At 38.1% G+C, this 71,251-nt stretch overlaps 4 protein-coding genes, 6 long non-coding RNA genes and 1 pseudogene across 10 annotated transcripts; 7 read left to right on the top strand and 4 right to left on the bottom strand.

Annotated features, from left to right (window-relative positions):
- The first annotated feature begins 2,603 nt into the window (after window positions 1-2,603).
- LOC131007197 (uncharacterized) lies at window positions 2,604-3,723 on the top strand. Its single transcript, XR_009095957.1, has 2 exons — window positions 2,604-2,661; window positions 2,743-3,723. It is a non-coding gene; the product is annotated as an uncharacterized LOC131007197 (long non-coding RNA).
- Window positions 3,724-13,531: 9,808 nt separating this feature from the next.
- Window positions 13,532-14,389, bottom strand: LOC131007194 (uncharacterized). Its single transcript, XR_009095954.1, has 2 exons — window positions 14,307-14,389; window positions 13,532-13,682 (listed from the first exon to the last, which is right to left on the bottom strand). It is a non-coding gene; the product is annotated as an uncharacterized LOC131007194 (long non-coding RNA).
- Window positions 14,390-21,129: 6,740 nt separating this feature from the next.
- Window positions 21,130-22,117, bottom strand: LOC131007193 (uncharacterized). Its single transcript, XR_009095953.1, has 2 exons — window positions 22,035-22,117; window positions 21,130-21,410 (listed from the first exon to the last, which is right to left on the bottom strand). It is a non-coding gene; the product is annotated as an uncharacterized LOC131007193 (long non-coding RNA).
- Window positions 22,118-29,409: 7,292 nt separating this feature from the next.
- Window positions 29,410-34,288, bottom strand: LOC131007191 (uncharacterized). The gene is made up of 2 exons (XR_009095951.1): window positions 33,830-34,288; window positions 29,410-29,743 (listed from the first exon to the last, which is right to left on the bottom strand). It is a non-coding gene; the product is annotated as an uncharacterized LOC131007191 (long non-coding RNA).
- A 1,118-nt stretch (window positions 34,289-35,406) lies between these two features.
- On the top strand, window positions 35,407-36,843 carry LOC131007175 (uncharacterized). Its single transcript, XM_057934347.1, has 4 exons — window positions 35,407-35,421; window positions 36,139-36,299; window positions 36,371-36,635; window positions 36,734-36,843. The coding sequence occupies exons 2-4, from the start codon at window positions 36,144-36,146 to the stop codon at window positions 36,805-36,807; spliced, it is 495 nt and encodes a 164-aa protein (XP_057790330.1). The 5' UTR covers window positions 35,407-35,421; window positions 36,139-36,143; the 3' UTR covers window positions 36,808-36,843.
- A 369-nt stretch (window positions 36,844-37,212) lies between these two features.
- On the top strand, window positions 37,213-38,556 carry LOC131007185 (uncharacterized). The gene is made up of 5 exons (XR_009095943.1): window positions 37,213-37,281; window positions 37,392-37,509; window positions 37,672-37,829; window positions 37,913-38,033; window positions 38,139-38,556. It is a non-coding gene; the product is annotated as an uncharacterized LOC131007185 (long non-coding RNA).
- A 1,880-nt stretch (window positions 38,557-40,436) lies between these two features.
- Window positions 40,437-41,552, top strand: LOC131006438 (uncharacterized). The gene is made up of 4 exons (XM_057933606.1): window positions 40,437-40,555; window positions 40,682-40,955; window positions 41,030-41,259; window positions 41,354-41,552. Exons 1-4 carry the CDS (start codon window positions 40,437-40,439, stop codon window positions 41,550-41,552), a joined length of 822 nt encoding a protein of 273 aa, XP_057789589.1.
- Window positions 41,553-41,776: 224 nt separating this feature from the next.
- Window positions 41,777-42,351, top strand: LOC131007196 (uncharacterized). The gene is made up of 3 exons (XR_009095956.1): window positions 41,777-41,867; window positions 41,941-42,048; window positions 42,131-42,351. It is a non-coding gene; the product is annotated as an uncharacterized LOC131007196 (long non-coding RNA).
- Window positions 42,352-43,982: 1,631 nt separating this feature from the next.
- On the top strand, window positions 43,983-44,944 carry LOC131007179 (uncharacterized). Its single transcript, XM_057934351.1, has 5 exons — window positions 43,983-44,193; window positions 44,268-44,360; window positions 44,426-44,459; window positions 44,543-44,672; window positions 44,737-44,944. The coding sequence occupies exons 1-5, from the start codon at window positions 44,128-44,130 to the stop codon at window positions 44,789-44,791; spliced, it is 378 nt and encodes a 125-aa protein (XP_057790334.1). The 5' UTR covers window positions 43,983-44,127; the 3' UTR covers window positions 44,792-44,944.
- Window positions 44,945-44,968: 24 nt separating this feature from the next.
- LOC131007169 (pto-interacting protein 1-like) lies at window positions 44,969-48,885 on the bottom strand. The gene is made up of 8 exons (XM_057934336.1): window positions 48,535-48,885; window positions 47,654-47,781; window positions 46,835-47,082; window positions 46,626-46,752; window positions 45,774-46,047; window positions 45,564-45,696; window positions 45,395-45,481; window positions 44,969-45,307 (listed from the first exon to the last, which is right to left on the bottom strand). Exons 2-8 carry the CDS (start codon window positions 47,736-47,738, stop codon window positions 45,176-45,178), a joined length of 1,086 nt encoding a protein of 361 aa, XP_057790319.1. The 5' UTR covers window positions 47,739-47,781; window positions 48,535-48,885; the 3' UTR covers window positions 44,969-45,175.
- Window positions 48,886-53,115: 4,230 nt separating this feature from the next.
- LOC131006437 (uncharacterized) lies at window positions 53,116-55,887 on the top strand (annotated as a pseudogene).
- The last annotated feature ends 15,364 nt before the right edge of the window (window positions 55,888-71,251 follow it).

Here is a 71,251-nt window from a genome sequence, read left to right as displayed (position 1 = left end):
CAGTACATTCATATAAAACGTGAACTTCTCAATGTTTTAAAATCATTACCACCTTCTTTCTTGCTGAGCATGACGATGTGATGAAGTGATGAGCTTTGGTTGACTGACTCATATATATTAGTGATCATACTAGAAAAATGGCTAACTCTAGGGTTCAGAGCAAATGAACTGCTCTGATACCACTCTGTCACGACCGGCCCTAATTAAGGATAATTAAACCGGGGAAACCGTGACTAATGGAGGGAGATTAGAAGCGGGGTAGAAAGGGGAATAATCAAACAAGAAAGGATCGCAGTATCATTGTTAACAACAGGGATAATTATAATATAACGGAGTTTTAGTCGTATAGACTCAAATAACTAGTAAGTTCGGATAACTCCGACTTATCCAAAATAACATAAGACTTCTGAGTACGCAGCGGAATAAGGTTCTGATTACATGTATGAAGACATGTAACCCTAGAGTTCATTAATACATAATAAGATAAAAGAGTCCCGCTCGTCACTTCATCACCATCGGCAGCTGCTCAACCTGCACATTTAGAAATATATGCAGGGCTGAGTACAAAAGTACTCAGTGGGCACATATGCCTACTATGAAATATAACATGCTTCGTAAAGTTGTAAATTGTCATGCCATCATAAACAGTACAGCAAGGGAGTTTTTCGCTAAAAAGGCCCAAGCTTACTAAATTCATTTGTGATTCTTAAAGTTCGACTGCAGTCTAAGTTCTCTTGTAATCTATCATATCTGGAACTTTGTGCCGGAGAGGTGGCCACCTCTCACGGTCACTTGACCGGCCAACCCGCTAGATGACTCACGGTCACTGGTGTACACTAGCCCTGGCAGGATAGCTATCAACTGCTCAAGACCCGAATTCGATTACATGATAAAAGCCACATCAGATAGATATCATACTGAAATTAAAACATTTTATGGCAAGACAATATTTGAAATAACTTCAATTAATTTAGTCATGAAATAACTTGCTTGAACGTAACATTTAAACTCATTTGATATATATGAAAGTAATGCCCACCTGATAGTAATTTTCTGTGATACAAAAGCTCCTCAACAAATTATCAATCTCGCCCTTGACCTTTATTACGAGAATATATGTACATATATAAGATATTTGCTCGAATAAAATCTTCAAATAATGAGAATGCAAAATTAACTATGCATGATCTGGTATGCATGAACTAATATTCTGAAATAATAATCAGGGAAATTCTATTGTTAATCCAGGTTATCGGATTTAAACAAATGCTAAGTCTCGTCTCATGATTCTGGATAATTAACTAAAATAATCCGTTCTCTTCAGGGTGTTCTAATCCGTCGATTAAATAAATCCCGCTCTTCGTAGTCGATAGAAAAGAATAAAATACTTCAGCTTATTCGCTTTATAAACTCATAATCAACCGGGCTTAATAATGAGAATTTGAAATGTTATGAATTCGAATAATAAAAAGGCTCAACATAAGGTAGCCCAATAATTAATTAAGTAGAAAATGGGCCTGGATAGCTAAAATGAAAGGTCCAATTGAAATAATTCATTGGGCTTAGTAATTAAATAAATCTTGGCCCAAATGATTAAATAATGAATAGTTGGGCTCAATTAAATAAATCATGTAAGGCCCAACTAAATAAAATTTTAATCCATAATTTAAAATTAGCCCAAGAATAGAATGAATTATTCTGAGCTTAAAATTAAATAAAACTCGGCTCAGTTGATATGATACAGCAGCCCAAAGAATTAAAAGACAAAGCCCAATTCCTTAAATTAATTCATGCTCAATAAAAATAATGAGAAGAGCCAATTAAATAAAAGACTGGCCCAATTCGAATTTAAATATGAAAGCCCAAGCAATTAAAATTGGAAGCCCAATTTCATTAAAAATAAGCTCAAAATTTCGGCCCACATAAATTAGAGGAAAGCCCAAACAATTAAAATTAATCAAGCCCAAAGAATTAAATGAAAAGGCCCAAATCAAGCCCACTCTATTTCTTTTCTCTCACAACTCTCGGTCCTCCCTTTTCTCTCTCCCACACAATCCAATCTCGCCTCTCTCTCTTTCACTCCCAGATCAGTCGAGCTCTCTCTCCCTTCGGTTCTCTCTCTCTCTCGATCCATCTCCAGCCGAGGCGCCCGCCGTCGCCGCTCCACAATCCGGCGAGTCAGCTTCTACCTCGCCAAAGTCCGACACCTCCTCCTCTCTTCAATTCCTTAATTTCAGATCTCTCTCTATCTTTTCCTTGGTTCTCGTCGAGAACTCGTCCCCAGCCCACCAAATCCGGCTTCGTCGATTCAGCGCCGCTGTCTCTGCAAATCCGGCGGCACCCGCTGCTACCTCCGGCGAACAGCCGATTCTCGTTCGTCTTCCTGCGTCGGTCTCTCTCACTCTCTCGATTTCTGGAATCGCAGAACATGAAGGCGAGCTTCTTCGCCTGAAACCGCTGTCGTCGTCTCTGTAATTCCAGCGAACGGCGGTTGAACCTCCTCCCTCACGTCCATCTCCGACAATCAACACTCGACTGATCCTCTCGCTCTCTCTCCTCTCGAAGTTTCACCGCCTCCTTTCTGGAACTCCGGCGAACGACAACTATAAGCCGCGCGGCCGCGGCTCCTTCCGGCGAGGAACCTCGCACCGCCTCGCACAGGTAAACCCCCAAATCTCCCTTCTCTTCCTTTCAAAATAAAGAATCTGAAAATCTAATTCCTCCTCTCTCTTTCGTTGGTAGGAAGAGGAAAAAGGCAGCGCCTTTGCCGCCGTGTCGTGACTGAGTAACCGGCGAGCAGAACCGCTGAGGTCTGTGCTTGCGCCCCTCCGACGCCGGTGAAAGTTCTGCCGTCGCGTCCTCGATTCACTGAGCAGGGCAGTCAGCCTCATTTCCTAAAGCTAAGTTCGATTCCCAATTGTTGGGTAAAAGAAATTCTTGTGGTATCTAATACTCTATGAATCTCATAAATGTTATTGTTATCTTGAGTACTTGGTTTAGAAGCTAAAATGTTGAAACGTACTTATCTCGCATAAAAATTCTAGTCTGATGTACTGCTATTTATGCCTTTGTCTTGTGAATAAAAACTGATTGAGCTATTCTATATCTGAATTTTTGATTGATCTAAGCATGCTATGTTGGGGTGTGAAATATGCAAACATATAGACTAACTTGAGATGGTAATACCTTGATTGTTTTATCCTTTTGGCTGTCTGTTGCTCTGTTTGAATTTAATGAGAAGATAGCTGAAAAAAAATCACATATCTTGTTTTTCTTTAACAATGCAGGGAGAACTAAGAAAAGAAAAAAAATGGATAAGGCTAAGCCAATCTTACCTCTTCGAAGTTTTGCAGCAGCTAGACAATTCTCTCAAGCTATTGATGCGTAAAGAGAGAAGGATTTTTGGTGGATGATATAATAAGGAGTGAAGTTGGTGGCTGTAAAGGGAGGAAAGCATGGCTTTTGGTGGTTGAAGAGGTGGGGATCAAAGGATGGTGTCAGCACACTTATTTCTTTCCACTAACCTTAATGATTTTCCTTTATTGCTTTAATGATTTTCCTTTATTGATTCCTTGTCGGCTGATGGTATTAAACAAGGAATGGTGTTGCATTTGATGTGTAGTAATGTGGGATATGGCTGAAGTAAAGCTCTTGCCTCTTGGGAATTATAACTTGTAGTACAGTAATGCACTTAATGAAATACTAATCTTGAATTCTTACTAATGTAGCGTATATATATATACTCGCACGATATTTGATTTCTTGCTTGCTAGCATCGATGGACTGTAAAATAAATCTAAATTAAATCCGTAGATTTAATTCTCCTCACAAGCCGGAAATAATCCACGACTTAAGTAATTATAAATAATAGAATCGATAGTCTCATCTCGCTTAATTAATTAACGTGACTTTGCTAAGTCAGTTATAACTCTGAAATAATATCATTGACTGCTTTAATAATATGAATTCAGGATCATAAGCTGAATTCATATCAGGATAATAACCGTTTTCATTCACTGATGAACAAAAATAAACACTCATTACTGGATTTAAAATATATAAAAGAGCGGGTCACTACACAAATATCATAAGATTCCATATGATGTTATAAGTGTATAGATGTTTATGCCTTGTTAAAAACCTCTCCGTAAAAACCCATGGGAAAAATTCGGTAGAGGACTATTCATCTAAATGAACAAGGGAAAATCCTTGTGAAATCTGAATAAAAGGGATAGCAATCGGGCTTAGCCCCTTTGGATGAAGAAAGACAGGTATTCAAGTGATACGAATCAATCAACAAACATAACAACTTCAGGATCACAAGTTTAGTGTCATGCTTCAGATAACCAACATTCACTGATTGAAATACTTTGAGAGTCAATAGTTTAGGCTCAACAAAAGATATTGTTTAGAATCACAACATGATAGGTCTTAAGTTAAGAAACAAAAGACAGATACTGGCTAGTTTTGCAGCGGAAATCAAAATAAGGAGTTGAACTCTAGCCTCAGCTCTGCCCCGTCGTCACCAGCCATTAACCTGAAAACATTTGAAAGTAATTTTGGGCTAAGTACTAATGTACTTAGTGGGCTGCAACTTTTAAAGCATTTCACAATCTGAAGAACAGTTTATCCAATCTTACTGACATGACATAGAAGGTTTTAAAGAGAAAATAACTTCTATGCATGTTAAAACATTTTCATATATATATATATATATATATATATATATACTTAATTATTTTGCGCGCGTTTGCACACTCCATTCTGTTACTCGCTATGATCCCGGACCTCTAGCCACCGACGGATCTCTGTCTCCCGCTGACTTGAACTGAGGTCGTAACCCAGCCAAGTATAATAAACCTCGGAAATTAATCCAGACAGGCCTATCATTACTATGCTCCGGAACACATCCCGTCGAGCACCCTTATAACGCCTCTGGTTAGTGCCCGATGGAGATCAACCCACCGAGTCAGCTAACAAGTGTACACAATTCTCAAACAACGTGTTAGGTCATAAGAGAACCTCAATTGATTAACTGTACGAGCATTAAACATGATAGAGTGCACAAAAATATTTTATTGGATAAACAGTTTATATTACACGAATATTTAAGCTCAATAGCTAAATCATACATTTGAAAAATAAGCCCACCTGTCTAGGCAAAGCCTGTCGTTTAACTTTATTTCTGAATCGGAATAGCAGTGCTAATCCTCCTGATGCTCAAAGCCTACAAGAAATCTATTCTCAATAGGTCTCCTTGAATTCTAATCTTAAGTCATGGTGTAGTGCTTAATATTCTATGATTCACTTAGCCGGGTTTTCAAAATTTAATGAATAAATAATTGAAAACATTTCTCTTGAGTTAAGAACACCAACAATATTCTTACTCATCTTTCTTTAATAATTGGAATTATAATAAAACCAATTAAATCATAAATATTCTTATTGCAAAATATAATGCAAATCATGTCATGCTTAGCATATAATAAGTAATTACTTAAAATATGCACATAATAATAATTTAATATTATTATAAAAATTTAAAATAATTAATCAAACTTAATAAGTCTAATTAATTAAATAGTGTAGTCCATTTTAAAATAAAGAAACTGCACAGCCCAATTAAATAAATTAGTAAAGGCCCAACAGATTTAATAATTAAAAGCCCAGCTGAAACAAAAATAAATAAAATTCTCGGCCCAAATACTCAGCCCAATTCGAAATTTCAAGCAAAGAAAATCGGCCCAACTCTCAATTAAAATCAACCCAATTCACAAGCCCACTGAAAATTAAATCAAAAACCCAGCCCATTAAAAATCGGCCCAAACTCTAACCAAGCCCTAATCCACACTTATCCCCCTTTTCTTCCCCCCCCTTCAGCCGCTCACACACACACGCCTCTCTTGCCTCTCTCTTCTCTCCCTCTTCACGCCAAACCCGCCCCTTCTCTCCCCCGAATCTCCTCCGGCGGACAACGGCAGCCACCGCCGAATACGCCGCCACCCTTGACTCTCCTCTCCCTCAACTGCTCCATCTTGCCCTCGACTGCTCCATCTTGCCCGGCGACGAGCGCCGCCCGGAACTTCTCCCTCGTCTCCTGTCACTCCCGCCGCCGCAGCTACGCCGCCTGTTCCTACCCGACACCACCATCACCTTCTCCTTCTTCAGCCGACAGCGTGGCCGCCCTCGCTGCCCCGAGACAGAGAGCAGCGGTTGGTCGGACCGCCTGCCACCAACCCAGAGCCGGCGCTGCTGTTGCTGTACATCTTCTCCATCGCCGGCTGCCATCCCAGCCTCTCTCCGCCGCCGCGGCTCGGCCACCTCTTCAAAGGAGTATCATGAGCCTCGCTCATAATCTCATTCTTTAATTCTTCTTTGTGTGGCACACACAATCTTTCACCAACCATAAGTGCATTATCCTTTGCTTCAGTGAATCCTTTCGTTTCATTCGTTCTTGCAGCTAGACGCATCTTCTCCAAGAACCAATCTTCTCTTTGTGCTTGCACAATTCTTTCCCTCAAATCAGGTTTAGCTATCAATGCAGCAACACAACCCGATACTGTGTCTGGAGGATGAACAATTTCCAAACTGAGTGAGGCGAAGTCACGGATCAGTTCCTTCTGCTGGGTGATGAAATACCCTAGCTTAGCCTTCGTCTTTCGACTCAGTGCGTCAGCTACTACATTCGCTTTTCCTGGATGATAACTGATGGTGCAATCGTAATCCTTTACTAATTCGAGCCATCTTCGTTGTCTCATGTTCAAATCCTTTTGCTCGAAGAAGTATTTCAAACTCTTATGATCTGTAAAGATCTCACACTTAACTCCATAGAGGTAGTGTCTCCAAATCTTCAGCGCGTGCACGACGGCTGCTAGTTCTAAATCATGAGTAGGGTACTTCAGCTCATGGGGCTTCAATTGACGAGACGCGTATGCTATCACTTTCTGATTTTGCATCAACACGCAACCCAATCCTAGTTTCGAGGCATCAGTATACACCACGAATTCTTCATTCTCTTCTGGTATTGCTAACACTGGTGCAGTAGTCAGCCTAGTCTTCAGCTCCTTAAAACTTTGTTCGCACGCTTCAGACCAAACGTATTTAGTCCCCTTTTTCAAAAGCTGAGTCATTGGCCTAGCCAATTTCGAGAATCCTTCGATGAATCTTCTGTAGTAACCTGCTAGACCGAGGAAACTCCTGATCTCATTGACATTTGATGGTGTCTTCCATTCCTTGACTGCTTCGACCTTGGCGGGGTCTACTTTGATTCCTTCAGTCGACACGATGTGACCGAGAAACATCACTTCTCTCAACCAAAACTCGCATTTGCTGAATTTAGCAAACAATTTCTCATTACGCAGGGTTTCGAGTACGATGCGCAAGTGCTCCTCGTGTTGTTCTTCAGTCTTAGAGTAGATGAGAATGTCGTCAATAAACACTAAGACAAAACTATCGAGATATTGATGGAACACTCGGTTCATCAAATCCATGAAAACGGCTGGGGCATTCGTTAATCCAAAGGGCATCACTGTGAACTCGTAATGTCCGTAACGCGTTCGAAATGCTGTCTTTGGAATGTCTTCTCTTTTCATCTTGAGTTGATGGTAACCAGATCTTAGATCAATCTTGGAGAACACACCGGCTCCTTTCAACTGATCAAACAAGTCGTCTATCCTTGGAAGAGGATATCTATTCTTTATCGTGAGCTTGTTTATTTCTCTATAATCAATACACATCCTTAGTGAACCATCTTTCTTCTTGACGAATAAGACTGGTGCTCCCCACGGTGACACGCTAGGCTGTATGAAACCTAGATCCAACAGTTCTTGTAGTTGCACTTTCAATTCTTGTAACTCTGGCGGGGCCATTCTGTATGGTGCCTTTGACACTGGTGCTGCCCCGGGTTCTAGATCAATCGTGAATTCTAGTTGTCTGTTCGGTGGCATACCGGGCAATTCTTCGAGAAAAACATCTTTGAATTCTCGCACCACTGGAACTTCTTCGATCGTTTTCTTTACTTCATGTTCTCCTATCAAACTGACCAGAAAAGCCTGACATTCTCCCGTTCTCATTATCTTTGTGGCCTTCATCGCCGAAATCACTGGTACTCTTCCTCCCATTCTTATGCCATGAAAACTTGCCTTCTCCTTTCCAGCGGATTGGAAAGAGATCTTTCTCTCGCTACACAGTATCGTGGCACCGACTTGAGTAAGCCAGTCCATCCCTAGGATTATGTCAAACTCTATCATAGTGATGACATACAAATTTGCCTTAAATGTTTCAGCACCTATGTTCAGCTCTAAGTTCGAGATAATGTCCTTAGCAGCCAATCTTCCACCACCAGGGGTGCTAACTTCTAAAGTTGTCTCAGCCAATTGTGGAGTCAATTCTAATCTCTTACAAGCAGCATGTGAAATGAAAGAGTGGGACGCTCCAGTATCAAACAAAGCTATAATCGGCACGTCAAAAACATTAATCATACCTGCCAAGTTTCCTTGGTTTCCCGCTGCTTGTTTTTTTGTTAAGGGCATAGGCCCTAGCATTCTGTGGCTGTCCCCGTTGTCCTCCAGGACCCTGATTTTGTCGCTGTTGATTTCTGGGGTTTTGCTGTTGAGGTGCTCCTCCGTTCTTCTTCGGACATACTGAAGCATAGTGCCCAGTTTCCCCACATCTATAGCATATATTCATTCCTTTCAGGCATTCCCCTGAATGAGGTCGCTGACACTTTGGGCAAAGTGGTCGTCCCATTGCTTGCGGCTGTTGGTTCTGACGCTGATTCTGATTTTGGTTAGCAACCCATGGTTTCTTCCCATTTCCATTTCCAGGGTTTCCTCCAGTTCCTTCGTTCCACTTTCTTTTTCCTTTACCACCATCTTGAGGTGGTACAAATCCAGACTGTCCCGGAGCTTTCCCTTTTTCCTTTGGTAGCAATGACTCAATGGTAAGAGCCCTGCTCAAAGTTTGTGCGTAGGTGAGACCTCCCTGGCTTGCTAGGGAGATTGATATCTCGTGGCGCAGTCCATTCCTGAATTTTTCTGCACGCTTCTCATCAGTGTCCACCAGCGTCGGAGCATATCTTGATAGCTGATTGAAGGCTCTATCGTACTCAGTAACTGTCCCAGCCCTCTGCTTCAGATTCCAGAACTCATTCTGCTTCTTCTGTCTATAGCATCCCGGTATGTATTTCTCATATAATTCAGTCTTGAAATCTTCCCAAGTGAAATTTTCCCACTGTTCCTCAGTCATTGTGCGCCTCACCGATTCCCACCAGAAGTCGGCTTCGTCCACCAGTTGGTAGGTTGCACAAGTTAGTTTGTCTTCGTCATCGCAACGGATGTAGTTAAAGATACGCTCTATGGCCCTAACCCACTTTTCGGCGTCTGTTGGATCGCCCAGCCCGTCAAATGTTGGAGGTTTTTCCTTGCGAAACTTCTCTTCAGCAGTACGATTTGGTGCTACTTGTTGGATTGGCTCTTCAGGGATGAATCCCCTGCCGCGTCCACGACCACGACCACGTCCTCGTCCCCTACCGCGTCTTCTTGGTGCGTCTTCCATTCTGATTTACGAACGAAAATAACACAAAAGTGAGACTTATTCTGCATGCATGCATACATATATACATACATAGATATACTTAAGGTATATTACTTCTATAGTGTAACCCTATGAAAGGCTAACTCTATGGGGAAACTGATCTATCTGGGTGGAATACTCAAGTGAATCCTTAATCTTATCTCATTGCTTCTACGTTATAACATATCTATGTTAAACGTTTCTATCTTACCAGTCCTTACTTAAATCGATCAAGCGGGGCTATCACGACTAACATTCCCAAGACATTCTTGGGTGGTACTCAAACAGTTGTAAGAGTTCTTATTATTCTGATCGTATAGGCAGTGAACCTAAAACAATAACATAACTTTCTTATTCGTTCATTCTCTTTGAAACCTGAAACATGTGGACATTTAATGTCACATGAAACTTTTCTATTGCCGGAAAGATTCAAAGAATCTAACTCGACCATACATCTGGTATTCGTGAAAAGCTCGATAGTCCTAAACACGACTTTACTTCATTTTATCGTTAAGGGCTCGGGTTGTCCCAAACACGATACTGACTTATCTTATCGTTAAGGGCTCGGGTTGTCCCAAACACGATACTGACTTATCTTATCGTTAAGGGCTCGGGTTGTCCCAAACACGATACTTAGCTGGTTATATGAGTCGGAGACTCAAAATAACAATATGAAAGCAATTAGCAATTCATAACTTATAGCATATGGAAAGCGTTAAGCAATTCACATAGCATCATTTACTGAAGCGCGCACTTCTTGAAAACTCTAAAACATTTAATAACTTTGAAACTTTTAAATCGTACCTTTTTCCTGCGGCAGTGTGACGGCGAGCTGAGGTTCAACAACTTTCTTAGAAGTCTAGAGGTACTATTCTAGACTCGACATTTAAAAACTTATGGTTATCAGAAACATGAAAGAAAACTCATGCTCTGATACCATTCTGTCACACCCCAATTCTTGAAACAATAACTATAACTGGGGTACGACTATTCATCTAAATGAACAAGGGAAAATCCTTGTGAAATCTGAATAAAAGGGATAACAATCGGGCTTAGCCCCTTTGGATGAAGAAAGACAGGTATTCAAGTGATACGAATCAATCAACAAACATAACAACTTCAGGATCACAAGTTTAGTGTCATGCTTCAGATAACCAACATTCACTGATTGAAATACTTTGAGAGTCAATAGTTTAGGCTCAACAAAAGATATTGTTTAGAATCACAACATGATAGGTCTTAAGTTAAGAAACAAAAGACAGATACTGGCTAGTTTTGCAGCGGAAATCAAAATAAGGAGTTGAACTCTAGCCTCAGCTCTGCCCCGTCGTCACCAGCCATTAACCTGAAAACATTTGAAAGTAATTTTGGGCTAAGTACTAATGTACTTAGTGGGCTGCAACTTTTAAAGCATTTCACAATCTGAAGAACAGTTTATCCAATCTTACTGACATGACATAGAAGGTTTTAAAGAGAAAATAACTTCTATGCATGTTAAAACATTTTCATATATATATATATATATATATATATATACTTAATTATTTTGCGCGCGTTTGCACACTCCATTCTGTTACTCGCTATGATCCCGGACCTCTAGCCACCGACGGATCTTTGTCTCCCGCTGACTTGAACTGAGGTCGTAACCCAGCCAAGTATAATAAATCTCGGAAATTAATCCAGACAGGCCTATCATTACTATGCTCCGGAACACATCCCGTCGAGCACCCTTATAACGCCTCTGGTTAGTGCCCGATGGAGATCAACCCACCGAGTCAGCTAACAAGTGTACACAATTCTCAAACAACGTGTTAGGTCATAAGAGAACCTCAATTGATTAACTGTACGAGCATTAAACATGATAGAGTGCACAAAAATATTTTATTGGATAAACAGTTTATATTACACGAATATTTAAGCTCAATAGCTAAATCATACATTTGAAAAATAAGCCCACCTGTCTAGGCAAAGCCTGTCGTTTAACTTTATTTCTGAATCGGAATAGCAGTGCTAATCCTCCTGATGCTCAAAGCCTACAAGAAATCTATTCTCAATAGGTCTCCTTGAATTCTAATCTTAAGTCATGGTGTAGTGCTTAATATTCTATGATTCACTTAGCCGGGTTTTCAAAATTTAATGAATAAATAATTGAAAACATTTCTCTTGAGTTAAGAACACCAACAATATTCTTACTCATCTTTCTTTAATAATTGGAATTATAATAAAACCAATTAAATCATAAATATTCTTATTGCAAAATATAATGCAAATCATGTCATGCTTAGCATATAATAAGTAATTACTTAAAATATGCACATAATAATAATTTAATATTATTATAAAAATTTAAAATAATTAATCAAACTTAATAAGTCTAATTAATTAAATAGTGTAGTCCATTTTAAAATAAAGAAACTGCACAACCCAATTAAATAAATTAGTAAAGGCCCAACAGATTTAATAATTAAAAGCCCAGCTGAAACAAAAATAAATAAAATTCTCGGCCCAAATACTCAGCCCAATTCGAAATTTCAAGCAAAGAAAATCGGCCCAACTCTCAATTAAAATCAACCCAATTCACAAGCCCACTGAAAATTAAATCAAAAACCCAGCCCATTAAAAATCGGCCCAAACTCTAACCAAGCCCTAATCCACACTTATCCCCCTTTTCTCCCCCCCCCCTTCAGCCGCTCACACACACACGCCTCTCTTGCCTCTCTCTTCTCTCCCTCTTCACGCCAAACCCGCCCCTTCTCTCCCCCGAATCTCCTCCGGCGGACAACGGCAGCCACCGCCGAATACGCCGCCACCCTTGACTCTCCTCTCCCTCAACTGCTCCATCTTGCCCTCGACTGCTCCATCTTGCCCGGCGACGAGCGCCGCCCGGAACTTCTCCCTCGTCTCCTGTCACTCCCGCCGCCGCAGCTACGCCGCCTGTTCCTACCCGACACCACCATCACCTTCTCCTTCTTCAGCCGACAGCGTGGCCGCCCTCGCTGCCCCGAGACAGAGAGCAGCGGTTGGTCGGACCGCCTGCCACCATCCCAGAGCCGGCGCTGCTGTTGCTGTACATCTTCTCCATCGCCGGCTGCCATCCCAGCCTCTCTCCGCCGCCGCGGCTCGGCCACCAACGAAGGACCACCCACCTCATCTCCCTCTGTACCCCCCTGTTCTCTCTCCTCCTTGGCAACGACGGAACGCCGCTGCCTCCCTCGGTCTCTCTCTCTCGACCTTCCGGCGACTGCAGCAGCGGTAAGCCGCCTCGCCGTTCTCCCTCACTGAACTCCGGCTGCCACGACCAGCAGCTGGTCGCCGCCGTCCACCCCAAGACTCACGCACACACACATCACACCAAGTTTGTTTTTGGTTGAAATCGCAATAGTTCGTTTAAAAAAAATATGAACTTTATGATCTGCCATTATATATATATATATATATATATATATATGTATAATGTATGTATTTCTGTAAATGATGGGGTGAATTTATGAGAATGTTTCTCTGTCTTAGCTTGGTTGAGAGATGAAACCTTGTGAAATGATCTGTGCTTGCTGGTTTTTCTCTTGGTTTAATATTCAAGTCTTGCTTCTCTTGTCTTTAGTGGAAGAGATTCACTGAAATATATATCATGTTTAAAAGAACAGATGATGAAACATGAAAGAAATGGAGAATTGCCAAGTTCAAAACCTCAAACTTACATGTGTAGTTATCATAACGCTTAGGAAAGAGTTGAGAGCTGCTGAAAATTTTAGAGTTGTTATGTGTGGGTTGTCACACCCCAATTCTTGAATGAATAAATATAATCGAGGTGCAACTAATTCATAGAAATAAACAAGGAACAACCTTGTAAAAACCCGAAATAGGATAGAAAGTCGGGCTATGCCCCTTTGGATCACAAGTTTTGTTTCATGCTTCTGACAACCGACATTCATTTGCATAAATTAAGTAGTGAAGAGTCTAAGCTCGGTCAGGTATATCATTTGAAATTTAACATGAAGATCTTAAGTTGGGAAAACAAAAGACTGATATGAGTAATTGCTACAGCGGAAGTCTAACATAGGAATTTATCGCTAGCCTCAGCTCCGTCCCGTCAGCACCGGCCAGCCAACCTGAAAACATTTGAAAGTATTTTTGGGCTAAGTACTAATGTACTTAGTGGGCATGCATTTTCTGAAACATCTTATATTTTAATAAAGACAGTTTATCCAATCATACTTGACATGACTTAGAAGGTTTTAAATTGAAAGAAGTACTTCTAAGCATGTTAAAACATTTTCTTTCATTTGTGCGCACATGTCACACTCCCTTTCTGTTACTCGCTGTGATCCCGGACCTTTTAGCCACCGACGGATCTCTGTCTCCTGCTTACTTGAACTGAGGGCGTAACCCAGACAAGTTTACTTTGACCTCGGGACGCTACCCAGGCAGGCCTGATATTTCTCATGCTCCGGAACACATCCAGCCGAGCACCCTTATAACGCCTCTGGTTAGAGCCCGATGGAGATCAACCCACCGAGTCAACTAACAAGTGTACACAATTCTCAAACAACGTATTAGGTCATAAGAGAACCTCAATTGATTAACTACGCGAGCCTTAAACAGAGCAGAGTGCACATAAACATTTTATTGGATAAACAGTTTTCATTACATTAAATAAACAATTTGCATTTCATTGAAACATTTAGAGCTTAATAACTCAATCATACTTTGTACATTTGGAAAGTAATGCCCACCTGGATAGGCAAAGCCTGAAGATCATAATCACATATAAACCTGTCTTGGGAAAACAGCGCTAATCTCCCTGGTCACAAAGCCTACAAGAAATTCTATTCTTAATAGGTCTCGTGAAGCTAATCTTAAGTCATGGTGTAGTGCTTAATATTCTATAATTCACTTGGCCGGGTTTTCAAAATTTAGTAAATAAATAATTGAAAACTAAAATCTTTGAGTTAAGGACACCAACAATATCCTTACTTGGTTTTTCTTAAATAATTGGAATTATAATAAAAACCAATTAAATCATAAATACTTTTATTGCAAAATATAATGCAATTTCATGACATGCTTAGCATATAAGTAATTACTTAAAATATGCACTTCATAATAATAATATTATTATGCTAATTATCTTTAAAATAATTAATCAAACTTTATTATAAGACTAATTAATAAATATTGGGTAGCCCATTTAAAATAATTAAATCAAAGACACCCTCCCATTTTTATAAAATTAGCCCAAGTTTATTATAAATAAACCGGGCCCAACTCTTTTGAATTACAACTGCACCCCAAAATCCTTAAATAAAATAAAGGCCCAACTAAATAAATAGACATGGCCCAATTAAAAAATAAAAACAAGCCCAAACATTTATTAAAATCGGCCCAAATGATTTAACTCGGCCCAAAATAGGAGCCCAAAATTAAGAAATAACTCAGCCCATTTAATTAAAAATCTCGGCCCAAATACTCATAAAAATCGGCCCATAACTAATTAAAACCCAGCCCAACACTAATTAAAACCCGGCCCAACGCTCAAGCCCACTCCCCAACCAAGCCCTAGACTATTTCTCCCTTCCTCTTCACATAATCCGCCTCCCTCCCTCAATTCTCGTTTCTCTCTTTCTGCCTCACAACGCACACACACAAACACAAACGCAGCTGCACCCTCTCCCCCCCCTCTCTTCTTTTCCGGCGGCGGTAGCAGCGCCGCCTCCGCCGTCCCCTGACTCCCCTCTCCCCCATCTCTCGCCTCTCACACACAGACGCACACAATCACATATCTCACTCTCTCGACCGATCCTCCCTCTGGAACTCCGGCGATAGCAGCGAGAAGCCACTGCCGCCTCCGACTCCCTCTCTCTCCCTGAATCAGTCCGGCGGCAGCAGCCAAGCCACCATCGCCGACACTCCCTCGTTCCCGACGAGGAGCGCCGCCTGTGGTCACTCTCCTCCCTCAATCTCTCTCCCCTTCTTCCTCCGGCCGATAGCAGCAGAAGCCGCCGTTGCCAACCCAGTCCCCTGTTCACAGATCTCTCCCTAACTCCGGCTGATAGCAACCCGTTTCTACACGACAAGGCTCAAGACTCCATTTTTCAAAAACAACAAATATCTTCTTCTACTTTTCTTTTAACAATATTCATGTTCTGATGTATATATATATAATGTACATACATATATGCTTGTCAATGTGTTGGTTTTACTGGAGTTGTATGCTATGAATAATTTAGATGAAAAGCTCAGCAGAGTAAAGAATTTGAGAGAGATATGCAGTGTATGGTTTAAAAAAAATTGAACCTTTGAAGCTCTTTGCTTTGCTAGGGAGTTGTTACTGCTCAATCAAGAAGGAAAAGAACTTAGATTATTATTGCTGTAGAAAGAAGCTTGCTGCAGGTTGAGAAATTTGGTGAAGGGGCCTTGCGAAAATATTTTGGTGAAATAAGTGAGGGAGAGCTTGGCTGTTGTTAAGTGGAATTTGACAGCATAAAACAAAAGAAAATGGAAGCAAAAGAAAGTGGAAACAAAAGAGAGATTCGGCTGATTTGCTAAGTGGAATTTGACAGCATAAAACAAAAGAAAATGGAAACTAAAGAGAGTGGAAAAGAATTTGATAAGATATGAATTGATTTAATAAGATATGAGAGGATTTAATTGTCTGCATAAATACATGTATGCTAAAAATAATCATGATATAGGGTGGCTATTAGGAACATAAAATACCGGGACTGTAATAATACTTCAGGGTTCGCTAAATAAATAGCTCGTGAAAATACTTGAATGCTAAATTAAATAAATATGCAATGCATATAAATTCAATAACTAAATTTACAAATGTTTTTGTAAATCATTTTTGTTGGAATTAAAAATAAATTCTTTTTCTCAATCCGGCGTGAATCATCTTAAATCTAAGTTCGAAAATAAATTCTAAATTTAGCTCGGGGAAACGGGGTATTACATCCCTCCCTCCTTAAAAAAAAATTTCGTCCTCGAAATTACATACCTTGATAATCTAGCTGGGTATACTAGTCTTTCATTTCATTCATCTCTTTTGTGACATTTTTCATCCTGTGATGATTCCACTTCATGATGAGAACAAAATTATTGTCTCATAAAACTTGAACCTTGCGATCAAGTATCTGGACTGGTTTTTCTTCATAACTTAAGTCCTGACTAGGACTACTTTATCTGGCTTAATCAAATGCTTTGGATTAAACACATACTTTCTTAACTTGAGAGACATGAAACACATTGTGCACGTCTCCAATACTGGGTGGCAATGCCAACCTATAGGCTACAGGGCCTATCTTATCTAGGATCTCAAAAAGTCCTATATAACGGGGTCGTAACTTGCCCCTTTTTTTCTGAAACGTATAACTCCCTTTGAGGGAGAAACTTTGAGGAAAACTCGATCTCCAACTTTTGCCTATCTTGAGCTTCTTTGATTCTTTGCTTGATGTGGTCGACCTTCTCAACCATCTGTTGGACCAGTTCAGGACCTAACAGCTTTCTTTCACCCACTTCATCTTAGTAAAGTGATGAACTATATTTTCAGCCATACAAGGCCTCATCTGGATTATTCCAAATGTTGCTTGATAACTATTGTTATAAGCCAATTCTACGAGAGGTAACAAATCCTCCTAACTTCTACCTTTGTCTGCGACAATCGTTCGCAACAAAAATTTTAGAATCTGAATCGTTCTTTCTGACTGTCCGTTAGTCTGAGGATGGTACGTTGTGCTGAAATTCAGCTGAGTGCCCATTGCTTCTTGTAAACTTTTCCAGAAACGTGAGGTAAATCTAGTGTCACGATCTGACGTGATAGATACAGGTACACCGTGGAGGCGTACTATCTCTTTGACATATAACTTTGCAAGTTTCTCCAATCCAAATGTCATTTGAATTGGCAGAAAGTGCGCTGACTTTGATAATCGGTCCACTATGACGCTATATCTCTTTTTATTACTTTCCACCAGAAAATTTTCTTTAAATCCTGGTGCATCTTTGTACTGCCTGGATGTGCAGTGTAAGGAGTATCATGAGCCTCGCTCATAATCTCGTTCTTTAATTCTTCTTTGTGTGGCACACACAATCTTTCACCAACCATAAGTGCGTTATCCTTTGCTTCAGTGAATCCTTTCGTTTCATTCGTTCTTGCAGCGAGACGCATCTTCTCCAAGAACCAATCTTCTCTTTGTGCTTGCACAATTCTTTCTCTTAAATCAGGTTTAGCTGTCAGCGCAGCTACACAACCCGATACTGAATCTGGGGAATAAATACTCTCTAAACTGAGTGAGGCGAAGTCACGAATCAGTTCCTTCTGCTGGGTGATGAAATACCCTAGCTTAGCCTTCGTCTTTCGACTCAGTGCGTCAGCTACTACATTCGCTTTTCCTGGATAGTAACTGATGGTGCAATTGTAATTCTTTACTAATTCGAGCCATCTTTATTGTCTCATGTTCAAATCCTTTTGCTCGAAGAAGTGTTTTAAACTCTTATGATCTGTAAAGATCTTACACTTAACTCCATAGAGGTAGTGTCTCCAAATCTTCAGCGCGTGCACAACGGCTGCTAGCTCTAAATCATGAGTTGGGTAGTTCAGCTCATGGAGCTTCAATTGACGAGACGTGTATGCTATCACTTTCTGATTTTGCATCAACACGCAACCCAATCCTAGTTTCGAGGCATCAGTGTACAACTCAAATTCTTCATTCTCCCCTGGTATTGCTAACACTGGTGCAGTAGTCAGCCTAGTCTTGAGCTACTTAAAACTTTGTTTACAAGCTTCAGACCAAACATACTTAGTCCCTTTTCTTAAAAGTTGAGTCATTGGCCTAGCCAATTTCGAGAATCTTTCGATGAACCTTATATTGTAACCTGCTGGACCAAGAAAACTTCTGATCTCATTGACATTTGGTGGTGCCTTCCATTCCTTGACTGCTTCGATCTTGGCGGGGTCTACCTTGATTCCTTCAGTCGACACTATGTGACCGAGAAACATAACTTCCTTTAACCAAAATTCACACTTGTTGAATTTGGTAAACCATTTCTCATTGCGCAGGGTTTTGAGTACGATGCGTAAGTGCTCTTCATGTTGTTCTTCGGTCTTAGAGTATACGAGGATGTCGTCGATAAACACTAAGATAAAACTATCGAGATACTGATGGAAAACTCTGTTCATCAGGTCCATGAAAACTGCTGGGGCATTCGTTAAATCGAAGGGCATCACTGTGAACTCGTAAAGTCCATAACGCGTTCGAAACGCTATCTTTGGAATGTCTTCTCTTTTCATCCTGAGTTGGTGGTAATCAAATCTTAGGTCAATCTTGGAAAACACACCGGCTCCTCTCAACTGATTTAACAGGTCGTCTATCCTTGGAAGAGGATATCTATTCTTATGAGCTTGCTTCAACTTCTTATAATCAATACACATCCTTAGTGTATCATCTTTTCTTTTACATCTTTAATTAGTGCTCCCCATAGTGACATACTATGTTGCATGAAACTAGGTCTGGTGAAAATTTGGTAATTCATTGGAAAAAATATCTTTGTACTCTCGAATCTGTTGAACTTCCTTAATTGTTTCCTTCGTCCTAAGTGATCTTTTCAGATTGACTAGGGAATTCTAACATCAAACTTTTCTCATCATCTTCGTAACTTTCACTTCGAGGATTTATGGCACTCCTTCTGCCATGTAAACTCATTTTCCCATTTCCAAATGGTTATTTAATGGGGGTTTCTAAGTTTCCATTGTGGTGGCGTTCCAACTTTATTCTTGCTGTAGCTTCTGGCACTTTAGCCAAAGCATTCACTCTCTTAGCTTGAGCCTACTAGCCTTGGGGTTGGATTATACCTTAAGTGTAGTTCTAGTGCTTTCCTTCTATTTAAGGGTTTCCTCTATTTCTTTCATTCCATTTCATTTTCTTTACCTCCCTCTTGAGGTGGTGTACATATCTTGTTTGTGCGTGAACTTTCTCCTTCTCCAATTGTTGTAGTGACTCGGTGGTGAGAGTCTCGTTCATTGCTTGTTCCTTCGTAATGTCTCCCTGGTTCACTACAAAAATTGAATATCTCATGACGTGATTCATTTACGAACTTCTTTACGCATTTCTCATTATTGTCCACCATGTAGACCACATATTGACAGCTGGTTGAAAACTTCATCATACTCACTATTTGCTCCAGTTCTTCGCTTGGGATTCCAAAAATCGCTTTGATTACCAAAAGACAGCTTGATACTTAGTGCATCGTTCTAATGGTTGAAAACTAATGACAAACTGAGTAATTCTAATCACTACTATACTTATCGTGATAAAAGCATATTCTATTGTGACAACTATATAGTGCGAGTCTATATATTGTGATGATGCTCTACCTCGAGATCAAAAATCTTAATTGACAATCACCAAGATCTTAGTCATGTGGGCTGGCCAGACCCAACAAAACGAATCACTCAGTCAAATGGGAACTTCGCCCCCAATCATGTCAACTTCTAATTCATGTAAGGCTCTGGTCAAACTTCTAACTTAAAACACTTACTAATAAGTACTTCATCATAAGTTACTGATACTATGAAAGTCCATTCTATGTCGTTCTAGCCAAGCTATCACGACTAACATCATAATCATAAGCAACATAAGTTCTTATGTGAAAAACTTAATCTCACTGCTATTGAAATAGCTCAAGTGAATCCTTAGTCTTAAGGCATTGCCTCTATGTTGTAACATATCTATGTTAAACATTGCTATCTTACCAGTCTTTACTTAAATCGATCAAGCGGTGCTATCACGATTAACATTCTCAAAGCATTCTTGGGTGGTACTCAAACAGTTTGTAAGAGGATCCACCATTTTAATCGTATAGGCAGCTAGCCTAAAACGACAACATAAAGCTTTCTCATTCGTTCATTCTCTTTGAAACTTGAAACATGTTGACATTAAATGCCACATGAAACTTTTCTATTGCCGGAAAGATTCAAAGAATCTAACTCGACCATACATCTGGTATTCGTGAAAGGCTCAATAGTCCTAAACACGACTTTAACTCATCTTATCGTTAAGGGCTCGGGTAGTCCCAAACACGATACTTACTTATCTTATCGTTAAGGGCTCGGGTTGTCCCAAACACGATACTTACTCATCTTATCGTTAAGGGCTTGGGTTGTCCCAAACACGATACTTACTGGTTACATGGGTCGGAGACCCAAAATAACAATATGAAAGCGATTAACAATTCATAACTTATAGCATATGGAAAGCGGTAAGCAATTCACATAGCATCATTCATTGAAAGCGCACACTTTTTCTTTTCTTGGAACATTCATAACATCTGAAATACATATATGTATATTTTGAAACTATTATCGTACCTTGGTTGCAGCAGTGTGACGGTGAGCTGAGGGCTACTGACATTCTTGGAAGTCTAGAGATACTATTCTAGACTCAACATCAAAAGCTTATGGTTATCAGAAACATGAAAGAAAACTCATGCTCTGATACCATTCTGTCACACCCCAATTCTTGAATGAATAAATATAATCGAGGTGCAACTAATTCATAGAAATAAACAAGGAACAACCTTGTAAAAACCCGAAATAGGATAGAAAGTCGGGCTATGCCCCTTTGGATCACAAGTTTTGTTTCATGCTTCTGACAACCGACATTCATTTGCATAAATTAAGTAGTGAAGAGTCTAAGCTCGGTCAGGTATATCATTTGAAATTTAACATGAAGATCTTAAGTTGGGAAAACAAAAGACTGATATGAGTAATTGCTACAGCGGAAGTCTAACATAGGAATTTATCGCTAGCCTCAGCTCCGTCCCGTCAGCACCGGCCAGCCAACCTGAAAACATTTGAAAGTATTTTTGGGCTAAGTACTAATGTACTTAGTGGGCATGCATTTTCTGAAACATCTTATATTTTAATAAAGACAGTTTATCCAATCATACTTGACATGACTTAGAAGGTTTTAAATTGAAAGAAGTACTTCTAAGCATGTTAAAACATTTTCTTTCATTTGTGCGCACATGTCACACTCCCTTTCTGTTACTCGCTGTGATCCCGGACCTTTTAGCCACCGACGGATCTCTGTCTCCTGCTTACTTGAACTGAGGGCGTAACCCAGACAAGTTTACTTTGACCTCGGGACGCTACCCAGGCAGGCCTGATATTTCTCATGCTCCGGAACACATCCAGCCGAGCACCCTTATAACGCCTCTGGTTAGAGCCCGATGGAGATCAACCCACCGAGTCAACTAACAAGTGTACACAATTCTCAAACAACGTATTAGGTCATAAGAGAACCTCAATTGATTAACTACGCGAGCCTTAAACAGAGCAGAGTGCACATAAACATTTTATTGGATAAACAGTTTTCATTACATTAAATAAACAATTTGCATTTCATTGAAACATTTAGAGCTTAATAACTCAATCATACTTTGTACATTTGGAAAGTAATGCCCACCTGGATAGGCAAAGCCTGAAGATCATAATCACATATAAACCTGTCTTGGGAAAACAGCGCTAATCTCCCTGGTCACAAAGCCTACAAGAAATTCTATTCTTAATAGGTCTCGTGAAGCTAATCTTAAGTCATGGTGTAGTGCTTAATATTCTATAATTCACTTGGCCGGGTTTTCAAAATTTAGTAAATAAATAATTGAAAACTAAAATCTTTGAGTTAAGGACACCAACAATATCCTTACTTGGTTTTTCTTAAATAATTGGAATTATAATAAAAACCAATTAAATCATAAATACTTTTATTGCAAAATATAATGCAATTTCATGACATGCTTAGCATATAAGTAATTACTTAAAATATGCACTTCATAATAATAATATTATTATGCTAATTATCTTTAAAATAATTAATCAAACTTTATTATAAGACTAATTAATAAATATTGGGTAGCCCATTTAAAATAATTAAATCAAAGACACCCTCCCATTTTTATAAAATTAGCCCAAGTTTATTATAAATAAATCGGGCCCAACTCTTTTGAATTACAACTGCACCCCAAAATCCTTAAATAAAATAAAGGCCCAACTAAATAAATAGACATGGCCCAATTAAAAAATAAAAACAAGCCCAAACATTTATTAAAATCGGCCCAAATGATTTAACTCGGCCCAAAATAGGAGCCCAAAATTAAGAAATAACTCAGCCCATTTAATTAAAAATCTCGGCCCAAATACTCATAAAAATCGGCCCATAACTAATTAAAACCCAGCCCAACACTAATTTAAACCCGGCCCAACGCTCAAGCCCACTCCCCAACCAAGCCCTAGACTATTTCTCCCTTCCTCTTCACATAATCCGCCTCCCTCCCTCAATTCTCGTTTCTCTCTTTCTGCCTCACAACGCACACACACAAACACAAACGCAGCTGCACCCTCTCCCCCCCCCTCTCTTCTTTTCCGGCGGCGGTAGCAGCGCCGCCTCCGCCGTCCCCTGACTCCCCTCTCCCCCATCTCTCGCCTCTCACACACAGACGCACACAATCACATATCTCACTCTCTCGACCGATCCTCCCTCTGGAACTCCGGCGATAGCAGCGAGAAGCCACTGCCGCCTCCGACTCCCTCTCTCTCCCTGAATCAGTCCGGCGGCAGCAGCCAAGCCACCATCGCCGACACTCCCTCGTTCCCGACGAGGAGCGCCGCCTGTGGTCACTCTCCTCCCTCAATCTCTCTCCCCTTCTTCCTCCGGCCGACAGCAGCAGAAGCCGCCGTTGCCAACCCAGTCCCCTGTTCACAGATCTCTCCCTAACTCCGGCTGATAGCAACCCGTTTCTACACGACAAGGCTCAAGACTCCATTTTTCAAAAACAACAAATATCTTCTTCTACTTTTCTTTTAACAATATTCATGTTCTGATGTATATATATATAATGTACATACATATATGCTTGTCAATGTGTTGGTTTTACTGGAGTTGTATGCTATGAATAATTTAGATGAAAAGCTCAGCAGAGTAAAGAATTTGAGAGAGATATGCAGTGTATGGTTTAAAAAAAATTGAACCTTTGAAGCTCTTTGCTTTGCTAGGGAGTTGTTACTGCTCAATCAAGAAGGAAAAGAACTTAGATTATTATTGCTGTAGAAAGAAGCTTGCTGCAGGTTGAGAAATTTGGTGAAGGGGCCTTGCGAAAATATTTTGGTGAAATAAGTGAGGGAGAGCTTGGCTGTTGTTAAGTGGAATTTGACAGCATAAAACAAAAGAAAATGGAAGCAAAAGAAAGTGGAAACAAAAGAGAGATTCGGCTGATTTGCTAAGTGGAATTTGACAGCATAAAACAAAAGAAAATGGAAACAAAAGAGAGTGGAAAAGAATTTGATAAGATATGAATTGATTTAATAAGATATGAGAGGATTTAATTGTCTGCATAAATACATGTATGCTAAAAATAATCATGATATAGGGTGGCTATTAGGAACATAAAATACCGGGACTGTAATAATACTTCAGGGTTCGCTAAATAAATAGCTCGTGAAAATACTTGAATGCTAAATTAAATAAATATGCAATGCATATAAATTCAATAACTAAATTTACAAATGTTTTTGTAAATCATTTTTGTTGGAATTAAAAATAAATTCTTTTTCTCAATCCGGCGTGAATCATCTTAAATCTAAGTTCGAAAATAAATTCTAAATTTAGCTCGGGGAAACGGGGTATTACATGGGTTGTGTCTGCTTGTGAAAGAAGAAAAATGATGAGCTTGTTGTTCTAAAGAATTGAAGAAGGGAAAAGCTCCACGGCTTGTGTGAAAGATTTGGCTGATTTGTTAGGTGTAGTGGAAAACTTGGCTGATTTGCTAAGTGGGATTTGACTGCATAAAAACAAAAATAAATGGAAACAAAAGAGAGTGGACAACTAAAGCAAAAGAAAGTGGAAGCAAATGAAAGTGGATGGCTAAAGCAAAAGAAATTGATTAGATATGAGATGATTTAATAGTCTGCATAATTACATGTATGCTAAAAATAATCATGATATAGGGTGGCTATTAGGAACATAGATAATATATCGGGACTGTAATAAATACTTCAAGGTTTGCTAAATAAATATTTCGTGAAAAATACTTGAATGCTAAATTAAATAAATATGCAATGCATATAAATTCAATAACTAATTTACAAATATTTTTGTAAATCATTTTTGTTGGAATTAAAATAAATTCATTTTCTTTTATCCGGCGTGAATCAACTTAATATCTAAGTTCAAAAATAAATTCTAAATTTAACTCAGGGAAACGGGGTATTACAATGTGGTATCCATTATTACGGACATTTTTGAAACTTAGTAAGTTCCTTTTAAACGTACTAGAGTACAGGGCATTTTCAATATCTAATTTAGTATCATTTGGCAAAATGATACAAGCTCTTCCGGAGCCTTCAATGATGTTTGATGCACCTGATATTGTGTTAACATTATTCTCATCTAATGTCAACTTAAGGAAATACTTCTTATTTTGAAGAATAATTTGTGTATTGTCACTATCACCAAGACAAATATCATAAGATTCCATATGATGTTATAAGTGTATAGATGTTTATGCCTTGTTAAAAACCTCTCCGTAAAAACCCATGGGAAAAATTCGGTAGAGGAAAAGAATACAAGACATATATATATTTACTCATATATTGCACTAGTTGCCTCGTTAAAAACCTTAACTAAGAAAACCTCGTAGGAAAAAACTTAGTAAGGGAAAAAGAGTACAACACTTAGTAAGGGAAAAAGAGTACAACCATTCGGCCTTTAGGGCCATTTGACCTTCACGGTCTAATTTTCGAGAGCATGAAATATATATTTCTCTTCAAGAGCATGTAATATTCTTCAGGAATATTACTTGTGCTACTTTAATAGCATCAATTTAAGATCTTGAATGTAATATTATTCATAAATGCTACTTGTGCTCAAGGTCTAATTTTCGAGAGCATGTAATATGAATTGTGCATGTAATATTCTTTAGTAATATTACTTGTGCTACTTTGATAGCATCAAATTTTTAAGATCTTGAATGTAATATTCTTCAGGAATACTACTTGTGCTATTTAAATAGCATCAAATAATTTTCAAGATTATTTAGAAAAAAAATAGATTGCATATACATAGTGTATATTTCAGAATATAACATATCAAATCTCGAAATAAAAGTCAAATCTCGAAAATATAAACTGATTATCCAAATTACATATCAAATCTCGAAATAAAAGTCAAATCTCGAAAATATGAACTGATTATCCAAATTACATATCAAATCTCGAAATAAAAGTCAAATCTCGAAAATATGAACTGATTATCCAAATTACAGGTATGTAACACTAGATTAGTTTTTCTATTAATCTCATTGTGTGGTCGTCAATTCATAATTTGATTTAATTTCTAAAATAATCAATCCAAATTCACGTTGGCATCTCGTTTGAAAAAAAAAATGACTTGACTGACTAGTAACTAATGGTTATATATAAATATGTTAATTAAATAGGATCAGAAGTTTTCCACATTAATAATAAAGCTAGCAATTGAAGTTTGATGTATATGATTACTGAAATAATTACGTATTATACTTATACTAACAGTGGCTATGCAGAACGTCTAGACCCTAGTTGAAAGTCGAAGCATTTAATTAACAGCCAGCAGCATGTAAAAGAGATTTAATATAGAACACATAAATTTGGTATAAAGTATGCAGAAAAAACAATCGCTCAATGACCGATTAAAATTTAAGTAAACTAGCATACAACAACCATGAAAAACTTGCACAAAAATATTCTGATCGAAGTAGAATGTGAAATCAAATAAAGATGAAGTTATTTAATTAACTATACTCTTATATGATTCACATAAAATCGGCACATATTAATGGCACAAAAAAATAAAATAGAATTACCTTTCTACCATCCAAGGGAGATGAGAGAACTTAATGGCACAAAAAAATAAAATAGAATTACCTTTCTACGATCCAAGGGAGATGAGAGAACTAGAAACTATCGTGCTGATAACGTGTTATAAACTAGAGAGAAGCGAGAGAATAGAGAAGAGAATACGAATCAAGTGTGTTCAATATGATGGCCAAAGACCTCTATTTATACAAGTAGGAAGCTAGGGTTTTAGGGAGATTTCTTGGTCAACACACATAAGATATATCTTATAGATATATTTACAACAAAAAAATATATTTTTTTTTAGATTTTCTCAAAATAGATATATTTTAGATGCATATAGTTTCACACAAAGATGCATAAAGTTTTCACATGAAATGCATAACTTTGAACAGAAAAATGCATTTAATTTTTCCAGTTTTGGTATTTTCACCACCCCACCCCATACCACCCCCCAATCCAGCCCACACCATCCCCCAACCCTCCCCATTACCATCCCCCAAAAATAGGCATGTTTCACATGCATATAAAATCAAACAAAAATGCATAAAGTTTTCACATAAAAATGCATTAAATTATATACAAAAAATGCATTTCATTTTAATAAATCTGGTAGTTTCGCCACCTCACCCCTGCCCCACCCCCCCCCCCAAATTTTTTTTTTTTTCAAAAACTGATTTTCTGATTGCTGGCCCACCCCCACCCCCACCCCCACCCCCCCACCCACCCAACCCCCCACCCCCCCAAAAAAAAATTTATTTTTTATTTTTTAAAAAACTGATTTTCAAAAAAAAAAATTGGGTGGTGGGGTGGGGGGTGGGTGGGTGGGGGGGTCAGTGGTCAAAAAATCAGTTTTTGAGAAAAAAAAAAAAAATTGGTGGGTGGGTGGGTGGGGGTGGGGGGTAGGGGTGGGTCAGTGGTCAGAAAATCAGTTTTTAAAAAAATAATAAAAAAAATTTTTTGAGGGGGGTGGGTGGGGGGTGGGGGGTAGGGGGTGGGTCGGGGTGGGGTTCTGGGGTGGGGTGGGGTTCAGGGGTGTGGGGGGTGGGGTTGGGGTGGGGTGAAATCTTATGCATTTTTATATGAAACTTTATGCATTTTTATATGAAAGTTTATGAATTCTCGTATGAAACTTTATACATCTAAAATATACCTATTTTGAGAAAATCTAATTTTTTTTTTTTTTTTAATTTCTAAAATTACATTCCAATTTTACCCCTCTCCAGATTTTGCCTTGAAATGCCTTGCCACGTGTCACCATCTTGATGCGCCACATGTCATAAATGTGTGGTCTAGATTTGAATCTACGGATCTATTATAAGCATAGGGATCCACCGGAACCCAACCCTATATATATATATATATATATATATCTCATTCAAACCTCAATATTACAGGTTTTTTATTTTTTTTTCTTTGTGCTGAAGTATGAGTGCTCGGAATTTTTCATCCACGTCAAACTCTCTTCCAGGTAAAATAAAAAATAAAATTAAATATATAATGTCAATATAGCATGATCAATCTCAAACATGTGTCCTCAACCAGCATCTTAATTTCATCAGTTGGTTTTTTTAATTTTTTGCTTATTTTTCTTATAATTTTATATTATAGCTACAGAGGTATATCGACAAAGAAGACTTTCACAAATGAAAAGGAAACGTTCAAAAATAAAACAACATAATTCATGTGATATCAATAGTAAGCAATACAATGTTTTCAGAATAACATTTATTTATAGAAAAATAATTTTTTTTAAAATTTAATTGTTTTTGTTTATGCATTCAGGTTCTATACTAAATGAATTAAAAAAGGTGTCTGATTGCACTTATTGCGGAGCTACAAAATTTCAATACAAGCCTCCTACTTTTTGTTGTGATAATGGAAAGGTTATACTTCCATTTTCTGAAATTCCCGAAGAATTATATGAATTGTTTACATCTGAATCACAAGAAGCTATGGATTTCCGAAGAAATATCCACTCATACAATTCTATATTCTCATTTACTTCATTTGGAGTGAAATTGGATAAGCTTGCATCTTCAAGATGAGGAATTTATTCTTTCCGAGCACAAGGAATGGTTTATCATGATCTTCCGGGATTGACACCACAAGATTCAAACCCTGGCTTTTTTCAATTATATTTTTATGAAACAGGAAGTGAGGTAGAGAACAGAATGAACATAATGCAAAATCAAAATATCTCAGAAACAGTAGTGAAGAAGATCATAAAAATTTTGGAAGTCAATCCATATGCAAAAGTTTTTCGAAGATTGAAAGATTATCCTTCAATGGATAATGTTCAACTACATATTTCAAAAGACGTGAACTTAGATCAACGAGTATATAATTCTCCACATGCAGATCAAGTTGCAGCTATATGGGTCGAAGGTAATAATGATAACATACCATTTGAGCGAGATATTGTGGTTCATGCTCATTCGGGTGAGAGACATAGAATAAAACATTATTATGGATGTTATGATCCATTGCAATATCCACTCCTTTTTCCAAGAGGCGAAACAGGTTGGCATCAAAACATCAAAAAGATAATTGCAACAACACCTTTCGTTCGTAACAATAATCTCAATACTACTTCATCACTATTAACAAGTATGAGTGCAGATGATATCATCTCCAGAGAAGAACAAGGTATTTATATTTTGCTAAGTTTTATATATAATTCTCATTTTAAAGTTATTTTCGATTGCTAGCTTATTTAAGTATTAAGTTATGAAAATTATTATATGGATTTATTATAAAACAAAACTTAACATTAATGTTATTATATATCATGAAACTATTAGACTTGCCAATGAAATTCTAATACATAAACAATTACGATGAAGACAAGGCATTAATTTGAATAAAATTGAAAGAGTAATGTGATGTTGACATCATAAACCACAACACCAATTGCACATAATATAGTTATTTTCAAGTAGAATAACCCCTGGAGTAACCTTGTAATCAGCTAAATGATATAAAAGCACAATTCATATCTAACATATCTTTCTCCTGTGATATAGATAAAATCACTATAATTAATGACTCCCACTAACAAAACACTTGTGCATAAACTAAATAAGCACATCTTCTATCAGCAATCACCTAAACTGGATATAGCATATACATACAGCTACAACCTTTTCAAATGTGCTCGAGGAAAATAGATAGAATACTAAAAGAAAGATTAGCTTCAAGAACACAACCATTGCTCGAGAGGTAGCAATGAGCCCTTCACCCTGACATTTTTTTTTTTTGTGAAAGCATATCTTCCTCCTTTCTCTAAAGCCAATGCATACACTTTAATTAGAACATTAAATAACATAAAGAAGATACTTCAGCTGCTGCCATGTTTATATCATTACAGATACATAGCTCAACTTGGGTAACTCTGACATTGTCTTCTCTCTTCAACTCTTTTTGATTGCAATAAATATTTTATGATGTATTCTTTCAATTTTACAGGTGTCATGAGGCAAAATAATAAGAACGTATCATGTCAAGAATATATTTGCTATAAGCTACAAATTAGAAATACAAAGGAATCCGTACTTTTATTAGCAGGAAGATTGTTACAACAATTTGTTGTTGATATGTATATAAAATTGGAGACGACAAGACTAGATTTTTATCGCCTCAATCAATCAAGTATGAGAGCAGAATTATATCAAGGAATTGTTGATAGTGTTTACAAAGGAGAATTGAGAGGAAATGAAGTTGGCAAAAGAATTGTTCTTCCTGCAACATTTATCGGGGGTCCAAGAGATATGAGGCGTAGATATCTTGATGCATTGGCATTAGTACAAAGATTCGGAAAACCAGATTTATTTATTACAATGACATGCAACCCGGAATGGAAGGAAATACAAGAAAACTTATATGTTGGTCAAACAGCTCAAGATCGTCCTGATTTAACTGCAAGGGTATTTCGAGTAAAGTTGCAAGACTTGAGAGATCAATTATTCAAGAATGAGATTTTTGGACATGTTGCTGCACACGTTCATGTAATTGAATTTCAAAAAAGAGGGTTACCACATGTCCATATGTTGATAATTTTTTAGTCTGAAAATAAGATAAATACCACCGATGAAATTGACAAGTTTGTGAGTGCAGAACTTCCCAATGAAGAAAAAAATCCAGAGTTGTTTGATTTAGTTAAAAAAACATATGATGCACGGTCCTTGTGGAGAGAAGAATCCAAAAAATTCTTGTATGGTGAAAGGAAAATGCAAATGCCATTACCCACGATCATATTGCGAAAGTACAATACAAGGTAAAGATGGATATCCTATCTATAGAAGACAAGATAATGGATCATTTATAAGAGTTCGGAATGCAGACCTGGACAACCGTTGGGTTGTGCCATACAATGCATATTTGTTATCCAGATATAATTGTCATATCAATGTCGAGGTATGTTCTGGTATCACAGCAGTGAAGTATTTGTATAAATATATCTATAAAGGGCATGATAGAGTGGCAATTCATATGACTCAAAATGATGACCAAAACCAAGTTGATGAAATCAAACAATTCCAAGATGCACGTTGGGTTTCTGCTCAAGAAGCCGCGTGGAGAGTTTTTTAATTTAGTTTGAATGATATTTCTCCGGCAGTCATCAACTTGCAGCTTCATCTTCCAAATAAACAGTTTGTAGCATATCACGCATCCCAAAATTTGCAAAATCTTTTGGTGTGGGATCATGCTTCAAAAACAATGCTAACAGAATATTTTTCAATGTGTGCTACAAGTGAAATGGCAAGAAAATATCTTTATAAAGAATTTCCTGAGCACTACGTGTGGGATAGGAAAGATAAAGTTTGGACAGAAAGAAAAAGATATTGCAATGTTATTGGACGTATTAGTGCAGCAAATCCAATTGAAGGAGAAAGATATTATCTTCAACTCCTCTTGAATCATGTTAGGGGACCAAACTCTTTCCGTTACTTATTGACGATCAATGGTACAGAGTGCTATAGTTTTAAGGAAGCAGCACAAAAGAGGGGATTATTGGAAGATGATCAAAGCATTATTGAGTGTCTAAATGAAGCAATAACTTTTCAAATGCCAAATGAACTACGAAGGTTATTTGCTATAATTTTGGTACATTGTGCACCAACAGATGTGAAAATTCTTTGGGATACCTACTTTGATGCGTTGTCCGAAGATTTCAAAAGAGATGCAGGTACTTCAGTTGAATTGCGAGTTTACAAAACTTTGAAAAGCTTAAGTGCTTTCTTAGAAAGTATGGGAAAAAATATAAATTCCTATGACCTTCCAAAAATTACTACTTATATTGATACTGTAGATAATGAATGGTCTAGAGAAATACAAGATGAGATGTCAATAGAAATACCTGAGGAAGATCATAATGCAGAGTTAAAATTGAATGATGAACAACACAAAGCTTATTCAATGATCTTGAGTTGCATACAGAAAGGAGAAGGTGGAGTTTTTTTCATAGATGGACCGGGCGGAACTGGAAAGACATTCTTATATCGTGCATTATTAGCTAATCTCAGACTAAGAAATCAAATAGCTCTTGCAACTGCAACATCTGGAGTTGCTGCTGGAATAATGCCCGGAGGAAGAACGGCTCATTCACGTTTCAAAATACCAATAAATGCTGATGAATCAAGTGAGTGTTCAGTTTCGAAACAGGGTGCAACAGCAGAGTTATTACGTAAAGCACAATTAATTTTATGGGATGAAGCACCTATGGCAAAAAAGTGGGCAATTGAAAATGTGAATAAGTTGTTACATGATGTAATGGGGAATGATAAGGCTTTTGGTGGAAAAGTGATAGTATTCGGAGGAGATTTCAGGCAAGTACTACCAGTTGTGCCTAAAGCTACAATTGCACAGACAATTTCTGCAAGTTTAGTTAAGTCATACTTGTGGCAAAAAATGAAAAAGTTCAAATTGTCCAGAAACATGAGAACGAAGAATGATCCAGAATTTAGCAAATTCTTACTGAGAGTTGGAAATGGTGAGGAGCCGACTGATACAGAAGGTAATATCAAAATCCCAGATGAAATGATTATTAAGTATGATAATGAAGAAAGTTCCATCAAAAGACTTATTGAAGCCATTTTCCCGAGTTTAGAAAATAATGCAGACTCTCCACAGTACATGACAAATCGAGCAATATTAACGCCTAAAAATGAGAATGTGGATTGGCTTAATGATCAGTTGATATCTATGTTTCTAGGAGATGCAAAAGTTTTCAGTAGTTTTGATGAAGCTATTGATGAGACAAATGCATATTATGAAGTAGATTTCTTGAACTCTTTGACTCCTAATGGATTACCTCCACATAAGTTAGTCTTGAAGAAAAATTGTCCAATAATTCTTCTAAGGAATTTGGATCCGTCAAATGGATTATGCAATGGCACAAGAATGGTATGTCGAGAATTCAAAGGTAATGTAATTAACGCAGAGATAATGTTTGGACAACATATGGGAAAACATGTCTTTATACCAAGAATTCCTCTTTCGCCGGCTGAAAATGAAGGATATCCATTTCAATTTAGACGGAAACAATTTCCTATAAGGCTTTGTTTTGCCATGACAATAAATAAAGCTCAAGGACAAACTATACCAAATGTCGGTGTTTACTTGCCATCTCCGGTATTTTCACATGGGCAATTATATGTTGCTCTTTCTCGAGGAACTTCAATGTCTACTACTAAAGTATTGATTAAGCCAGGCACAACAAGAGCAAAGATGTCGACGAAGAATATTGTGTACAGACAAGTTTTAACTACATGTACAAATTTAATTAAAACAATATTTTATAGTATGTTTTAAGTCGATGATAATAACAAGCATTTCCATGATTACCAGATCATCAAATGCATGAAGAGGATTGAGTGTGAGTATTTTCTAAATATTCTGGCAGCATTCTGAGAGATGTGTGTTATGGGTTAGTTTGTTTGCCTCCTTGCTTAATTATTTATTTCACTTTCCAAATATTTTGATAGATTTTGAAATCATGTTGCAGCTAGCTTAATATTATGATATGAAGGAGTTAGTAATTTTTGTAAGCAATCTGTGAGAAACACTTCTTTGTAAAAGAAAAGAACTTGGCAACCATTTTAGATAAGCTTGTAGATTTTTTAAGATAGGTTTTTTTTATATTTTTTTTGTCTATGTTCTATAGGTTATGTAATTATCCAAATAGATATGATTAATAAATGAGCGAGGGGCCTAACTAATCCAGTTTGTTGGGGTTTTCATTAAAAAGACATGTAATCTAATAGATTGATCAACAACTCTAAGCTTGTCAAACCATATAAGATATAACCCTTCAAATATTTCAAATGTATATCGCCGGGAGAAATGGTAGATGAATTAGCAGGAGCTTACTTGTATCCGACGTCCAGGCGCTTCAGAAGGTAGCAACAGTTGATACCGATGTTCATCATGTACCATTCAGCTGCGATGCCCAACTGGCGCATTTCTTCGAACATGTAGAGTGCAATGGAGTACAGCTCTCTTTCTTGGACATGTCGCTCAACATATTTCTTGTAGATCTTCAAAATTTGATGAGAGAAGATCAGGAGAACCAAAGATTGTTGTTCAAGTTTTTTTCTGAGTCTTTTGCCAGAATCTGCAACCACCCTGTCGACCAATTACTGGAGAAGGAATGTTTTTTTTCTTTTTTTTGTTGAAGCGTTGGAGAAAGAATGTTAATTCAAAATATTGTCCACTTTAGATCCTTATCGGTGTATAAGTGTATTGTTCAATTTTCCTTTCTTTATTATATATATAGTTTGTAATTATTAAAAGAGTGACAAAATTGCATTTTGGTATACGTTCCACAAAATTAATCCACCTTCTTAATTTGAATTATTTACAAGTTTTTTAACTAATATAATTCTATTAAATGTTTTCGAAAACAATATCTGAAACAATATAAAGGACAAAATATAATAATTACATGAATATTTATTTACAAAATATTAAATGTATATATATTTTTTTAATTTATGTTAAAAATGTAGTATGACAATAGGGATATTTGCCGTAAAATACATTACATTTTCAATAAATTCTGATTTTTCCTATGACCTTTAAAATTTGAAAAAAAAAATACACAACCTTTTGATTTTTTCTCGCAGGTATAAAATACTCTCAAATAGAAACTATTTTAGGACTTTTGACTTAAATTTTTTTATACCTATAATTTTTCAAATTTTAAATGTCAAGGAAAAAATCAGAATTTGTTGAAAGTTCGTGTATTTTACAACAAATATCTATATGACAATATTGGGGGAAGGGAGAGATTATTATTATTATTATTATTATTATTAATGAGATCACAAGGAATTCTAGAATATTACGGAAATCTTCGAACTGAAAAATAGGTAGATGATAAGTGTTAAACCAAGTTTTTTTTTTTTGGAGGCGGAAGTATTAAACCAAGTAATGAATCTTTTTTTTTCCATCAATTCATATGGTTTATTTAAATTTGCTTATTTTAATTTTGAATTATGACTATGGTATAAAATAATATATTTATGACTATTAATAATTATATAATTATCTATGGAAGAGGCACGAATTTGGAACTTTGGAGGTGCAAAAATAAGGTTTGATTTAAATATATGTATATGATATCACTCTAATTTGTATATTTTAAATTGTATACAGTATATCAAAATCTTTATCCTAATAAAAGAATAAATATTATCATACGTTATGTACTAACTAAACTCTAAATATAAATATAAATTAATTAAAGTTCTAATTCTACTCCAATTCAAATCCTATCTATCATCTAAAGTTCTAATTCTTCTCCAACTCAAATCCTATCTATCATCTTTTGAAAATATTATCTATATAAATACCACCAATGAGAACATTAGAAGTACAAAAATATAGAGCAACAAATTACGACTGCCGAAGAACGCATCTCTGCCATCCTCAGCCGGAATCCGAGTGCCCCTCCAACAACAGTACACATATTTTGCTCGTGTTTTTGTTTATCTCTCTCGAACGCACTTATTTTCCCCAAAGATGCGTATTTGTTATAATATTTATTGTGTTTAACTTGAAGCTTCAATAGAGTTGTTTCATATTTTACTTGGGACATCATTAGAGATCCATATATTATAGTGTTAGAGAACTTGTTCATAACAAGAAACATAATCTGCCGAAGAAATTGGTTTTGTTGTACCCTCAAAATAAAAAAACTTGGTTTTGTTGTTTCATAAATTCTTCATGTTATTGTTTAGCAGACTTTGGAATAAATTTAGTGGGTTATAAATTTCATAATATATATATACTTCGGTTATTTAATTTAGTTTTTAGAATTTAGATAAATGCTACACAGATTTTATATAAACATACCTCAAGTAATCATGATACACATAGTAAATATATATATTAGTAATATATTAAATATTGAACCACAAAAAAATCACATATAGTTATTATATATAATAATTATTAGTATTATTTAAATAATTATGCATTGAGTCGTCATATAATTTTATAGTATATTTTAATATAGTTCTTAATATACTTGTTCCTCGTCGTCTTCTTTAATCTAACAAGTCTTTGTGAAATAAATGCAATGTAAAGAGAAGAAAGCATTACAAAGTTAAACAATTATAAATTTATAGCGTTATTTGCATATTACTTGAAGATTTCATTATTTTTTTTAATTGCAGAAATTATGTCGTCGATCAATTCAACACAAACAGTAAGAACTTTAGATACAAATCAAAGGTTCTCCTCAATACGATTGAAAGTTTTACGAATTGGACATGAAATAGTTTGTGGAATTAACTTAAGTACAAGGGTGAAGAAATTGATACTTATGGACAACGAGGTGAGTCTTATTCAAAAATTTAAACTTACAAATATATTTCAAATGAATGTTTACATTTATGAACTTTGCAGGGTGTCCAAATTGGAGCAATAATGTTCAATGGAGATATAGATAATTTTGTCCGAAAATTTGAGGTGGATAAAACCTATTTAATCTCTAATGGAGAGGTTAGACAAGTTTATGGGCGATATCCTAGCATACATCCTGAAAAAGAATTGATTCTCAAAAAGTACACTGTTGTGACCGAAACATTTGATAGTATTGATATGAAGATACAATACAATTTTGTTGAGTTCAAGGATATAGAATCAAAGTTTGACAAAAAAGAAGATTTCGGTAAGAGCATATATTTCAACATCTATATTTCAATTTTATTATTACTAATTAGAACATATTTCATGTATATCATTTACATCTGTATATATACTGAGCAGATGTCTTTGGAACTTTGGTACGAGTTGAAAATAGTAAAATGGTACCAATGAAAACCACATCGGGTGCACATTAAAAAACAGTGAGAGACATAACTATCATAAACAAAGAGTAAGTAATTTGTTTTTTATTTGATGTCATTATTTGTTCATTTTTTTAATAAAATTCATAATTATTTAATCACTTTGAATTCTTTTTAATGATACATGAATCAATTTATGGAAATCAGTCTTTGGAAAGATATGGCCATAAATGAAGGAGATAAGCTACAAAAAGTTTTAGAGCAAAATCCAATTATTGTCATCACAAATGTCACTGCAAAAAAGTTTTTAGGTAAATCATGCACAACTAAAATTTTAATTTATATATTACCACCATTAATAACAAAATACATTTAATTATATATATATATATATATATATATATATATATATATATTAGCACCATAAATAACAAAATACATTACATGTCAGGTGCTTTGGCAAAGTACAGTGAGATCCGTATTACAAACTTCACCAGAATGTCCAGAGATTAAACATATGGAGCAAAGGTATGGAATAAATAATGGAAACTGTTCTTTTAATTATTTATTTTATATTTTATTAATATAGTAATCCAATCAATCATTTAACTTGTCTTATTCTTATGTCGTAAATGCAGATCCTATGAAACTTATGATCCATTAAGGATAACAACATCAAAAATGATTCAAAAAATGACACATGCAAAGGAAGTGACGTTGAAAGACCTTAAAGAAAATCAGCATATGCTGGTGAAGGTACTACATAACAAATTGAACATGCATTCCCTATTCTCCTTCGTAGAATAATCTTTGCAAATGATTAGTTGCTTATTTCTTTTCTTTTTCGTTTATCTATACTTATATATTAATTGAGATTTATTTTTTTAATTATCACAATTTTCTATTTTGATCTTTCAGGAATCTTACTATTGTTTTATGGGAATAGTTCAAGAGGTCGAAAATAAAGCATCAATATGATATAATTCCTGTAAAACGTGCTCAACATCATGCCCAAAGAATGTTGAAACTACAATATGCAAAAAATGCAATGAGGAGATTGTTGAGACAACACCGAGGTAAAGACAATAGTACAAACACATAAAAATTTAATACAAAAATACATGTCATTAATATTAATATTTTGAACATACAATTCCAGGTTTAGAATAACCTTAAATGTCATACAAGGAGATTATGATGCAAATATTACAATGTTCGATGAGGTTACAGCAGTATATGTAGGATGCTCAGTGGATGAGTATATTTCATCAATCAGTCACGTAAGTTTTAATTTTTTTCGTCAATAGTCGTTTGTCAAAATAACAAGTACTATCAATTTTTAAGAAATTTACTCATGATGATAATTTAAATATCTAATTTCCCAGGATGAAAACGATTCTGCATACTATAGAGGTCTGGCCGCTCCAAATTCAACAGAAATGCGGTTTATGACTACTATAAAGCATGCAAAACTCGATGATAGGGGAAAGCTAAATCTTATAGCAAGTGCAATCCAAAAGATAGAATGTGACCCGATGAATGCTGTAATGAAATCGATGGTAACATCAATTGAAGAAACAAAAGATCATGAAGAAGGAAGGGAAGAAATAGTTAAGAAGGCACCCAAGACAAAACAAAAAAAGGGAAAGAAAAAAATAGGGAAGAAGGCCATGTCAAATGAAGTGGGAGAAATAAAAAAAAACAACTAAAAAGACCAAGCAAACTGGAGCGGCAGAGTTACAAGTGCAGCCTCATGAAGTGCAAGGAAAGGGAAAACGAAAAATCACAAAAAACGTTCTTCATGATTATATTGACATTACAAGCGATGAAGATGAAGATGATGATGATTGCACATTGAAAATTTTTATCTCTGAAAGCAAAAATAAGAGAAAGAAATTTTCTCCACCCATCAAAGTCAAAGTAGAGAAGATTTGATGTGAAAATAGATTCACATTTAATAGTTTAGACTAATTAGTAATTGACGTATTTGCTTGTACTTTTTAATTTTTTAGATACAAGCAATATTTGACTTTTTAAAATTAAATAGGTATATCAAATTTTATTCACAATCATTTTTACAATAATATTTTGAGTATTGCATTAAATATGATGTTAACTTTTAGCATAATATTATACTATCAAGCATAACACGTGCAACACACGTTTCCTCTACTAGTATTAATAAGAGATCGGTTGACCCTCCGTGGAAGTAGGCATTCTTGCCGAACCACATAAATCTCATGTCTCTCGTGTTGTGTTCGATTCTTTGCTTTGATCTTTCGGTATCTAACAGTTTTTTAATATTATTCAAAAATAATATGGATCGTTGGATGGTAAGTTGTATTGAAACCTTTTAGACGTTATTTAGTGTATTTTTCAATGGGGAATAAAAGTTATTTGGAAGACAAATAGTTTTCGCTAGTTCCTAGATATTTTAATTGATAATCGATGATAGGCTAAGACGTCGTTTGTTAATTTAATTTGTAGTATTATAAATGAAGTCGTTGAGTAATTATTGGTGCCCTTTGATCATAGTTTCCCAGATAAATTTATATGTGTTAAAATTGCATTTCATTTTTACTTTAATTGATTGATTTATTTTATTTAGTTAAAAAACTGATTTCATATATATTCTTGGTAGAGTAGTTAAGGAATCTTTTCTTATAGGCGAATAAATTACATATATAGCACCTTTAGGAAGGAAAGAGTTGTTCCATAATTTTTAAGGATATGTTAAATTTTAAGGAAAGAAAAAAATTGGCATGATATCGTACTAAAATTTGAAATGGCAAATTTCTCGAAAATAAAAGAGAATATTACATCATATAAGGGCTAATTACTTTTTTATTTTCCATAGTTATAGTGATTTTGTTTTTGAAAATTGGAATTTATTAAAGGTAAGCTCCCACCAAAAATAAATATAAAAGCCAGGCGCGGCCCCCAAACTTGACAGCATAGACATGGAGTGTGGGTGGGACGAGGCAGCAAGAAAAAATTTTATTAGAAGAAGTAAAAAGATTTGTAGAAATAAAAGACACAGCATTTGGAATTCATTAAGTAAGCAGATTCGTAAAAAGACGAGAGTGTCGGAATGGACGGAGTTGGACGTTGAGGCATTTCAATTGTATCGCAAAAGCTTGACTCTTCAGCGCACACAGTGTGGAATGCTTTTGCAAGAATTGACGCGTAACTCTTCATCTCTTCTTTATTTTTATTTTATTTCTTCTCTCTATATATATCTCTTTGCTTAATTTCAGATTTTATATATTTTCTCATCCCTGAGTTATTGGTATTAATTCTTAGCATTTGGCTTTTGGGTTTACAACTGCTTAATATTAAACACCTACAAATTTGTTTACACGCATTATTACATGTATATATATGCACATGTAATGTAATTTTCAAATAATGGTATAAAATTTTCAAAGTGAAAAGCATTAAATTTGATGACAAAACTGATATTTGTATTTGGATTAATTATGCAGTTTGATACTAATAGTTGTTAAATTGATAATACATTCTTAACTAATAGTATTAGACAAAATCTCGATATATGATCAGCATTTTGTTTGCTAGTACATGAAAGTTTCCGAATAATAGAGAGATTCATTCCTCTTTTGGTTTTGTTTTAATTTTTTATGACTGCTGTAATTTTGTATGTATTTGATGTTTATGATGTAATAATGGCAGAGAAGAAGCAAAGTGAGGAAAAGGACACGCCCCAATCACTCACTGATTTAGACAATGATGCTGATTTGTTTAAGGATACTACTGAAGAAGATCCTGACTGTAAACAACAACGGTAATCATTCTACTACCTTGGCATTTTTTTAATTTATTTTTTTACAAATTAAAGCAAGAAAGTAATATTTAACATTCAAGTTTAGTAGAAATTACACATGTGTGAATGTGGTGTTGTGTCAATTAGATGTGATGAGCCAGTACAGGAAGGTGTTGAGAAATGTAGTGGTCCAACAGCTAATCACTTGAATCATGGTAAAGAAATATTGGAGATGGGAAAGGCTGTGCAAGAAATGAAAGTGGAGTTTAAGAAACAAATGGAAGATTTGAATGCAAAGATTTTAGAGCTCCGTCATCATGTGATGAAGAAAGATATTCATGGTTCAGATCAAGATGATATTGTGGAAGAAGTCGTTGATGAAAAGGTGTTATCGGCTCTCAAGCTTCGCAAAAATATTAAGGTACGTACATTTTATTAATTAATTAATTAATTCGATCAGTTTTAAATTATTCAAACACCATTTAATTTTTCCAGGCAAAAACACATCGAGTCAACTCGAAGATAACAGAATTGCCTAGTTTATTGAAATTGTTTTACACGAGCACTAGACACGAACTCAAAGATGGACTCAGTATTAAAATACCATTACATGGTGATGTCTTTGGTGATGAGGAAACCCAATTCGAATACATTTTCTTTAACCAAATCAAAGAACTATGTGAATTGGAACCTATCGGGGCATCTTGCATATGTGCCTACGTATTGTGAGTACTTTTTCATAAAACCTTCTTCTACTTATAATCTTATTGGATTATTGATTCATATTAATTTTTATACTTTTGTTGTGAGAATTTGTAGGTGCTTATATAAGGAATGTAAGAAGGCAAACCTTCTTCATAGATTTCGATTTGTTAATCCACATAAAGTATCACAAGATCCGAGTATTGATCAAAGCCAAAAGTCGATAACTGTAGGTCAAAGGTTGATTGGTACATTGGATAAGCAACTTGTTTTGATGCCATGCAACGTCGGGTACGTGAAAATGATTGATTTCTAGTTAAATTAATGCTTATGTTTGTAATTGGTGATAATTAATTATATATGTACGTCTCTTTAGTTTTCATTGGATCCTTATGGTGATTGATCCACATACTGAAACTATATATGTGTTGGATTCAATAAGCAATGAAATTCATTTTGAGGAGTGGAAGAGTATCATGAAAATGTAAGTTGTAGTATTAATTTATTTTTAAGGTTGTATATATACAAATTTATCCATGATATGTAGTTTAATGTGTGTAGGGCCCTAAAAATATTCAATACGAGCATAGGAAAAAGCGGGGAACCTAGTCCTTCGTGGGACGTGATCAAGGTATGAAACTCTTGCTTCAACACGTCTAACCATTTTAAATTATATCACGCTTTGATTATGTCATTTTATATAGTGTCAACAACAATTCGGTAATAAGGAATGTGGATTCTATGTGATGCGGTACATGAGAGATATCATTGAGAATTATGGATCTAACAACACTATTCCAATCCCTTTCATGGTAAGTAACATTTTATTCCAAAATTATTTAAAGATTGTTTAATATTTTTCACTTAATCAATTTTTTGTGTTGTATTTATTAGTTTTGTGAAGAATATTACTCGAAGGAAGAAATTGATAAAGTCCGTATTGAGTGGGCTGAGTACGTGGCTAATTTTATGGTTGTTTGTGATGGTAAGTTTGGCAACTCCCTTCCAATGTTGGATTTCAAAGCTTACTAACAATTTTGTGACATGAGGTTTTGTGTTGTCTATCAGTCCCCATATATACTAATACTATAGTTGACAAACTTTTTTTTGTTAGAAAACGAAGAAGCTGTGGGAAGAGAAGACTGAAAATTAACTATTGTGAGCAATTATGGTTGAATTTCCTGTTCATTTGTTATGATACTAGATGTTTTCAAGGGATCTTCCTAATTCTTGTGTTTTGTTATGATACTATATGTTTTCAAGGGATCTTCCTAATTCTTGTGTTATATTGGTGAATGTTCTTCCTCGGCAAGCATTAATAAGCTAAGTCGTGTTAGACGATGGGTGAGTGTGGGTCCCATTTAAGAAAAAATAATCATGATATATATGGAAAACCACACTTACATTATATATTACTCCATCTGTCCCATCATTTGAGTCCCTTATTCCATTTTAAGATGTCCCAAAAAGATAGTCCACTTTTCTAATTAATACTATATAAAAATATTATTTTTACTAAATTAACCTTATTTAATGCTTCACTTAAATGTGAAAAGGATGTGTGAAAATAATAAATAAGGGTATAAAAGATAAAAATATAAAAATTAAATGCATTTTCTTAATATGTGTGAAAAGTGGAAGGGGACTAAAATGGTGGGACGGAGGGAGAATACATGAATATCAGATTGGGTGGTGTTGTATGACAAGTTAAAAAAAGACAGACAACAATTTGGAGGAGTGAGACTCTATTAATGGAAAGTTAAATTTCAAAGGGACAAAGCAAACGTAGGGATTTTGGTTGAAAATTCACATCATTGCTAGTGACAGCTATTTGAGTCTAGTATAGGCCAAAAACCTCAATTTAGGTATAATCTTGTGCTATCTTTCTTTGGATCAATGAACAAACATGTGATGCTAATCCATGTTTAATTAGATTGATGAGGAAATGATCCAGAGTTTACGTAATGGTATCCAAAGTTTATACATATAAATCTTCATCAATAAACAATAGAAAATACTCCACCCGTCTCACAAAAACATATGAACATTAATTAATGAGTGATACGAGTTTTAATAAATACTTATTAGATAAAAGTGTATTATGAGTTAAAAATGGGTTTCATTTTATTCAAAGTAGAGATAAAAATTAAATGGATTGTGATGGGGTAATATACAAAAATAAAAATGTTCATATTTTTGTGAGACGAGACGATCATAAATAATAATAAAAAAATCATATTTTTGTGAGACGGAATCAAAATCAATTCATAACGGACAGGTTAGGTTATGAATATTTAATGTTTCAAGTTAAACTTTTTTTTCTATCTTCTCTCATTTCTTTTAATATGAAACATGTTATTTTCTCTTAGATTTATATTAATTTAATTTTAATTCTTATATTTTTATTGGATATCAATCTTTTTAATTTCTTAAATATATTTTTTTAATTATATTAATTTTTAATGCAACTAAAAAGAAGGAAATTATATTACTATATTTTATAACTCTTTAATTTCAATTGCATGTTATATCAAACGAGATCGCAACTAACTGTATTTTTTTTAGAATGATAAAAATAATGGTAGTACAAGAAAATATTCCTAGATATGACTTTTTAATTAACATTGTATAACATAATTCTCGTACACGGTGCAAGAGCGAATCAGATTTTATTAAAATTGTAATTGATATATAAATTCATAAAATTATTAAAAATATTTATTACTACTCTAGTCTAATGTGATGAATGGTTTGGGACGTATTTGAAAAATAAAGTGATTGTAATTTGTAAGCGCCTGAAAAAGTAGTTTTGTAAAATGTGGACGTGGAGGTTGGATCCAACTCAAAAGCGGGCGGCGGTGAATTCTGAATTTTGAGTTGAAGCATTCATTATGCGAAACGACGAGGCCAATATCTTGCTGGGCTTCCCACCCAATTCCGTTCCCTCCCAATCTCAGGTTCACAAACAAAACACACTTTAAATTTGTATCAAAACCTAATTTGAGTTTAAATTTTGGAATTTGGTATGTAGATCAAGTCTGCCTACAGAAGGAAGGTTTGGGAAACTCATCCCGATCGATTTCCACCTCATCTGAAACCCGAAGCCGAGTCCAATTTCAAATTGGTTTGTGAAGAATTGAATTGGGATTTTTGATGATTAGGTTACTAATTGTGAAGTGATAAATGCAGGTCTCGGAAGCGCATACTTTGTTGAACTCTCAAGGTAATTTGTTTAGAGAGTTAGATGGTAGTTGAGAGTTATGTGAGAAATAGAGAATGGCAATGTTGAAAGTTGATGATTTGCAGTTGGAAGAAGAGGGTCGAGGAGTGGAGTCGGAAGCTCCAAGGTGGGACGAGGCAGCATGGGAGCTGCGTCCATTCCATTTGTTTTCATCATATTTGGAGCACTTGCTCTTGGCGGATCAACTGCTTCAAGGTATGCTATGTGGAAATCAAATCTAATATTTCTATGATTTTGCATAACATTCTCCATTATTTAGGGCGTATCAAAGACAGAAGGAGGCTCATCCCTGTTTCAATCCTTTTCTTCCTTAGTACTTCATCTATTTTCTTTCACCTATGTGTATCTCAAAATAAACCCCAGAGTATTCTGTTTTCGACTTTTAAGTGTTGTTCAGCAACACCGACTCATTGCATTTCCCAAACTCACAATTCTAATTTTCAATATTTATATAATTTACAAGAATATGAAAAGTGTATGCAATGCAAGTATCCTGAAAGAATGTCAAATACAGAAATTCATTATAATACAAGGTAGGAAACAATGAAAATAATACATGCCTCGGTGGACTCTCATTGTTTAATTTAAATAATCACAACGAAGAACCAACAATCATACTAGGAGGAGTTCCTGATTCGTCAAAATCTTGAACCAAATATATATATATATATAGAGAGACGATATCTTCATCTTCATTTTCATGTGAGTCCAGCTTCACCAGTAGGTCCAGCACGAGTATTTAATAGAGGCTGGAGTGCTTTCACGACGATGCTCATATTTGGCCGAAAATCTGCTTCATACTGTACGCACAAAGCAGCAACAGCAGCCATCTGCATTCAACATATAATCCCAAACCATATATCATTTCCTCACTCTCACACCTAAAATTATGTATGCTGCAAAATGTAAGTAATTACCTTAGCAACAGCCTTGGGAGGATAGTCTCCTTGCAGTCTCTCATCAACGCATTGTCGGACCTTATCTTCACTCAGTTTTGGTGTAGCCTGGAACATCCAACAATGCAGAAATATAAAGCACGAACAAGCCAGAGCACAATTTAATATGGGAGGGGAGCAAGCACAGTACCCATGTTACTAAGCTTTGCTGCCCACGAGGTAATGTATGATCAACGGGTTTGCGCCCAGTAAGGAGCTCCAGAAGGACAACACCAAAGCTGTAAACATCACTCTTTGAGTTCAGCTGTCCAGTCATTGCGTATCTGCCCAAATCGTAAAATGGAAAAGATGAGCACATATTTGTAGCAAATCTATATGATCAGTAATTAAAACAACTCACTCTGGAGCATGATATCCAAATGTCCCAAGCACACGAGTCGAGTGAAGACGTGCTGCCATATCAGGAGCTTGATTTGATAGATCAAAGTCAGCAATCTTAGCTACATCATCATCAAAAATTAGTACATTGCTGGACTTGATATCACGGTGGACAATATGAGGGTCTGCTTTCTCATGAAGATATTCAAGGCCCTTTGCAGCACCCACAGCAATTTTAACACGTTGAGCCCAAGAAAGAAGAGGACCAGGCTGCGCTCCTTTAACACCTTTCCTTCCTGGAAAATAAAATTACAAACACCATTTTTAGGTGGTTTCCGCCACGGGGTTTAGGGCATCTTTCATCAAAAAAAAAAGTTATGCAGTAGCATCGTCTAATGGATGATTTACACTGAAAAAACAATTTGAACTTAATCTGAACTAAGAGGTGTTTGTATGCACTATCTATGACTGCCATCTAAAGCAAACTTAGCTGATATAATGCTTAACCAATATTTCAAAGATAGTTATCACTAGAGAGAGAAATCAAGATCTATGACAATGATATATATAGCATCTGCAGTTCAACGAGCTTCTGAAACCAAATGCAAATAAAGAATGCCAAAGACAGCAAAACATAGAGCATCTATTGCTGCTTCTATTAGTTACCACATGCTTACCTATCTTAATACTGTATACACAAAAAGATGCAATAATATAATAGGGGGAAAACACAAACAAGATACATTAGAAAGAAACCACATTCATCAAATAAAACATTATTGTGATTATGTGTTAGACATGAACATAATATTTCAATCATTAGGCAAAGAAAAAAAAATCTCAAAAAATGACTTATGTTAGGTGATTCACAAACCATGAAGAATGTCATGAAGAGATCCATTAGATGCAAATTCATATGCCAGAACACGTTGATTTCCATCAACAGAATAACCAAGTAGTTCCACAAAATTTTCGTGCTTCAGCCTTGACACCATAGATACCTGAAAGTTCAAAAGCATGACATTTTAGATATCGAATACTTTCTTCCAAGGACAAGAATTAGAATAAATATTCAAAAGAGACCTGAGCTAAGAATTCATCATCTGGTTGTTTGCTTGCATCCAACTTCTTTATTGCTGCAGCTCGACCATTGGTAAGAACTCCGTAATAAACTCTTCCATATGAGCCTTCCCCTATTAAGGAATCTGTACTAAAGTTACTTGTAACTTCCTTGAGTTCATCCACGGGAATTGACGGAACTGCGATAGGCTGTATTTTCACAGCTTGATCTTTGGATGTGGCTTCAGTAGTGTGATAATTCCCAGCATGGCCTACCAGAAAACTCTTGATTATACAAATCTTCGCGACAAAAATGAACAGAAGGAATCATGTCAAAGAAAAGCAAATAACACCAGTGACACAATAATGGTGCTGTGGATTAAGTGGAGTGAGCTTCTCTACCAGCAAATAAGATGCCATGAGTGTAAAATTACTAGATCTCGGACCTACCCAGATAAATCAACACCTCTTTTCACAATAAAAAAGAGGTTAGTTTCAAATCAACACCTCTTTTCACCATAAAAAGGAGACTAGTTTAAAATCCAATATACAGTAGATAGTGTTAGAGAAACCCACAGACATTGCCCCATATAGGAACAAAAAGGTCAACTTCCAAAATCTGAGCACCAAGCATATGAGTTTCACAAAAGCCAATTAGATAAACACCAGAAATAAAACCAGTTGTTGTATACCAAGGCCTGTAGCATAATTCTCAATTAGTTGAAGCACCTACACAAATTAATTGTGTAAAATTTCACAAAAAGGTTTTAAAATGAAGAAAATAAAAAAGTAGCAATTTTTTCATATGAAAGGCATGAAAGTCTATAAAGATTGATAAATTACCAGCTGCGGTTTTTATTGGGTATGGACCTCCACCATCAGCATTTCTATTGATCTCATCATCTCCACAACAGCTAAAACAACTCATATTCCGTTCAAGCAAAGGATCTTCACAAATGTCACGATATCCGCTGAGCAAGAGAACTAATGATGTAAGTTTAAATTTTTTTACAAACAATTTAATGGGAAAATGTTAGCCACAACTAATTGTTAACCATGTAGATTAAACCCAAATAGACAAAAATACTCAACGAATTTTTACTTCTAGTCAGCTAATCCTGAGAAGAAATTGTGGCCAATTACATACTTCTTCCAGAGAGACAGTGAGGTAACAACAGTCGATGAGAGGTTCATTCAGACCAAAAGCCTGTGTGGACTCATTGGCTCCAAAAGTCTAAATTCTAGCTAACGGTGTTCTATGCGTTTCAAAGTTACTCTGTCTCACATGTTTTCGATTGTGGCCAATTTTGTCAATAAAGTTGAAAACTTGTTATTACCTAAAACATTCATTGCCTGACTCCCCCGGCACTTCACAAAGTGCAGTTGAGGAGCACCCAATTTGATTGTAATTTAACTCAATTTATATCAAGTGGAGAGTGAACTTGAGGAAAAATTCATGAAGCAATAGAACTTAGGGCGGTAATCCGGCTACAGTAAAATTGACAATCTTCTATCAACTTTGAGCACGAAACCTATTCGATTAGGCGCGGAAAAGTTCGAGCAGATCTCGCAAAATGATTTAAGGATAAGAAATCGAGTGCAGAAAAGAAGTGAATTATCACTAGTAACAGTTCCAAGTGAGAGAAAAGAAAGGATGCGGGGAAATTGAGATAAAAAAAAGAATGAGCTGAAATCAGTGAATGAACATGAAAAAAAAAACTCACAAATTCAGAAAATGAAATCGATCGAAGGCGATGGAACTAAAATGCAAGCGGTTTCTTGAATCTCCACGAGAGCACAAAATTAGGATCGAAGAGAGAGGAATGATTTGGGGGGCCGGTGAAGAAGGAGAAGATCCAGAATCCGAAGCCGGCGATGAAGACAAATGCGGAGTAGCTTTTACTAAAATAATGATCTCATTAATTGTGGGCCGTTGGATGAATCATCATCTACGACTTTTATTCCCCGTGTCTGTATATTTCAACCGGAAAGGCAGCCGGACTTTGACTTTTACTATTCAACTATTTTCGACATAAGTAAATAAATCTTCACACTTCTCACTGCTTTGCTTTTGCTTTAAATCGGGACTACTCTCCTCAAGGAATTACACTTCTCAAGTTCCAGACATTATTTCAACATATAAAACACATTAAAGTGCTATTTATATGTTGAAATAGTATCATTGAAAATTCGATTTCACCGTAAAAACGGTTCCACACGAATTTTTGTGTTTATTAATAACTAATAAGTGCGTTCATTTCTATGGATAAATTTATCTATAAAAAAAAAATAACAAAAATTTATATCTTTGAATGTCTCATTTTTTTTTTCAACATTTAACATAAAAGAGATTGTTTCTTCTTTATTTTTACTTCAAAGATGGATCATAAATTCCTTTTATTTTTTGTGTGATAATATTATCCATCTTTGAAATGAAAAAAAAGGAAGAAAAAATTGTGAACATCTCTTTTAATGTCAAATATTGAAAAATAAAGGAGACATTCAAAGGCATAAATTTTTGTTATTTTTTTATGGTTAAATTTATCCATCAAAGTAAATACAGCCCTACTAGTATCTATTATCCAACATTCGAGATTTTTTTTTATTTTTTTTAAGGCAACCACATAACTGAATAAGACTCTCATTGGAGAATTTTGAAACAACATTTCAGATAAAATAAAAATTGAAATAAATTAGATAAATAATTTTTCAAAATTCAAAATATACAGAAAAACAAATCCAAGTGACTACAGAATAAAATTTTCAAAAAGTTTAAGTTATAAATTATAATTAATTCTTACAATGAAAAGGAAAAGGGCAATTATATACAATACGTGAGTTAATCTTAGGGGTGTAATCAAGTTGAGCCAAACCAAATAGTGGTGTGTTCAAGTTTAACTTGTTTTGTATCAAATCGAATCCTAAATTTTATTTGTCGAATACCTTGAGGCTCACGAACTTAATCGAGTCTACACAAACTTTCAAAATTTATATTTATATTCAAAATATTAATTATTTCATTTTGAAAATACATGATTTCATTTAAAATGAAAAAAATATATTAATTATTTTTTTATAACAAAGATTTATTACAATTATTATTATTTTTAGTGGATAAATATAAGTTGTACCTATTAATAATTTAGATTTTTCTAGCTGAATAACTTAACGAACTTGTTCACGAGCCGAATAATATCAAGCTCAAGTTTGGTTTGTTTATTTATCGAACTTCTCTAAAGGAATTTGAACGAACTTTTTTTGAGTCGAGTTCCGAATAGTTTGCGAGCGACTTGATTTATTTACAACCCTAGTCAATCTAACCATAAATTGATTAATGTTAGTCGAAAAAATTATATTCGAATCAACATCACAATATTTGAAAATTTATACTCCCTCTGTTCCATAAGAGAGGGCATGATTGTTTTATTAGTAGCTTTGTCTCATAAAAGCGTGCATGATTGTTTTATTATTGGCAATGTTAGATAAGTGTGTTATTAGTAGAAGAAAATGTTCATTTTTTTTTTATAAATTAACAATATTAAATAAAAAAATTTAAAGGTCGCGTCACAGGTGATTCGAACCCAAGAACTTTGGCTTTGAGCATTAACCCCGTGCTACTTGGCCAACACACATACACAGAAGAGGTTCACATTTTTTTGGATAAATTAACAGTATTAAATAAAAAAATTCAAAGATCGTCACATTTTTTTGGATAAATTAACAATATTAAATAAAGAATTTTAAAGATCGTGCCACAGGAGACTCGAACCCAAGACCTTTGGTCTTAGGCATTAATCCATTAGCGCTTGGTCAACAAGCACGCACACAAGAGGTTCACTTTTTTTTCTTTGATGAAATTACATTGTAAATAATACAAAATCACACACACACCCCACCTAGTGGTTATTGTGGCCGAGAGTACTTGAACTTGTGACCTCTTGGACAACAGGCAACCACCCCAACCACTAGGCCATCCCAAGGGGACTACAAGAGGTTCACTTTTATTAGTAAAAGAAATTGTCTAAAAGAAAAAGTACACGCACTCATGTGAGAATGTACTAAAATCACAAAAAGTGCACATTTTTATGGGACATAGAAATATATATATATATATATATATATATATTTATGTTTTTTGAAATAAATAACACTCTCATTAGAATATGAAAACATTTGAGCCCATGGCTACACGTAAATGGGCTGTATATGTGCTTAATAGGAATATGAATCATATTGGGGGAATCTGTTAAGATATTTGGGTCATATTGAAACAAACTACTTTCTTGGGTTTAACTCTTTTTAAAATATTAAAGCTTTGAAGCTTTCGCTCTATTATGCAATACACGACCTAGCACATCTTTATAATTTTTACAAATTTTAAATTATGTAAAAATTCAAAATATTATTTATAAATTATATTAATTAATAATTAAAAAATAGTAATTTAAATAGTATTTTATTTAAAGTGATAGGAGTATATAATACTCCCTCCGCCCCAACGAAGTTGAGTCGTATTCATTTTCGGACCGTCCCAAACAAATTAAGTTGTTTCTTTTTTTGAAAAAATTAGGAAAATTATGGCCCTAATTAAACTACTAATTACACCCTTATTTTTCTTAAACACATTACTCTATTTTTCATTTTATTTTTTCATTTCACTTTTTCACTCTTTTTTCCAAAACCCATTACTCTCTCTCTCTCTCTCTCTCTCTCTCTCTCTCCCTCCCCGTTGCCTCGATGGTGGCGCCGTCGACGGGGCCAGCACCCCTATCTCCCTCAACATCTTTCTCTCTCATCTATACACGCACACAACTTATATTTCAACTTAAACCTCTTAAAATCTCTATACTTCTACCAAGATTTCACCTTTTTGTTCCTAAACCTCTATGTGACATCACATTCATCCGGCTTAGAGCATCTACATCAACACGGTAGTTTGGCGGAAACTCTAGAATACCGTGTGATCTCATCTCTAGCAGCACTTTAATTAACTCCACATTTTGCAGTATGTTAATAGTATCCCGCTTCATTTGTCGGGGAACTGTTCCACACGGTAAGTTGATTTTTTTTTTTTTGCTTTTCTTTTGGCTTATTTTTGTTTACTTATTTTTATTTCTTTTGGTTAATGTAGATGAAATACTATTCGTTTATCTATTATAGAAGATATTATATAATTTTTTTTATGGAATGATATTACATAAAATTTTAAAATTGCAACATCATTAAAATATAGAATAATATAAAATTGCGATAATAATAAAATTACAACACCACAAAAATATCATAACATAAAATGACAAGAAATAGAAATACAATAACATTAAATTAACAATACATTTAATCTTAGTAAGGTCCAAGATCACCTTCAGATCCTCCAGCATCACTTCCAGATCCGCCAAAATTCGGAAATTCATCACCAAACATATTGAAAGCATTGTTTGAACCTGAACCGTCTTGCATTTTCAATATGATTCTGGTTTGTTCTTGTTTGAAGTACTCACGTCGAATGGGATCAGAAATATTGTCGGTGTCTATCATCAAAATTTTATTATCTGCTTCCCATTTACGAAATGCAAGAGCTTGTTTTTTTGCTTCAATCTTTTGTTGTTGTAGTTGCATGATCTGATCTTTTTTTTTGTGGATGAGTTATCCATTATTTCTTGAAGTCTTTTATTTCCTTGATCAATTGCTTGTAGAATACTAGAAATATCTTCGCCTTTTTTTCTCTTATTTTTAGTCTTTTTTACCCCATCTGGGCGTTGTGTTGGTCCTGAACCACTGCCACTACCATCACTTAGATTGATACTAAAAGAAAACAAACCATCAGGTGAGATAGGAGATTCTGGTGTTGTTTCTGCTTGAAATGAAAACCTTTGTGAAGGACAATCAAACTTCACAAAATCTTTCATAATGGGCCAGACATGCTCAAACTTGAATCCTTTCTTATATCTTGGATCATCCGTCAGTAATTATTTTGCACGATCAAACTGAATAATAAATAACATATGTTAGCAATAGCACGATAATTAAATAGTTAAATCAATTGTAAAAATAAATAACTACTTACAATATCTTTTTAAGAAGCGCCACTTGGATTTAGATATTCGATTTGTTGCATGCATCCTTTGAATTTTGAAAGATAACTCATATTGACTTGCATACGAGTTTCAAGCGATCTTTTGGTTCGATCAGGAATATGTGGAGAAGGTTTGTCACTGCTATATACCTTCACAATTTCTTTCCAAAAGGTATCTTTTTTTTTGATAGATTCTTGTTTCACTATCTTGGGATGGATCCATATACACATGACAAAGATGTTTATCTTCATCGATTGTGTAATTAGGCTGTCGAGAAAAAGACATGAAAGGCAGAATAACAAACAAATAAAAAAAAAGACAAAAATAAGAAATAAAAGCTTAGATTCTATGTGGAAGTATACAAATCGTAGAGCATATTTATAGACATTAAATTGTGAAAATTTGTAGATAAGATAAGAAATGAATGGTGGAGATTTCATGGAAATCGTGATGAATGGCATAGATTTTTTCTTCCAGATTCGTACATACTCCCTTCGTCCCAGGCCAATAGGCCCAGTTCTTTTCGGCACGGAGATTAAGAAAGTCACTATTTGATAGTTAAATAGTGTGGTCCACCAATAATTAATGTTTTAAGTGTTCCCTTATTTTCCTTAATCAAGGACAAGAATACTGCAAATCAGGAATGCTGCAAATCAAGAATTCAGCAACAAGAATCAAGAAAATTCTAACAGCAACAAAATTCAGAAACTCAACAAAATTCAAAAACTCAACAAAATTCTAACAGCAACAAAATTCAGAAAACTCAACAAGCAACAAGAATCAAGAATACAACTCAACAGCAACTCTAATGAAATCAGAAACTTTCAGCAACAAAATCAAGAAAATTCAGATCTGCAAATCAAGAACTGAGAGAGAGGGGGCGGGGGCACCGTGGCGTTGAACGAAGGAGTCAGCGGCGGCGCTCGTCGTTGAGAGAAGGGGGAGGTGGAGCTTTGATTTTCGCCTCTTCCTCCGCACCGGTCACCGCCGCTTCGTCTTCTTCTGCGACCACCGGCTCCGGTAACGAAGGTCTCCGACACGTCTACAGCACCGACACGTCTTCGTCCGCTTCGTCTTCAGATCTGCAAATTAAAAACCCTAGGTTTATTTTGATTTTGATTTTAGATCTAGGGGAAGAGGTTGAGAAGAAAGAAGGGAGAAGAAGATACGCCGGCCTCACCGCGCCGGAGGCGGCGAGAGCCGGCGACATTCGCCGGAGAGCAACAGAGAGTGAGAGACGCAGAGAGAGGGAATGAAAGAAGGGAGAGAGCAGAGATGAAGAAGAAAAGAAAAGTGGGCTGGGACGCAGAGAGAGGGAATGGAATTAGGGTGTATATCCTCTTTAATTAAGTAGCTAATTATTTTAATTACAACCCTAATTATTTCCATTTTAAGACTGAGCCTATTGGGCTGGGACGTCCCGAAAAGGAAAACGAGCCTATTGGGCTGGGACGGAGGGAGTAAGATATAGAATGGATGATGCAGATTTAAAGAACTTTAAATGGATAGTGCAGATTTGATGTTATAAAGTTGCAGAATAGATAAGAAACGGATGGTGAGGATTAATGGAAATCATAATGGACGGTGGATATTATCATTGGAAAGATAAGATTTGTAGGAGAGATAATAATTGCAAGAGTATGCAGACAAGATAAGATTTCTTTGAATAAATTTTATTATATAAGAAGTATGCACATCTAATAATCTGTACACCTATCTTATCAATTTTACTCATCACAAAGCAAAAATAAGATATGAATTATCATGCTGCTGGCTCTTCTTATATATTTTCTTCTTCAAGCTCATTGATGAGCTTGAAGAAATACTCAATGAATGTGATGTTGAACATCAATTGATGTCTCGACATATTTTGTCAAATAATTTCATTGTATCAAGCCTTATTGAAAATCAAAATGCTACAACAATCCACAGAGGCTCAGTTCTTGGTCGCAGGATGATCCATCGTGATCAAGAAGTGGTTGCCCAACGTCTGTTCAACGATTATTTTTATGAAAATCCAACATTTAATGAAGGAATATTTCGTAGACGTTTACGAATGTCTCGAATTCCTTCGTATTGTTGATGCTGTAAAAAATCATAATAGTTACTTTCAGCAAGGAAGAGATTGCACTGGTAGATTGGGCTTGTCCACACTGCAAAAAAATAACCGCTGCATTTCGGATATTAGCATACGAGGTACCTGCAGATGCCACCGATGAGTACATCAACATTGGTGAGTCTACTGCAATTAAATGTGTCAAGAAATTTTGTCGTGCAATTGTGGAAATATTTTCAAGTCAATATCTTAGATCTCCTACTTCTAGTGATGTTGCTAGACTACTATATATTGGTCAACAACATGGTTTTCCAGGAATGTTAGGTAGTCTAGATTGTATGCACTGGAAGTGGAAAAATTGTCCAACTGCTTGGGCAGGCTCGTATGCAGGTCGTAGTGGATCTCCCACGATTATTCTTGAAATTGTTGTCGATTATGATCTTTGGATATGGCATTCATACTTTGGTATGCCATGGTCCAATAATGATATTAATGTCTTGAAAAGATCTCATCATTCCAGTGAGCTTGCTAGAGGTATCACTCCACCTGCATATTATGTAATACAGGGAAAAGAGTATAGTGTGGGTTATTATTTAGCTGACGGAATATATCCGAAATGGTCCACACTTGTGCAAACTATACATGAACCACGTACTGCAAAGAAAAAATATTTTGCTGCGAGACAAGAGTCGTGTAGGAAAGATGTGGAACGTGCATTTGGAGTTCTTCAAAGTCGATTTGCAATTGTTGCAAATCCGGCCCGTTTTTGGCAAAAGAAACATTTAGAGCTTATCATGAAATCCTGCATTATCATGCACAATATGATAATTGAGAATGAAAGAGACTTGTCTGCACCAATTCAAGAGATGAGAGAAGTTCCAACTCCAGATGTCGAAACGGTGCCAAATGAAGCACGTCAGTTTCAAGAATTTCTTGCACGCTGATGAGGAGTGATATGTGCAGAGTAGGGAAATGATGCAAATCAGAGGAATCGACTCCACCAGCGGAATAAGTATGGCAGAGGAAGCGCACTCGTCAGAGGAAATCATCCTTGCCAGAGGGATCTTACTCACTAAAGGCATCTTATACACTAGAGAAGTCACCCTCGCCAGAGAAGTCATCTTCGCCAGAGAAGTAGCTCTCACCAGAGGAGCCGTCTTCATCAGCGGAATCGCTAGAGACGCGGGAGATTTCTCGCGTGAAGGCAAATTTACCGACATGCCCCTCTATCATGCCAAGTGCACGCCTTAGCACTGATTTTACCATTTTGCCCTCTTATGTAGTCTATAAATAGAACCTGAGCTCGTACATTGTAACTACGCTATCTCTTATTTTCGAATACAACAGCTACTTTTCTCCCGTTCTGAGTTTTCCGATTGTTTACTTTGCCTTCTCCGATCATTCACACTAGGTATAGTCTATATTTATCGCTTTGTAGATTAGGTGTTGGTTCCTTGATTCACCAACTGGCGCCGTCTGTGGGAAGGCTACTGAGTTAGGATGTGAGTTTATGGACGCCGGCGCATGCAGATCTGAAATTCCAATCGGGTTTGCGTGTGTCGGTACCATTTGAGCCGATAATTCGGATACCCAGATGATTGTGAGCTGTTAATTACGTTTTTTCGGGTTGATGTACTTTTAATTCTTTACGATCTGTGTTTAATTATGTCTTTGGTGCATGGGGAAAGGTGGCGAAAGTCGTAAATCATGAATTGGGGGGATATGTGTTTATTTACCGATTGATCGGTTCAATTATGGGTGAATACAAAGTTTCTTCGTAGAATCGGGATTTTATTTATAGATCTGATGTTTATACCGGTGAATTGTGGAGTATCGCTCTGTTTCTGCTTGAATTGGGTTTTGGTTGACGACTTATGGGGTTTCGCTTCGGTAGAATGTTGGTCAACATTCCATTTTTGCTGCGATTGAGCTTGTGTTGTTGATTTGTGGATGTTTTTCGTTTAAGGGTAATAATTGTCGATATTTTTCGTGTTTTTGTGGCTAATCTTCGTTTTCTATCGGTGGATTATGGGGTAATGATCTGTTTCTGTGATGATTGGGTTTGCACTGTTAATTTGCGGCTATGTTTCGATTGAGGGTGATAATTATTGGTGTGCTCCATGTTTTCTTCGACTAATCCTCGATCTATGCCCTGTTTAGCGCGTTATATTACTAATCCGGTTGATTGCCATGATAACTCTGTTGTTTTTGGGTTTTTGCGGTTAAAATAGCACACGATCGTGGTAATTTCGGGTTATGATGTTCGTTTTCTTGCAAATTCCTTGCTATATATCATGCTTAACGTTTTGTGCTAACAAGCTTCTTGGTGGTTGTTCTGTTTATGTCTATCTCTGGACACTCTGTTTCTTCTGCCGGATCTTGATAAGAGTTTACAAGGGAAATTTCTGTTGTTCGGGCTCTGATTGTTCCAATCTATGCCCTGGGTTTATTTCCCAGGGCATGGAGTTGTCTTAAGGGGAATTTTTTAACGGCCTCTGCGCCGGTGCTTGGAATTTCTCATATCGGGTTTTCAATCAGTAGGGGAGGATCTATCCATTTGTTATCTAGATTTCTTCTCACTTTGTTTATATGTAGGTACTATGGGATCCTCTGATGCTCACCGCAACTTGGAGAAGGAGTTCGATTCTGCTGCTATCACTACCGAGGTGCCTACCTCACTGCTCAACAGCCTTCAGGGTAACCCCACCTTCACTGTGCCACCGGGTTTTCAGGCTATCTCAGCCACTCCGACAACAGGGTTGAATGTTAGCGCCCAGAGGTTTGCTCTGGTAACACCGGGTTCGGATCTGCCAAACTTGGCCCCCACGTCTGGAGGGGGATCGCTTAACTTCGGGCTGGCAGAGCAAATGATGGCTTTACTCAGCTATGCTAATATGCGTCAGGCACTGGGAACTCCGATGCTGTCTGTCATTCCCACTGTAGCTCCCCCGATTGGAGCGGCCAACCCGCAGGGCACTGAGGCCCCACCTCCCGCTGCTCAGGAGGCAAACATGTTGGCAATCAACAAACAGGCTGTGATGCCTGGGAAAATGCAAGGGGACGCTGCTGACAGAGAACTAGCCAGACCAGAGGGGAGCCGTGTTAGGCTCAACAATGTTGTCAGGAAGGAGAGGGTTGACGAGTCTGATAGTCAATCCGTCTCCCTTGTGTTTGAGGAAGAGAGACCGAAGGAGAAGGCACGATTGAAAAACCAAGTGTCGCAGCTGAAACACCAACTCGAGAATCTGGAAGAATCGTTGAGGGAGAAATCCCGGAGGGACGACAGGGGACAGAGGTCAGAGCGGTCGTACAGAGCAGAGAAGTCCCATCGTCCAGAGAAATCACGGTACACCGAAGGAGCAGAGGAAAGGGAGCTGGAGTATTCCTCTGGCAGGCCAGGGCATAGGGCTCACAAGCGTCACGGCCATGACGCACCAAGGGACAGAAGGGAGCAAGGAAGATACAAGGAGGACAAAAGGGCCAAGACTTCAAGGTTTCATTCCATCAGCAACCGTAGTCCTTTCTCTGATGATATTTTGGTAGACACTTTACCCAGGAGCTATAAACCCATTTCGCTAGACTACGATGGCACCACCGACCCAGAGGTCCACCTCAATCGGTTCGAGGGGTTGGTCACACTGCATATGTACACTGAGGGCATCAAGTGCCGCATCTTCTCCACTACTCTCACTGGACCAGCTCAGCTATGGTTCGGAACGCTTGCCCCCAATTCTATTAACTCCTTTGAGGAGTTACAGACCCGCTTCTTACGTCAGTTCGCAAGCTCGCGAAGGGTGGGGAAGTCAGCTCTGTCGTTGATGGATATCAAACAGGACCAAAATGAAACATTGAGAGAATATACTGCCAGATTTAACTTAGCCGCTCTGGAGGTGCCAGAGGCGGAATCTCAAATTAAGAATTGTGCCTACGTCAGAGGGCTCAAGCCGGGGCTCTTCTTTGACGAGCTACAGATCCGACCTGCAAGGGATTTCGACGATATTATGGCAAAGTTGCTAGGCTATCTACAGTTGGAAGACGCCAAGATGGCGAGAAAAGCGGAAAACGATAAACATAAAGCTAAAAGAGCTGAGGAAGCACCAGAGAGACAGAGACACCAGGACAGAGCACCATTCAGAGGGTTACCTCCGAGGGTACTGCCACCCCAAGGAGAAATGCCGCTCCGGCAGCAACGTACCGTGAACGAAGTCACGCGGTTTACTGAATACACGCCTTTAAATAAACCACAGGAGGAAATCTTTCATTTGGTAAAGGATCAACCATTCTTTCGGGCACTGGGAACCTATCGGGATGGGCCGCCACAGGAGGGGCCTAATAATAAGCTGTGTGAGTATCACAACTCTTTTGGACACTACACAAAATATTGCGGGCATCTCAAGCATCAGTTAGAGCTACTGGTGCACCAGGGAAACCTCGACCAGTTCATTGACAGAGGAACCGAGGGCCAGAGGCGAAATGATCAGAGGGATCATAGGGACCAGCGGGATCATAGAGATCAGAGGGATAAGAGAAATAACCGGGACCAGCGACAAGAACATAGGAATAATAGGGATCAAAGAAATGACAATCGGGATAATCGTAGGGAAGGGCCAGAAAGACAAGCACCTCCTCCCCCGTATCGGAGGGAAGTTCATATGATTTGTGGAGAGAATGGAACGCCCACTTCAAATAGGGCTAAGAAACAAGTGGTCAGAGCAGTAAAGTCAGGATACTACCATAAGCAGGTTATGGAGGTTACAAGCGCGGCAGAAGAGCCGGCGATCACCTTTGGGGCAGATGATCTACGTACACTAATGTACCCGCACGATGATGCACTGGTTATTATGGCAGACATTGCCGGCTGTATCGTTCACCGTGTCTTCGTAGACTCAGGCAGTGCGGTGAATATCTTATATTGGGAGTGCCTTCAAAACATGGGAATCGACGTTCATATTGAGCCAACGAATGCCTCTTTGTTTGGGTTCGGAGGAGAAATGGTCATGCCTCTGGGTTATGTGGAGTTATCGTTAAATCTCGGCACTACAGCTGCTAATAGCAAAACTAGGATGGTGCGGTTCTTGGTGGTTGACATGCCAAAGCCCTCCTATAATGTGATACTTGGCCGGCCTGCATTGATGGCATTTAGGGCAGTGATCTCTATGTTTCACTTGAAAATAAAATTCCCCATCGAGGGGGGAAGAGTGGGAGAAGTTTGTGGTGATCAAACAGCATCGAAAGCTTGCCATGTACAAATGCTTACACATTCAGCGGGACAGAAAAGGGAAAGAGTGACAGAGGGATTGGATACACGGAAGAAGGGGAAGGTGGGCGAAGTGAATGCCTCGGCAGAAGAGCGCCAGGAATTGGCAGACATATTGAAAGACAGGGACAGTACAGAAAAAATCGCGCTGGTGTCTACTAGTGATGTTTGTAACATGATCGAATTGTTCCCAGGGAAAGAGGGTTTTCAGACCAAAATTGGGTCTTCCATGAGTGATCAAGTCAGAGACGAGCTCATTATTTGCTTGCGCAGAAATGCAGATGTGTTCGCATTCAGCACCGCCGATTTAAAGGGCATTGACAGAGGGTTGGCAGAGCACTGCCTTAATGTGGATCCCAAAATTAAGCTAGTAAAGCAACGAACAAGGAATTTTGGGGCCGAGAAGGACGCTGCAATAAGGGAGCAGGTCTATGGGTTGTTGGAAGCAGGGCACATTGTGGAAGTGCAATACCCAGAGTGGATTTCAAACGCGGTGATGGTACCAAAGAAAACAAATACTTGGAGGATGTGCGTAGATTTCGGAGATCTGAACGCCGCTTGCCCAAAAGACCATAACTCTCTGCCGAGGATTGATCAGCTGGTGGATTCCACTTCGGGATGTGCTTTATTATCCATGATGGATGCATATCAGGGATATCATCAAGTCAAGATGAACAAGGGAGACATTGCTAAAACGGCTTTTGCCGTCTGTTGCAGGGTTTATGGCTGGAAGAGTATGCCATTCGATTTGAAAAACGCGGGGGCCACGTATCAGCGGATGATGGAAAAAGTCTTCAAGGAACAGCTCTCCAAGAATATCTCGGTGTATGTGGATGACATGCTTGTGCGGAGTATAAGGGCAGAGGACCATGTCTCTGATCTCGAGGAGATCTTCACTGTGGTTAGAAAGCATCGGCTCATGTTGAATCCAGCAAAATGTACTTTTGGGGTCACAACAGGCAAATTCTTGGGCTACAAGGTTACCCCTGCAGGGATCGAGGTTAACGCAGAGAAGGTCAAGGCCATCATGGAAATGACACCACCCAGAGGGATCAAGGAAGTGCAGACTCTAAATGGGCGCATCACTGCTCTGAGCAGGTTTATATCACGGTCGGCAGAGCGCAGCATGCCATTTTTCAAAATCTTAAGGAAGGGCACTAAATTTCTATAGACAGAGGAATGCCGAGCGGCATTTGAAGATCTCAAGGTATATCTAGCAAAGCTCCCGACTCTGACCAAGCCGGTCCTGGGAGAAACGTTGTATCTGTACATAGCAGTGGGGGAAGATGCAATCAGCTCTGTGCTCATCAGAGAGGAGGGAAGTCACCAGAAACCCATCTACTTCGTCAGCCGAATCATCCAGGGTCCTGAATTGAATTACACAGAGATAGAGAAGGCTGCTCTGGCGGTCATGATCACGGCGAGAAAGTTGAGGCCGTATTTTTTATCGCATCGGGTAGTGGTGCGCACTGCCCTGCCTTTTAAACAAGTGCTGGGGCGCCCAGATTTGTCGGGAAGAATGGTAAAGTGGGCTGTGGAGTTGGGGGAATATGATGTGGAATATCAGCCAAGAACAGCGATCAAAGCACAAGCGTTGGCAGATTTCATCCAAGAAACAACTCGCCGTCCCGTACCAGAGTTTTGGGTTGCCTTTGTGGACGGATCAGTGACAAAAGAGGGATGCGGAATTGGGGTATACATCACATCACCAGGGTATGGTACATATCAGTTTGCAATCAAATTCACTTGTCGACTGTCCAACAATGAAGCGGAGTATAAGGCTGTGGTTAGAGGGGCGCATATTTTGTCAGAACTCAAGGCCGAATGTGTCATCATCAAGACAGACTCCCAGTTAGTGGCCCAACAATATTCATGGGGTTATAGTGTCAAAGAAGAACGCATGAGGGCGTACCACCGCAAGATCAGTGAGATAAAGGACAAATTTATGGAATTCAAAATTGAGCAGATTTCCCGGGAAGATAATACGAAAGCAGACCTACTGGCGCGAATGGCTAGTGCAGTGGAACAAACCTGGAGTGATGAAATTATTTTACTCTATGATACCAGAGAGATGTGGACTTCACAGGTCTTCTCCGTAGAGATCAGAGACGACTGGCGGGCTCCTATTATACATTTTCTCAAGACAGGGGAGCGGTTGAACAAGGAATCTAATCAGAGGGCTCGATACGAAAATTATTGCTTGCTTAATGACCAACTCTACAAACGATCCTTTACTCAGCCTTTACTAAAGTGCTTATCTCCAGAGGAAGCTAACTTTGCTTTAAACGAAGTTCATGCAGGTTACTGTGGTGGTCACACGGGATTCCGGGACCTTGTACGCAAAATCATTCGGGCAGGGTTCTACTGGCCTAACATCAACAAAAACGCCAGAGAGTTCGTCCGCAAGTGCGAGGCTTGCCAGAGACACGCTGGGAGAATCAACGTTCCAGGGGAGCCTATGGGCGTTATGTACGCTGCATGTCCATTCGACAAGTGGGGTATCGACATAGTCGGGAAGCTGCCTACGGCACCAGGGGGCAAGTGCTTTCTACTTGTAGCGGTGGACTACTTCTCTAAGTGGGTCGAGGCTGAAGCTGTGGGGAAAATAGATGAGGTGACTGTGGAGCACTTCATTTGGCGAAATATATGCTGCAGATTTGGCGTGCCCAGGATCATCGTTTCTGACAACGGAACCCAGTTCACTGGGCAGAGGATCGCGGATTTCTGTGATCGGATGGACATCACTCAAAGATTCGTCTCGGTAGCTCATCCGCAAGCAAATGGCCAAGTGGAGTTGGCCAACAGGACAATATGTGAAGGGATCAAGAAGAGGCTGACTCAGAGCAAAGGCAAATGGGTTGAGGAGCTGGATATTGTACTTTGGGCCTACCGCACTAGCCCAAAGACAGCCACGGGTGAAGCACCATTCACTCTGGTGTATGGATCTAATGCGGTAATACCAGCGGAGGCAAGATTGGAATCATATCGGATAACAACCTACGACACGGAGCACAATGCTGAACTTCGTCGAGCAGAGCTAGATTTGGTGGAAGCACAGAGGGATGAAGCCCGGGTCAGAGCATCAAAATACAAAGGCATTATCAAGGCAGGGTATGACAAGCGGGTCAGAGCGCGAAAATTGTCAAAGGGAGATCTGGTTCTCAAGCGGGCTGATGCATTGAAGGCAGTGGGCAAGTTCGAAGCTAATTGGGAAGGCCCGTTTATCATCACAGAGGTCCTAGGGGGTGGAGCTTATACATTGTCGGATCCAGACGGCAGAGCTCTTCCTAGACCATGGAATATTAACAATCTCAAAAAGTTCTATGTATAACTGCTACTTAGCAGGACTAATGCCAATGTAGACCGGATACTCTTTTTCCCCACAGGGGTTTTAACGAGGTCCGGGGCCATAATATCAATAAAACAGATATGTGGTTCTAGGGAATTCCCTGGTGTTGTTTTATTTACTTTAAATTATCGCTTTTTTACATCACATATGCTACTTAACATGTTCATGCAGAGCATTACACATGTCACCAGAGGGGGGAGTAGGGTGTATACCCCTAGCCCACAATTTACAAATTCAAAAATCCAAAAATTGCTCCTCAGCAAGTCAAGGGAAAAGCAGAGGAATCACGCTGCCACCAGCGCAGAGGGAAGCTATCGTAAGCCGCGAAAGTTGGTTGTGCCATCCGAGCCCTCCATGCTCCGCGCAGAGGGTTATTATTTAATCGTAAGCCGTGAAAGTTGGTTGCACCCCCCGGGTCCTCCATGCTCCGCGCAGAGGGTTACTATTTAATCGTAAGCCGCGAAAGTTGGTTGCACCCCCCGGGTCCTCCATGCTCCGCGCAGAGGGTTACTATTTAATCGTAAGCCGCGAAAGTTGGTTGTGCCATCCGGGCCCTCCATGCTCCGCGCAGAGGGTTACTATTTAATCGTAAGCCGCGAAAGTTGGTTGCACCCCCCGGGTCCTCCATGCTCCGCGCAGAGGGTTACTATTTAATCGTAAGCCGCGAAAGTTGGTTGTGCCATCCGGGCCCTCCATGCTCCGCGCAGAGGGTTACTATTTAATCGTAAGCCGCGAAAGTTGGTTGCACCCCTCGGGTCCTCCATGCTCCGCGCAGAGGGTTACTATTTAATCGTAAGCCGCGAAAGTTGGTTGCACCCCCCGGGTCCTCCATGCTCCGCGTAGAGGGTTACTATTTAATCGTAAGCCGCGAAAGTTGGTTACACCCCCAGGTCTTCCATGCTCCGCGCAGAGTGTTCAAGCTTGGATGGGAAGCAGCAAAGGAGTGCTTGGATGGGAAGCAGCAAAGGAATGCATTGGATGGGAAGCAACAAATGAAGGCTTGAAGGGGAAGCAACAACAAAATCCTCGCCAGAGGAGTCATCAAAATCCTCGCCAGAGGAGTCAGCCAAAATCCTCGCCAGAGGAGTCAGCCAAAATCCTCGCCAGAGGAGTCATCAAAATCCTCGCCAGAGGAGTCAGCCAAAATCCTCGCCAGAAATCCTCGCCAGAGGAGTCATCAAAATCCTCGCCAGAGGAGTCATCAAAATCCTCACCAGAGGAGTCAGCCAAAATCCTCGCCAGATGAGTCATCAAAATCCTCGCCAGATGAGTCAGCCAAAATCCTCGCCAGAGGAGTCATCAAAATCCTCGCCAGAGGAGTCAGCCAAAATCCTCACCAGAGGAGTCATCAAAATCCTCGCCAGATGAGTCAGCCAAAATCCTCGCCAGATGAGTCAGCCAAAATCCTCACCAGAGGAGTCATCAAAATCCTCGCCAGAGGAGTCATCAAAATCCTCGCCAGAAGAGTCATCAAAATCCTCGCCAGAGGAGTCATCAAAATCCTCGCCAGAGGAGTCAGTCAAAATCAGCAGAGAGGTCATTCAGATTTCAACAAAGTCAGAAATCAACATCAACACCAAAAATATACACCGCAGTTGGAGATCCGGGAATGCAAATTTAACATCAACAGGTAACAAAAATAATACGAAGTACGAAGGAAAGAAAGAAGCACAAGCAGGGAAGAAACTTCATTTAAACATATGAAGGAGGCAGAGTTATACACCAAAAACCAAAAGTAAGTATTGAGTTCTTTACAAACTAAGGGGTTACAAAATTTTTTTGATAAGTCAGAGGGAAGATTGGGGACATCAAGAGGGAGGAGTAGATGAATCTTCAGCAAGAGCAGAGGTGGCAATTGCGGGGACCTGGCTAGCAGAGGCTCCCTCTGTAAACACCGGCAGCATGCCAGTTTCCTTCATCTTCGGGAGACGGGAATCCACGTCCAGCAGCTTTACAGCTTCTTGTACATATGTTTTTTCGTCTCTATACAGGGTAAAAAGCTGATCCACTGCGGAGTAAGAGGAAGCCGAGTCTTCAAAAGCTGAAGCCGCCAAGTCAGAGGGCAGGGGAGGCACCATGCTGTATTGAGAAAATTTTTGGGTGCTTTTGCCAGTAGGATCCCGTAGCCGGTTCACGAAGCCCACCAGGGAAGCAGAGAAGGCAGGCATATACATGGGAGCAGAGGGCAACGAGTCAGACCCAACCCCAAAGGCAAAATAAGGAAGGGCCTTCTCCAACACTGGATACCACCACACCGGCTTCTCCGGAGAATTCTCAGGGATCTTCATCAGCTTGTTTATGTCCTCATCCTTGAGGTTCTCCATCAAGGCCCGCAGATCCAGGATGGCAAGCTGCTCCGGAGATGCCCCCGCCATCTCTAACGCCTTCGTGGCGGATTATTTTATCACGTAAGCAAAGAGGGGCCCGAAGTCTTCCAGATACTCGGGAGTCCGCTTGAAGGCCTCCAAGGTGCCTTCCAACATCACCCCTAGGAAGTGCTGGCCTTGGGGAGATAAAAAATACTCCAGATGTTGATCTCGCGCCCCTAGGACATAAGCACGGTTCTGAGCTTCCATAAGTGTCTTCCTCCAGTCACGCCTGGCTTCCCGGTAGTCTTTTTCGTACCCCGCCTTGAACCTCATAAGGCTCTCATGACTCTCCCTCGTCACCCTTGTCAGTTCGGAGGCCAGGGACGACTTTTCCACCTCTATTTGGGCCAGCTTGGCCTTCAATTCAGCAATCTCTGCCTCAGCTCCACTCAGGCGCTCCGCTACCCCAGCGACGACGTCGTCACGCTTGGCAATGTCCGCCTGCTCTTTTTCTCTCTCCTTCTCCAGCACATCATAATCGTGGATGCGCAGGATAGCTCCCCAGAGCCGAGACTCCACCTACAAGGAAATAGAATGGATCATGTCATAACAAAGAAATACTCTTCGCTAAAGGAATGATTTTCTTCAGAGAAACGGGGGCCACCAGAACAATCAAAAGGTTAATAACTTAAATTTTTAGATAAGGATACAAGCTGCAAAATACCTGAAGAGCCATCTGAGCAAGCTGACTTGCCAGAGCCCCTCGTGTCAAGTTTTCTACTTTCTCCTTGTCTTTCGAATGGACATGAGACGACAAGGCATCAATAAACCCCAGCCCCGACAAACTTGAAATCGGGCCAGGAATAATATCCTCCGACTCATCAACAGCGGGGACCACAGCCTTGCCCTTGCCCTTTCCCCCAGCAGAAGGGAGGACTTTTGAACCACCAGCAGACTTCTTTGCTGGATCAGCGGACTTGCCGGCCTTCTTCAGGCTTTCTTGTCTCTCATTCTCACCCACGGAGATCAGAGAGCCCCTCTTCCGCTTCTTCGAGAGCTCGGAAGTGGCGATGTCCTGGGCTGAGTCGGGAGAAGGAACTTCACCAGTAATGTCCACAATCTGGACATCTTCCTCACCAGCACCGGATGCACCACCAGTACTAGCGCGTCTGCGCCTGTGAACAAGCCTGCCTGCATCAACCTCATCCGCATCAAATGTGCGTGAGGCTTCCACGTTTCTCTCTGGGACCTCTGCCACAGGGAGAGTGATGACCATCCCGGACCCAGTGGGTTGTTCTGAGGGGCCCGTTCGGGAAGCAGAGACTCCCGAGCCATGTTCCCCGCTGCGAGCGGGAGAAGCAACGACATCCAAATTAACCCCGCACTGTTTCCTCCAAGACATGTCTGCAAATAAAAATTCTACACCGTTAGAATCAGGGTGACAAAAGTTAATATATTTTCTAACCCATATTTTTTACCTATTGATTTCTTTGGATATAGGGGAAATAAGCCATTGTATGCCAGAGCCGAATTGTTCTCGGCGAGATATTTACGGGATAGGGGCTCAGCCTTATTCATGGCATTAAGGTGGGCTATGACACCCAGGTCAAAAGTGGAGGGAGCAGCCTGAGAGGCTGGTTTATAAGTGGTCCGAGGATTATGCCACTCCAGCTCCAAGGCACCGCAATCGCGCCAAGAACCAACAAGGGTACGCACGTAACAGTAATTAAACAAAAAATCCTTGTCAAAAGAATTTAAGGAGGAAATGAAGGAGGTGGGATATTTCTGAAGACCGGCAAAGCTATACAAGGGACTGCCTTGCATGCGGAGAGATTGGGTCTGACAGAATAGTTTGGCGGTGTCCCCAACACCATAGGCTCGACAGAGAATATGGAAGGCATATAACCTCCGGATGGCAGAAGGGGCAACTTGATAAAAAGGGATGCGAAAATGATTGCAGACGTCAACCAGGAGAGGAGGAGGAGGAAGCCTTAGGCCAGCGTCTATCTGGGCTTGCCAGATGGCTATTGTTTTGTGGTCACGAAGTTGTTCCGGAGGTTTCGAGGCTTTAGAGAAGGCCTCGAATCTTAAGCCGTCAGGGCAACGACACTTGCTTCTCATCTTTTCCATCGCCGTGAAGCTAAGGCGAGAATTGGGGACAGGTTTGGGGGGTTGGGGAGCCTTTTTAGTTTTCTTTTTGGGTTGAGAGGGACTGGGAATAGCCTGAGAATCACGTGAGACGGAGGGGGAAGGAAGGATTTCAAGACCCTGAGGCTGGGGGGAGGAAGATGAAGAATCTCGGGGAGAGGGCGAACGCGAGGGCTGGGGAGCGGAAGTGGAAGCCATTATCAGAAATTTTTATCCTAGGGTTTCTAGCACGCTCAATCAGAGCACCAACAAGTACACCACTACACTACAACTAATCACAAATATTGGAAGAAGAGGTTACGCGAATTACCTAGGTCAGGGAAAGATTGACTGTAAATACCGGAATGGAAGGATCGCTGGAAATACGCCGGAACAGGGAGAGAATCGCCGGAAATCGCAGATGAAGGAATTAGGGAAAAAGTGGAGAAGATGAATAGTAGGAAGCAAAATTTCGAAACTGACTAAGTAATGTACGCGGGCAACTACCACTATACGGGATGAATGACGCGTGGCATACAGGAATTAATCAATGGCTAAGAATTTCTACGGAGAGACGAAAAGACGCAAAGGTTAAAAAGTAACCTCGGGGTACGGAAAAAGCACTGTAGAAAGGGCGGGCATTTAATGCTAGTGACGTCATCCACGCGGGCGAATCCTCTGACTAGTTGCATCGTCCCAGAGTGAACTAGTCAGACCAGGGGAGGGAGTAACAAAAACGCCAGAGAACAATTTACAGGGCTTACCTTTACTTTCTTATAATATAAGAACTCTCATGTCCTCATAATTTGCAGGGACCAAGGAAAACAGCATAGCGCTGGTTCTAACAATACTTCGCTGGTTGAACACGAAGAATACCCGGTTCAACCAGACTAGAGAGGGGAGTGGTTGATGAGGAGTGATATGTGCAGAGTAGGGAAATGATGCAAATCAGAGGAATCGACTCCACTAGCGGAATAAGTATGGCAGAGGAAGCGCACTCGTCAGAGGAAATCATCCTTGCCAGAGGGATCTTACTCACTAAAGGCATCTTATACACTAGAGAAGTCACCCTCGCCAGAGAAGTCACCCTCGCCAGAGAAGTAGCTCTCACCAGAGGAGCCGTCTTCATCAGCGGAATCGCTAGAGAATCGGGAGATTTCCCGCGTGAAGGCAAATTTACCGACATGCCCCTCTATCACGCCAAGTGCACGCCTTAGCACTGATTTTACCATTTTGCCCTCTTATGTAGTCTATAAATAGAACCTGAGCTCGTACATTGTAATTACACTATCTCTTATTTTCGAATACAACAACTACTTTTCTCCCGTTCTGAGTTTTCCGATTGTTTACTTTGCCTTCTCCGATCATTCACACTAGGTATAGTCTATATTTATCTCTTCGTAGATTAGGTGTTGGTTCCTTGATTCACCACACGCTATCGAAGCATCAAAGATAAATCGGCTCATCTTGCACTTCGTGATGCAGTGGTCGATCATTTGTGGGAAGAATATTCAAATTTTTAACACTAATTTCCATTGTTAAGTAATTTAAATTTTTGCAAGTATTATGTAATATTAGTGTGCTATTGTCATGCAATTTATGCTTTTATCAAGTATTATGTAATGTTATTTTATATGTTGTTGGAATAAATTAATGTGCAATAATTTAAATATAGTATAAAAAATCAAAATAATTATATTATATTATGTTATAATTAAATAAATCAGAATAAATATAAATAGAATTATATATATATATATATATATATATATATATAATAACTATATAAAAAGATTAATTTAATAACAATTGAAAGTATCAAAATAGAATATTCCATTGTAGAGTGAAATGTAGAGTTGATTGTTGAAGAGCAAAATGAAATTACTCTACAATAGAGTGAAGTTCACTCTAATGTAGAGTGAACCATTGGAGATGCTCTTAGAGCCATTCACCGGAGTCTGGTAATCAAAAAATGTGATAGCCCTAAACTGCCTCAAATTAAACCTTTCATTGCAATCAAACCCTAAGATCAGAGTAATTCACCACAGTGGAATCCTCACAACCAGATTTCAAAGTCGCATTTGTTCCAATCTCTGATTCAGATTCTTAATCAAAGCTTCAGTGACCGATGACAATCGAAGCTCCGTGGTGGTGTTAAGCTTGCTTCATCGGCCTCTTTCTCTCTCATCTATACACGCACATAAAACATGATGCACATACAAGGCGATAGGGTGGGGGCGCTAAGGGATGCTGTCGGACGTCGGCGTCGGCTTCAAAATTAAAGGGAAAGCACCCCACTGACTTATTTTTTCCTCCTCTTACAAATGATACCGCATCAACTCAATGGATGATTTTGGTGCAGGGTAGGGGGAAGAAGACGGGCATCGCTAAGGTTTGCTGGGGATTTTGGGGTGGGGGAAGAAGACGAGTGGCCTAAGGTTGCTAGGGATTTTGGGGGGTACGAGGAGGAAGATAGGCGACCTAAAGTTGTTGTGGATTTTGGGGGGTGGGTGGAGGAAGATGGGCTACTTGGGGATTTTTTTTTAGGGAGGGGGGGAGGAAGATGGGTTTGGAGGGGGGTTTAATTATTTATGAATTAAAAATAAAAAATAAAATTTTAAATTAATTAATTTAAAGTTTAGATTTAAAAATAATTCAAAATCATTAATTATATATGCTGAGTTGGGTTTTAATCTCAACAGCAGAAAATAATATAAAACGATAAAAGACACAAGATATACACGGTTCGGTAATCAAGACCTACGTCCACGGGAGGTTTTCTGGTGTTTTTACTATACTTGAAAGATTACATTTTACGTGATTCAGGAAGAATAATGAAAGAAGCTCTCCTAACTCATAACCTAAGGTCGTATTTATAAGTGTAAACTTTGCCCTAAAACACTTGGGCTCCTTTAATCATTAAAGCCCACTAATACAAGTATTTTAGAATTCTTTTTCTAGTTTAGTTGTTGTTCTGAAGACTGAAGACTGAAGAACGAAGGACTGAAGACTGAAGATGCCGATTGATGTAACGATTAAGACAAAGTCAAATACTGATATTTGACTTATCAGTCGAAGGATCAGTTTCGACTGATTACTTAATGCGCGCCATGTGGATTCAGCGGACTGATACTAAAGTCAAGTATCAGTTAAACATTCTTCCTCGGACTGAACCTCCAACGTTCAAAAGAAGCCACGCACTCCAGAAGTACAGCCGCATTAAATGCAGAGATCTCATGATCGTCCTTTCTCTGCAGAGGCCATTC

Source organism: Salvia miltiorrhiza, chromosome 1 (genome assembly GCF_028751815.1).
Source record: "Salvia miltiorrhiza cultivar Shanhuang (shh) chromosome 1, IMPLAD_Smil_shh, whole genome shotgun sequence".
NCBI classification, from domain to species: Eukaryota; Viridiplantae; Streptophyta; class Magnoliopsida; order Lamiales; family Lamiaceae; genus Salvia; species Salvia miltiorrhiza.
Note: the sequence above shows the minus strand (reverse complement) of the source record. Positions and strands in the feature narration are given on the sequence as shown.

What these genes read in the sequence shown, in the direction of transcription:
- LOC131007175 (XM_057934347.1), top strand. Translation starts at nt 36,144, where the DNA reads ATGTCGTCGATCAATTCAACACAAACAGTAAGAACTTTAGATACAAAT. An exon ending in TGATACTTATGGACAACGAG is followed by an intron (nt 36,300 to 36,370) that starts GTGAGTCTTATT and finishes TGAACTTTGCAG; the next exon opens with GGTGTCCAAATTGGAGCAAT. An exon ending in TGACAAAAAAGAAGATTTCG is followed by an intron (nt 36,636 to 36,733) that starts GTAAGAGCATAT and finishes TATACTGAGCAG; the next exon opens with ATGTCTTTGGAACTTTGGTA.
- LOC131006438 (XM_057933606.1), top strand. Translation starts at nt 40,437, where the DNA reads ATGGCAGAGAAGAAGCAAAGTGAGGAAAAGGACACGCCCCAATCACTC. An exon ending in CCTGACTGTAAACAACAACG is followed by an intron (nt 40,556 to 40,681) that starts GTAATCATTCTA and finishes TGTGTCAATTAG; the next exon opens with ATGTGATGAGCCAGTACAGG. An exon ending in TGCATATGTGCCTACGTATT is followed by an intron (nt 41,260 to 41,353) that starts GTGAGTACTTTT and finishes GAGAATTTGTAG; the next exon opens with GTGCTTATATAAGGAATGTA.
- LOC131007179 (XM_057934351.1), top strand. Translation starts at nt 44,128, where the DNA reads ATGCGAAACGACGAGGCCAATATCTTGCTGGGCTTCCCACCCAATTCC. An exon ending in CCGAGTCCAATTTCAAATTG is followed by an intron (nt 44,361 to 44,425) that starts GTTTGTGAAGAA and finishes TGATAAATGCAG; the next exon opens with GTCTCGGAAGCGCATACTTT. An exon ending in TACTTTGTTGAACTCTCAAG is followed by an intron (nt 44,460 to 44,542) that starts GTAATTTGTTTA and finishes GATGATTTGCAG; the next exon opens with TTGGAAGAAGAGGGTCGAGG.
- LOC131007169 (XM_057934336.1), bottom strand. Translation starts at nt 47,738, where the DNA reads ATGAGTTGTTTTAGCTGTTGTGGAGATGATGAGATCAATAGAAATGCT. An exon ending in CCCAATAAAAACCGCAGCTG is followed by an intron (nt 47,083 to 47,653) that starts GTAATTTATCAA and finishes GTTTTCTGGTAG; the next exon opens with GCCATGCTGGGAATTATCAC. An exon ending in TCTTCATGACATTCTTCATG is followed by an intron (nt 46,048 to 46,625) that starts GTTTGTGAATCA and finishes TTTATTTTCCAG; the next exon opens with GAAGGAAAGGTGTTAAAGGA.